Source organism: Cannabis sativa, chromosome 8, assembly GCF_029168945.1.
Source record: "Cannabis sativa cultivar Pink pepper isolate KNU-18-1 chromosome 8, ASM2916894v1, whole genome shotgun sequence".
Classification (NCBI taxonomy): domain Eukaryota; kingdom Viridiplantae; phylum Streptophyta; class Magnoliopsida; order Rosales; family Cannabaceae; genus Cannabis; species Cannabis sativa.
The window spans coordinates 30,258,012-30,330,100 of NC_083608.1; the positions used below are offsets into that span (position 1 = coordinate 30,258,012).

At 32.7% G+C, this 72,089-nt stretch overlaps 2 protein-coding genes across 2 annotated transcripts; both read left to right on the plus strand.

Moving 5' to 3' along the window:
• The first annotated feature begins 22,448 nt into the window (after positions 1-22,448).
• Positions 22,449-34,494, plus strand: LOC115700520 (beta-glucosidase 40). Its single transcript, XM_030628068.2, has 13 exons — positions 22,449-23,027; positions 26,290-26,356; positions 31,947-32,005; positions 32,141-32,216; positions 32,305-32,376; positions 32,500-32,587; positions 32,701-32,956; positions 33,045-33,160; positions 33,251-33,465; positions 33,560-33,591; positions 33,748-33,850; positions 33,949-34,057; positions 34,163-34,494. Exons 1-13 carry the CDS (start codon positions 22,887-22,889, stop codon positions 34,329-34,331), a joined length of 1,503 nt encoding a protein of 500 aa, XP_030483928.2. The 5' UTR covers positions 22,449-22,886; the 3' UTR covers positions 34,332-34,494.
• Positions 34,495-52,924: 18,430 nt separating this feature from the next.
• Positions 52,925-55,541, plus strand: LOC115699729 (uncharacterized). The gene is made up of 2 exons (XM_030627264.2): positions 52,925-53,643; positions 53,900-55,541. Exons 1-2 carry the CDS (start codon positions 53,615-53,617, stop codon positions 55,350-55,352), a joined length of 1,482 nt encoding a protein of 493 aa, XP_030483124.2. The 5' UTR covers positions 52,925-53,614; the 3' UTR covers positions 55,353-55,541.
• Positions 55,542-72,089: the final 16,548 nt, after the last annotated feature.

Here is a 72,089-nt window from a genome sequence, read left to right on the forward strand (position 1 = left end):
TTTCAAACACTTAGAATTGTATTCATATCTTAAGGAAATAGTGTCTTTGTTATGTAGAGAAGAGTTGTTCGACTCTTACTCTGTTTATTTGTAGTTTGTACTATCTTGAGTCTGTATTCAAGTCTACAACGAAGAAGAACATTAGTGCACCTTCGGGAGAAGGTATTTACAAGCTTTCGGGAGATTGCTTTTGAAGTCTTGCATCGGGAGGATACAAGCACACCTTCGGGAGAAGGGTTTTTACAAGCTTTCGAGAGATTTCTTTTGAAGTCTTGCATCAGGATGATACAAGCACACAACCTTCGGGAGATGGTTGTATAGGCTTTCGGGAGATAGCCTTTAAGCCTTGAATCGGGAGGATTCAAGCACTCTTCAAGGTGATCAAAGGGAGTTCGAGCTCTTGGAGTTTTATCAAGATTCGGTTAGTAGGTGGAATACATCGAGCTTGCGGCATACAATAAGAGGGAGTCTATTTATGCATAAGTCAATTACTTTGTATTTTTGATATCGATCTAATGAATCTTATCTCTGGGCGTGGCCCCGTGGACTAGTAACAATCTGAAAGGATTGTTGAAACCACGTACAAAAATCTTGTGTGTTTTTACTTTTATGCAATGTTTGTTTTTTTGGGTTTCTCTGGAGTTACAGAGCTGTATTCTGTAACTACGGAAAAACTGTTTTCAGTACCAGTTTTATTATTCTGCATTTAATTAATCACTTAATTAAATAATTAAACTGGGAATATTAAAATACGGAATTTCACAAACAACTGAAGGAATTTCGGGCTCAGATCTTGGTGATACTCTAGGACAGAAAGGATACAAGGGTTAGAGATCAGAGCGGAAGGAGTCATTTAATTCTGCTGCAACCAATGTAAGGTTTCTCATACCTTTTATGTGTTTATTTTTATCGTTTTAGAAATTCTTATTTAGGATGTTAAAAACATACTTGTTAGTAAATCTAGATCCTGGTAAAAGATAATCCAACAGTCTAGATGCCCATTAATCCCTCATCTAGAAGATTTGTCTGATGCCATCTGGAGATACATTGTGTCGGAGGTGTATCTTGTTTTGACACACCAGTTGTCCAATATCTTGATGGCTTGACTTCGCTGATTGATCAAGTCTATTATCTTCGTTGGACCTGGGATTGGGCTTAGAGTAGCTAAGCTGAAATCAACTTAGAATTACACGTGTACTCTATTCGAAAACAAGAAGATATTTTTTAAGTGCAATTTGTTCAAATTTAAATTGTAATGTTAAAATAGATACTTTGATATAAGATAAAAGATGAAAAAAAAAAAGTATAATAAATTTAAATTTATATTGTAATATTTTAAAAAAAAAAATCATTATATAATTACATATAATATAACATAAATATTTACAACCATACCAAATTCTTAAAGTGGTGGTGGGTAATGGGAATACTTTTGTTTTATAGGTATGTGATTGCTTGTTTATTTGCTTTTATGTATATATATTGTTTTAATAATAGATTTGTCGTTACTTTTCTAATTAGTTTACTTTTACATCTTACTAACAACAAAGTGCATAATAAAGATTAAACACAGAATCGTCACATACTCTGTTTAACAATAACGGCACCCACCCACTTTTTTTCTTCCCTTTTCTAGTACAAGCTTACTTCTAAATATTCCAATTAACCGATTAAGACAATAAGAGACCATGATGATAACTTTTACGTCATAATAATCTGCGTATATCTTTGTCATAAAATTCTCTATGAGATTACCTACTTACTTCACACTTGTGATTGAAGAAGATAAATTTGTTTTGTTTTAGGGTACTTGTATGGTATTAATTTCTTCCGAGAATAGTTTCACGCAACCAAAAGACCCTTTTGAAATTGTTTGCGTGTGAATGGGACATCACATGCCAATATGCCTCACTTATTAATATTATCCTTTAAAATTGAGAAATGTAATAATAACAATAATATGATCATCTTTTCTTTTTTTTTTTTTTTTTTTGAAAGGGAATAATATGATCATCTTATAATTATATGACACATATCTAGTAAGATGGGACCCCCTAAGTTTCCTTTTCTTTTAAGGGACCTAAGTTGCCTTTCACACTTGGCCTATAAGACTTTGATTTGCTTTTATTATTTTCTTCTTTTAAATGTGTACTCAGTCTACTGACTATAAAATATGTGCTGCTACGAGTTGCTTCTTTAGACTTATTTACTATATTTAGTATGAATAATGAAGCAGAGTAGAATAGACGGTGAGTTATTAAAAATTAGAGAATATAAAGGAGAATATAAAACATTGTTTCACTATAATTGAAAAGAGAGTTCAACCCTTTAGGTGACGTTTGGTTGGAATGAATGGAATAAAAAGAAAATAATTATTATTTATTTTATTTTATTTTATTTTAAGGGATTATTTAACAAATACACAAAAATTACAAAAAATACTGTTTCGCGGAATTTTAAATAATTTTTATAATTTTCTTGATTTTATTTACAGAAAATACGATCTTTTTATGTTACTCTTATTAATATGTTGTTGGGTTTTCGTTATTTACATGTTATTTTTTGTTGTTGTTTTGATGTTATTTAGATGCTATATTTTCATGTTACTTTTATGTATAGTTTTCTTGTTGTTTTTATGAAAACTTTAAAAATGTAAAAAATGAAATTCTTTAAACGTAAAAATATAATTTTTACAAAAAATAATGTCTTATGTAATTATCTCTTATTTTAAAGTATTATAATGTAATTTTTGTTCTAGCTATGTTTTTATTCTTTCTAACCAAACGCCACCTAATGGGTGTTTGTTATGTGAGTTTGAGTTGTAAAGAGTAAAGTTAGAGGGAGTAGACTTAAAGGGAATAATATGAAACCCATGTGTTTGAGGGGATTAATAATACCACCATTTTAATTTAAAAAGTAAAACCTACTTGGAAACACAAACCCCATGTCATTCAAATTTAATTTAGGGTTAATTGCGTCAAAACCCTCAATACTTTCATTTTACTTGCACTTAACCCCCAATACTAATTTTTTGGCTATAAAACCCCCAAAACCACAATACCGTTAGCAATTTACACTTTCTGTCCAAATTTAGCTGTTAAGTGTCATGTTGGATTGTCCATGTGGACACAGTGTACGCGTGGCATAATTTTATTGGTCCACATAAATATATAAACTTTTTTTTTATAAAAAATCATTACAAAAATAAAAATATTTTTCCCTAAATATCATATTTTTCATACATTTTTTTTTTAGTTTTCATTTTCTTCTTCTTCCTTCTTCTTCTGTCAGTCACAAATTATCACCACCACCGCCACCATCCACAGCCACCGAAACCACCACCCACCACTTCTAAAATCACCACCATCTACTGGTGCCGAAACCACCACTACTGCCCATTTTCACATCCAAATCACAAACAAAAAAATCAAAACAAAACACCACCCACCACTATCGAAATCACCACACAACCTATTTTTCAAATCCAAATCACACAAAAAAAAAACAACAAAACAAAACTCAAACCAATTTTATCAGTAAACATAAACCAGAGAAAAACAGAGAAAGAAGAACAAAATATCTTTGTTATTGAGATTGAGAAGAGAATACAATCTAAGGAAAAATACAAGAGAGAAGAGCTATATATACACAGCAAGAATAAGAAGAAAACGATTCTGGTTGTAACAACTATAACTAACTGTAACAAACATAACAACTTGGACAACTAAAACCAACTAACTAAAACTAACTAATTCTTGATATTCCCCCTCAAGATGGAGCATATATATCTTTAAGTCCCATCTTGTCTTTGAACACCTTGAATTGAGTAGGAAACAAAGGTTTAGTTAGAATATCAGCAAGTTGGTCTTTTGTTGATACATGAACAGTTTGGATGACCCCTTCTTGAACTTTCTCTCTTACCAAATGGCAATCTATTTCAATATGCTTTGTTCTCTCATGGAACACAGGATTGGCTGCAATATGTTGTGCTGATTTGTTGTCACAGTACAAAAGAGCAGGCCCTTCATGATGAATCTTAAGTTCCTTTAAGATGGATAAAAGCCAAACAACTTCACAAGAAGTGTTTGCCATTGCCCTATATTCAGCTTCTGAAGATGACCTTGAAACAGTTTGTTGTTTCTTGCTTTTCCATGAGATTATAGATGTTCCAATGAAAATACAAAAGCCTGTAGTAGATCTCCTTGTATCTGGGCAAGAAGCCCAATCTGAATCTGTATAAGCATGCAATTTTACCTCAGTATTGGCAGCAAAGAACAACCCTTGACCAGGGCTGTTTTTAACATATTGAAGTACCCTTTCAGCTGCATGGAGGTGAGTAACACGAGGTGTTGCAAGATATTGACTCAGTTTATTAACTGAGAAGGAGATGTCCGGCCTAGTGATTGTCAAATATTGCAATTTTCCCACAATTCTTCTAAAAAGGGTCGGGTCAGCCAACTTTTCCTTTTCATCTTGTCCAAGTTTGAGGTTAGGTTCCATAGGTGTGTTCATGGGTTTGCAACCTAAATGCCCCAAATCTTCAAGTAATTGTAAAGCATAATGTCTTTGAGAGACAAAAATGCCTTGTTGTGATCGAGCTACCTCCAAGCCAAGAAAATATTTCAGATTCCCCAAATCTTTGAGCTGAAATCTTTCATTCAGCCTTATTTTCAAGGCTTGAAGTTCCTCAAGATTATTGCTTGCAAGTATAATATCATCAACATACACCAATAGAAAAATGAAATTTCCATTGAAATGCTTGATGAATAGGGAATGGTCTGTTGCTGAATGATGAAAACCTTCATCAATCAAGGCACTAGAGAATTTGGCAAACCATTGCCTAGAAGCTTGCTTTAATCCATAAAGCGATTTTTGCAACTTGCAAACTGGATTAGGAGGTAATTCCCCCTTTGGCTTGTATCCTTGAGGCAAAGTCATGTAAACATCTTCTTTCAAGTCTCCATGTAAGAAAGCATTGTTTACATCTAATTGGTGTAGATACCAGCCTTTCATAGCAGCCAAAGCAAGAACTAATTTCACAGTAACTAGCTTGGTCACTGGTGCAAACGTGTCAGTATAGTCTATCCCCTCCTGTTGGTTGTACCCCTTAGCAACCAACCGAGCCTTGAAACGTTCAACACTACCATCAGCATGCAATTTGATCTTATAAACCCATCGTGAACCAATAACATGCTGATCTTCTGGTAAGGAAACAACAATCCAAGTGTGGTTGTTCTCAAGAGCCTCTATTTCAGTATCCATGGCATGATCCCATTCCGGAATACCATGAGCTTGGCTGAAAAATTCAGGTTCAAAATGACTTGAAATGGCCAATGCAATTGCTCGAAAAGCTGGAGACAACCTGCTGTAACCAATGACATGAGATAAAGGGTAAGGAATAAGAGATGAGCCATGAGAAGATAAGGCAGTAGGATTAGTGGCTAAAAAACAATGGTAATCATTAAGATATGAAGGTTTTTTAATGTTTCTACCTGATCTACTATGATTAAAAGGAGGCACAGAAGATGAAATAGGAGTAGATAAAATAGAAACTTGATTTCGCATACCAGAAGGAGTATTATTTACTGGTGCAGTAGGCAAAAAACCAGTATTACCTGACTGCTGTTGTGGCTGAGTCATATCAGCAGTGGACAAAAATTCAGTATGTTGCTGCTCAGTATGCATATTATTGTGTGAAAGGGAACTGGGATGATGATTCTGATATGCAACATGAGTATGACAATGAGAGAAAAAATTCTCATAAGCAGCAGGTATGCCACCTGTTTTAACATAAGGAAAAATCTGCTCATAAAAGAACACATCTCTTGACATAAAAATCTGGTTTGTGTTTAAATCAAGAAGCTTGTAAGCCTTCATACCAGTAGGATACCCAAGAAAAATACATGGAACAGATCTAGGAGTGAACTTAGACCTAGATTGACTTAAGGTTGAGGCATAAGCAAGACAACCGAAAGCTTTTAAGTGCTCATAAGCAGGTGACTTAGAGTAAAGAATGTGGAAAGGGGATTTGTTCTTTAGATTGGGTGTTGGTGTCCTATTAATGAGATAGGCAGCAGTTGACACACACTCTCCCCAATAAACTAAAGGAACATAAGATTGAAACAAAAGAGCTCTAGCCACATTAAGTAAGTGCTGGTGTTTTCTCTCAACAACAGAGTTTTGTTGAGGTCTTTGGACACAAGAATGATAATGCATGATTCCAAGTGTCCCAAACAAGGTTGGGAACTGTAGTTCCTTTGCATTGTCAGATCTTATTCCTTTAATGGTTTTATTAAACTGGTTTTGGACAAGTCTTATGAACTGAGGAATGACAATTTGGGCTTCAGATTTATGTCTAATGAGGTGTATCCAAGTATATCGAGAACAATCATCAACAATTGTAATGAAATACTTGAAACCCTCAGTAGTCATAGTATTGAAAGGTCCCCAAATGTCAATATGAACAAGATCAAAACAATTTTCAGCAACATTATGATTAGACACAAAAGGTAACTTTCTTTGTTTAGCATAATGGCAAATAGAGCAATGAAAAAGAGAATTAGAATGGGACTGAAAATTCAAAGTTTTATTCAAAGGATGGATCTTTACACAAGATGGATGGCCTAGCCTGTAGTGCCAAACCGTTTCATTAGAAATGATAGAATCAGAAATTGAAGATGAAACAAACACAGATTGTTCACTGTTGGGAAAATTACAATCCAAAAAATAAAGATCACCACACTTTTTACCCATCCCAATCACCTTGCTCTTCAAAGTGTCCTGAATTACACATTTTTCATCAGAAAAAAGAAATGTGCAATTAGTAGTGGCTGTCAAGGAATTAATGGACAATAAATTGCATTTGAAAGTAGGAACATAAAGAACATTTTTGAGAATCAGATCAGGTGTCAAAATGATTGTTCCTATGCAATCTATTTTAGCATGCACACCAGTAGGCATCAAAACAGATTTCAGATTTGAATTGGTATGAAAGTTTTGAAACAAAGAAAGATCATAACAAACATGATGTGTAGCTCCAGTGTCTATGATCCAATTAGGATTAGGGGTAACAGAATTCATACCAGAAAAATGAGACACAACTGGCTGATCTTGTGAAATCTCTGGTGCAGCAGCATTATCAGCAACTTTTTGAGCAAGCATAGCCATAATTTTTTGACATTGAGAACTTGATAAACCAGCAACCAAATCTTTCTCTCCATTGTCAGATTTTTGCTCCTCTCCACCTGTGAAATTAGCTGATGCAGTTTTCATTGGAGGTCCTTTGCCATTTTTGCTTGGAAATTTTCCATGTAACTTATGGCCTGGTGGATATCCAATGATCTTGAAGCATCGATCAACAGTATGACCAGACATACCACAGTTGGTGCAAGAGTATTTCGATCGAAAAGGCTGGACATTTCCAGCAAACTGACCTTCATTATTCGACGAATTGTTGTCTGGTTCAGTGCTGGTGCTGCTGAAATTAGTCAAATTTCTTTGCCTTTCTTCTTGAATTACAGTGGCATAAGCCTTGTTAAGACTAGGCAGTGGATCACGCATGAGGATTTGCGATCTAACTATGCTGTAAGAGTCATTCAAACCAACAAGAAACTCCAACAGACGATCCTCATCTTGATAATCTTGAATAACCTTCATAGCACCACAACTACAAACAGGTTGTGGTCGATATTCCTTGATCTGATCCCATAGAGACTTCAGTTTAGTAAAATAGGTTGTAACCGAGTTTGAACCTTGAGTAAGTCTCTGCATCATCTTCTTAGCTTCGAAAATCCTTGGAGCATTTTTTTCATTGAATCTTTCATGTAATTGCTCCCAAATCTCAGCTGCATTATCATGATACATTATACTATCAGCTATCTCACCTGAAATAGCATGAAGAATCCACGAAATCACAGTGCTGTTACATCTACACCAGCTATCATAATCCTCATGTTCTTCGTCTGGTTGAGGAAGTTTTCCATTAACAAACTTCACCTTGTTTCGAGCCACAAGAGCTATCAGCATAGATCTTCTCCAGGTGCTAAAATTCTCACTTCCTGTGAGGATTTTGGGAACCAATACAGCACCTGGATTGTCTCCATTGGAAAGAAAATACGGATTGGAAAGATCATTGAAGGTAGTCGACCTTGAATTCTCTCCAAGAACAGAAAAATGATTAGAATCATTTGAATTGTTTTCAGGATCGCGACTGTTTCGAGTTCTAACTCCTCCTCCTCTAGCCATTAGCACAATACAGAAGCGGAAGCAAGAAGAAAGAAGAACAACGAAGAAGAAGCCTACTCGAAACCCTGCTCTGATACCATATCAGTAAACATAAACCAGAGAAAAACAGAGAAAGAAGAACAAAATATCTTTGTTATTGAGATTGAGAAGAGAATACAATCTAAGGAAAAATACAAGAGAGAAGAGCTATATATACACAGCAAGAATAAGAAGAAAACAGTTACAGTTGTAACAACTATAACTAACTGTAACAAACATAACAACTTGGACAACTAAAACCAACTAACTAAAACTAACTAATTCTTGATAAATTTAAACAAATCCAAATCCAACAAATAAATAAACACACACATATACATATACATACACACAAAATCTCAGCCCCAAAACTCATACTTAAAAATCCTAAGTTTATTTCTCCACAACTATAATCTTTTCTCATCTAAATGCAAAAGCACAAAAATATTCAAAGAGGGATATGTATACACAGAAATATCAACAACAAAGATTGCAAAAAAAATCTAAAAAACACTAGATCGGGAGAGAGAGAAAGGTGATCGATATTGGGAGAGAGAGGAGATTGATCGTGGCTGGATCGATCGGGGCTAAGAGAGAGAATCGAGGCTAACCGGCTAACAGATCGACGATTCTACGTAGTGGTCCTCGGTGGTTCTACGCGGTGGTTGAGAACGATCAGTTCTACATGGTGGTTCTCGGTGACTGCACCTGGGTTGGTGGTACTCAGCAACAGCGCTGGCTTGGTGGTCCTCGACAATGGCGTCGCACCTAGTACCTGCATCCATACCAGAGAGAGAAAAAGAGAAGAAGAAGGTATCGAGAAAATAAAAAAGAAAGAAAAAAGAAAAAGAAAAGAAAGAATAGAAAAAAATTATGATTTTGTTTTAATTTTTTTAAATTAATTATTTAAAAAAATATTTTTATTTTTTAATGATTTTTTATTTTTTTGAAAAATATATATTTACGTGGACCAATAAAATTGTGCCACGTGTACAATGTGTCCACATGAACAATCTAACATGGCACTTAACACCTAAATTTGGATGGAAAGTGTAAATTGCTAACGGAATCGTGGTTTTGGGGATTTTGCCGCCAAAAAATAAGTTTTGGGGGTTAAGTGCAAGCAAAATGAAAGTATTAAGGGTTTTGCCCCAATTAATCATTTAATTTAACTTTTACATTCTCATTCTCATCAAGTCTAAACCTCATACTAGAGATTTAAGTAGACTTGTTGATCTCTCACCTCCTCTTTCTCTCCTTCAATGCCTCTTGCCAAATAAAGTTATTTTCTCCGGCCTCTCTCCCTCCTCTCATGTTCTCTCCATCTCTCAACTTCTTTCTCATACCAGAAATAATGTAACAAGAAAACTCGACTGTTACTAAGCTAATGGGTATAATTAAGATTTTATCATTATTAGATAATGCTCTTAATTGGTAGCCGATAAAACTACATTATTGGTTCGAACGTTATGACTAGAAAGTGTGGAGAGAGTTTTTTTATCAAGACATCTAAGAGCACTTGCAACAGATGTTGTATTCTATCTTTTAAAATGCATCACCAATCACGACTTTATTTATTTTACCTCACACATTTATATTACATTATATATCAACTTATTTATATTTCTTCTACATCATTTAAATAATAAATTTTTAAATATTTTTATTAATTAAATAATAATAAAAAGGTAATTAAGAATACAAAAATCATAACACCAAGTAAAAAAAATAGAGAAAAGCAAATAAATAAATATAAAAAAAATGATTAAATAGTATTTAGCTCGCTTTCTCTCTCTCTCTTCTTAAGTAAATGTAAATACAATTTTTCTTAGACCAAGAGCGTAGCTATTATAGCTAAATTATACATTTTCTAGAATCTATTTTTTTTTTTTTTTGACAATTTAACTATTTTTTTTTTTTTTCATTTTTCGAGAGTTATGAGGTGTTTACCTCTTCTCTTGATTTGTGCTCTAAAACTTTATTCTACAAAAAGTTTTGTTTTCCCATTTAAAATCATGTACAACTAACAAAAAATTAATATTTTCCCACCAGAGAAAGTTTACAATAATATATATATATTTTATTTAATTTATAATAATATCGTTACTATTATTACTAACGTGCACGTCAACTAAATTTGATATTTTTCCATTTTTTTTTTTATTTTTTCTGCATTTTTAAAAGTAATTTTTTAGTTGCTAATAGTGTTGATAAGAAAGCATTAGTTACCTTTATATAAAAACATCATGTTTATATCATATAATTTGTGATACATTTTAGCTACCTCTAAAACTTATTTGTATACATCCTAATAATTAATTAGTTATTTTTACGTTATACTATGGTAGGTTATAATTTAAACTACATTTAGGTAACCTTAAAAATTATTTTTAAAACAAATGAGTTATTATGAGATATAACAAGCCATAATTTTTATATACTAATTATTTTATATACTTTTTTGTTATTTTGAAAGCTAATTAGTTATCGTATAATATAATAATTAAATTCACACAATTCTAAAATGAATGTTAACTAAGATTTAAAAAAAAAAAATTATAAAACAGTATTTATCACTATATTAGTAACTAAATGGTTTCTTTTCTGGAAATAGCAAAAAACTATATGCTTCCCACATTTTGAAATATTCACATTAAAAAGTAAATCACAATGGTATTTTTATAGGCTCCTCCGAGTAATGACAAGACCATAAATTATTTTTAAATTTTGAGAGAAGAGAGAGAAATAAGAAAGAGAGAAAGGGAGTAGCATTAAAGAGAAGGGAAAAGGAGAGAGAGAGAGAGAGAGAGAGAGAGAGAGAGAAGTATAAATGAGGGTATTGAAATACTCAAAGTTAAGGTGTCAAGTGTAAAATATCTTAAATCAAAACCACTATAAATACATACACAGCCTCTGACAACTATACCCTGCCCTACCCACCTCACGAAACACCCTCATGGCAACACTTTACATGTATAAGGTAGTATTTTGATTTGGGTATGAAAATAAAACAATATACTATAATTATTAGGCTATTTAGGCATTTTACTCTCAAACTATTACAACTATCGAATCACACCCCTTGAAACTTTTAGTCCGTCAATAATTCCTCTCGAACTATTCACACAATGGTAAAATACAAGGCCATTGTAAAATTTTATCATATGTAATTAATAAAATATTAATGGGACTAATGTATCATTGCCACATAAGTGTCACAAGTTGCTAACGTAAAAATTTGGCCAACACTCGCTCACTAGATTGGTGAGAGGAGATCTAAGTTTAAGTAAATGAATAGAGAGATACAAGAGATTTATAGTTGTTAAGGTTGGAAAATATTTTACCACGATCTTAATTTACTACTCATGTATGTTGGATTATGACTAATCTAACATCTTAATATGGATAAGCCTAAAAAAATAACATAAACACATAAAGGAATTAGTAGGTCATTACAATGATTGCAGAGAAGTTAATTGACTCATTCTATTTAGTTCTCCTACCCTGGATTCTTTTTATCATAGAGTGTGATCAAGAATTGAACTTAGATTCTCCTTCGGGTTGTAGTAGACTACACAGTCTTTCACACTATCTTGAGTATTGCTTTATATTTGTGGGCAATCACTTAATACCAAGGAGCACGAAATTTTAAGGATAAATTTAAGATAATTTCAAAACTCTAAGTATATATATAATATAATAGCTCTTAATTTTCTAGTTGTCTGGCAAAGAGAGAGTCAAAACTTGTTGTTATCCGTGCTTTCAACAATGGACATGTGGAACCCAAGTCAGAATTCAAGGCCCATCAATAGGTCCCTCAGCAAAGATAAAGTGGGCCAAGCCCATTTGGACAAGTCTTTCTAGGAATGTATTCTAGCTCTGCAACCATAAAACCTTCCGCCTTTGGCAAACCGTTCCTTGATGCAAGTTCGGTACCATGAGATTGGATGGACGAGACACCGTGTTCCTGAAAGACTCTTCTAGTTTTCCTTTATATTCCTATGCACAAATAAGGAAATAACAGTTGTCAGATCTTGACCAAGCATCGTATTATATTAAATGGGGAAACTTCTTGAAACAAATATCAAGCAATTAATTCATAGTTAATTGCCCACAATCAAAGTACATGGTGTTGATCAAATCAAGCCAAATTCGACTTGCTTAATCACCAAATCTTCTCCTTCGTGGGTTGGACTTCACGAGACAACCCAAGTATGTTTTTTACTGTAAACTCCCCAATAGAGGGAAAAGAGAAACTAAATGTAATTCTCAAACTATTATAAGTACCCATCGAATCCTATGGATTAAGGGTTGAATTTTCTTGCAAACTTTTCTCAAGAAAACTTATGAAAAAGGCTTTTCAAGCTAAGAACTACTAAATAACATTGACTCGTGGACTAAGGCTAATTAATACCCCAACCACGTAAAGAACTATTTGTCTTTTCTTTACTCTTCTTTATTAGTTATTTATTTCTTTAGCTCTTATCGTTTATATTCATTTTTTTTGAAAATCTAGGTAAATAGTTTGATGCTTTCGTTGAGAGCTAAAGGAAGCAGTGAGACCACTTACAGATTGCATCCAAGTAATCATGGTCCTCACCCGAACAAAGTTTAGTCTTTTTTTCACTAAAGCAAGGGACTCTAATGATCCACACGAGGCGACTATAGCTGTCAGAAAGGTCACTAGCTAGGATGAAGATTGAAACTGAGACGATCCCATCATAAAAGATGCAAAATCTAGATAAAGCAATTCTGAGGACGCTGAAGGTAACACTCAGGACACACCTGAGGATATGCATGAAGATGACCCTTAAGATAAGGTTGTTGATGGTTACATTGGAGAGCAGAACCAACTTGACAAGTAAGACCATATAATCATCATGGCTAGACAACTTCAACTGGAAAAAAGCAGGTTAACTTGACAAGATCAATTCTATGAGCAACTGCTCACAAAGATGACCAGAATGGAGGCTGTAATGATTGCTCTGACTAAGATAGCCCCTGACGCACAAGCTTCTCCAACAATTGATGCCCTTGAGAAAGTAGATCCAAAAGATCCTAGAACTTTATGTGTTCGTAACACTACAACAATTTCTATTAATACCAGCGGAGACAATACCGGCGGGCCACATCTGCCCCTAATAATGGGATAATACCGGTAGATGTGGGGGCCCGCCAGTATTAATGTGGGTTTTTGAATTATTTTGTTAAAAAAATAAATATAAAACTTATTAGCGGCGGGCATTTATTAATACCGGTGGATAGCCCGCCGCTAATATGAGTGGGATATAAAGTGCGGGAAAAAGCCTGCCTATCCCATTCAAAACTAATTAGCGGCGGACCAATACTGGCGGGGGTCCGCCGCTAATTATAATAATACCGGCAGGACAATTAATACCGACGGGTCCCGCCGGTAGTTCTTTCCCTCTAAAAATAACTCAGGAACTAGAACGCCCATTTTTTCCTTTCTCCCATTTTTTTCATGTCCATTTCCTCTCTTTCTCTTCCTATCCACCACCCATCACCTTCGTTCCACCACCGTCCACCTCCGATCCATCACCGTCCAACTCCGTTTTTCCACCGTTCCACCACCGTCTCATCTCACCGGTATTATTTTTTTTTTTTTGAACAAGGAAGGAAGTTCTTTATTCAAAACAAGAAAAAGAATACAAAGCACAAAAAGGAAAGCCGCCAGCCACAAGGAGCAGCAGCCGCACCCTTTACCAACTATCCATTACATTAACAATATAATCGTACAGGGGTTCATTTCTCCTGCTATTACAGCTTTAAAATCTCAGCTTGACAGTCGACTTGACCTCTTTACTAACAATCTCAGCTAGCTTACATTTCTGCTCAAAAACACAGCTATTTTGGTTTGTCGAGACAGCATACAAGGTAGCTAAAACAATCGCATTCAAAACCTGCTCCCTAACATTATTTGAAGGCCTGGACAACCACTATCTGATGTTGTTTGGCCAGATGAAATAACCACACCAGGACATAATCTCTTTGATGATCTTTTGAGTGAGGCAGCAGCTATAAAATAAATGACTATGTGTTTTTCTCTCAGTACCACAAACAGGACAGTTCTCATTAGGAATTACAATGAATCTGCTTATATTATCTCTAGTAAGCAGATGTTCATTCACTAATTGCCAACCAATAAACCTGTGTTTTGGTAATATCAATCTATTCGATATGTTCTTTGCATAATCAACAGTCGGTACTTGAACAAAAGAAACATAAAATAGTTTAGAGTGGAATTTACCTCTCCTCACCGCCGCCTTAACATCATCTTCACCTATAATTGAGCAGAGCCGGATAAGCTTTTTGAAATACCAACTAGCATCTTGCTGAAAGTTGACAGTCCATATGCTTTGCCCTTTCAAATATATAGCATCAATCCATCTGACCCATAGGTTATTTTGCTTGCTCGAAACAGCCCAAAGATACTTAGCCATTAAAGCAATGTTCCATTTCTTCCCTTCCCTAAACCCGATGCCTCCAAGTTTCTTGGGGAGACAAACTTTCTCCCAAGAGAGGATATGTAATTTGCTACGGTTCCCATTCACTCCCCAAAGAAAATCCCTGCAGCGTTTATCAATGGCCGCAGTAACTTTTTGGGGAAGTAAGAAAAGGTTCATCCAATAGTTTCGAACACCCAGAAGGACATAATGGATCAGTTGAGCTCTGCCTGCAAACGAGAGATTCATGGTAGCCCAATTATGAAAATGTTTGTGAACTTTATCAATGATGATCCCACAATCTGAGAACCTCCATTTGGTGGGCCTGAGATGCACACCGAGATATTTGAGGGGAAACTTTCCTTCATCCATTTGAAGAATGTTCAAAAGATTATGTTTGCCAACATTTTGAATACCCCCAAAGTACACAGTGGACTTGGATTTATCAGCCACTAGCCCTGTAGTTTCACTGAACCAATGGAAAGCCTCATTAACAAGTTTGGCAGATTTCTCATTACCCCTGCAAAAGATAATTAGATCATCCGCAAAACAAAGATTGACTAGGCCAATGGATTTATAAAGAGGGTGAAAACCAAACCCTTTCTCCTTTGACTTCTGGATAAGCAATCTAGTCAAATACTCCATAATGAGCACAAAAAGGAGCGGGGACATAGGATCTCCTTGGCGAAGACCCTTCTCGCCTTTAAAAGAGCCTTGAATTCTTCCATTTAGCATAAGAGAATACGAAGCACAGTGAAGACAGCTCTGAATCCACTTGATAAACTTTGAAGGAAAACAAAGACCTTTTAAGAGATCAGCAACAAATAACCAGTCCACAGTGTCATAAGCTTTGCTTATATCTATCTTCATAACACATCTTGAAGATAAATTCTTTCGGGCCTTTCAACAAGTCCTGCAAGATTAAAATGTTGTGAGCAAGCTGCCTATGTTTGACAAAAGCTCATTGGTTCTCATGAATGAGCACAGGCAGAACTTCAGAGAGTCTTGAACAAATCATCTAAGAGATGCACTTGTATATAGTGTTGCAGTAGGCAATAAGTTTGTAGTCACTAGTATTTTGGGGGTTCTCAGTCTTGGGGATGAGGGAGATGGTTGTCTCGTTCACCTCCTTCGGAAGATGACCATGTTGAAAGAAACCCAAAACAGCTTTAGAAATATCATCTCCCAACTTTGCCCAAAGCCCTTTGAAGAATCCTGCACCATAACCATCCGGTCCTGGGCTTTTGGCAGAATGAATACCAAACAGATCCTCTTTCACATCCTTCTTTGTAAATGGTTGAATTAGTTTCACCTGTTGCATAAGATATAACTTGTTACCCAAATCAATCACATCATACTCCACCCTTCTAGTAGCAGAGCTTTTCCTCCCCATATAGTTGCAAAAGTGATTTAGGAAATGATCAATGACCCGGTCATACTCATCAACAACCTTCCCATTAATGCTATAAGAAAAGATCTTATTCTCCAATTTCCTCTTTTTCATAATTGAATGGAAATAACTCGAATTTTCATCCCCATATCTTATCCAGTTCATTTTCGAGCTCTAGTGAAGGTAGCTGAAATATTGTTTTTGGATCTCCTGGAAAGTCTCATAAAGCTCTCTCTCCTCTCTCAGTGCTGTAACATTACCAGGGTTGCTGGCTGAACATTCTTGAGCACTAAAGTAGGCTTCTTTTGCAGCTTTATAACTATTGACAAGGTCTTCATTCTTGGAGACAAAGCATCTTTTAAGGACATGTTCGATCCTAATCAGTTGTTGGTACAATCTTTTAAGATCCGTTGAAGTCTTCTTTCCCCAAGTACTTAGCACTTTCTCCTTGTAGACTACTTTAGACATCCAGTAGTTACAAAACTGAAAAGGCTTGAAACCCTGTTGTTGATCGCTAGTTTTTTAATGAGACGAAAGCTATGATCCAAAATTTCCCCCATCTAAGGCTAGCTTCAGTATTCGGGAAAGCATCAATCCACTTCTCATTGGCGAAAATTCTATCCAACTTAGAGTGCACCAGGTTCCCCTTCTCATGTTTGTTCGACCACGTGTAAAACGAGCCAGCATATTTCATCTCTTCAACCTGCCCCTGAGCCAGCCAGCTTTGACTATCAAGCAACTCGGTGTCCTTGATTCTCCTCCCACCATATCTATCTTTGAAGCGAAACATGGCGTTGAAATATCCAATGATAATCCAAGGCTCATTCAAGTGACCAATTCCTCCAAGTTTATTCCAAAGGTCCTTCCTATCAGTAATCAAATTTTTCCCATAGACTACTATAAGGTAGAATTCCTCCTTGAATCCTACCATTTTATGCTTGCAGTGAACCATTTGCTTATCTTCTAGTAAAACCTTCACTTCCACCATTTTGTCCTTCCAAAATAACAAGATTCTAAACGAGATCTCCTGACTAGAATAGAAATTCCAATTCGGATTATTCATAACCAAAATCTCAACTTTGTCATGGTGAATTTCGGTCTCAAAGAGAGCTCCAGAACCCACTTTATTCATCTTGCAACATTCAAATAACTCACGCTGTTTCTCCACTTTATTCAACCCTCTCACGTTCCAACCAATAATATTATTGTTATCCATTAGATGGGATTGATATCATTTCCCCCTCAATCTCCTTCAACACCTCATAGCCATTACTAACTTTAGCCTCCTGTTGACTCGTATTCACCATTTTTGAGCCCTTTCTCCTGGGTGTAACCCAATTTTCAACTTGAGTTTGTGAACCATTCTTCTGCTTATTCATTTCCAGCCAAGATTGAACCTCTAGCTCTTCAAGCAAAAGTCAAACTCAATCTCAAGCAGCTTGTACGTTTTCTCAATGTGTTGGTATTATGGCTGAGATGTTTCAGAGATTGCGTGAATGCTTTCCACCGGGACAGGACACTTCTGATCTGTATGACCCACGATTTGACAGATTCCTCCAACAATATTTACCTACCCAACCTTAGGGTGGTGCAACATGTCCAAGGCCGCAACAACAACCTTTACAGCAGACTCAGCAATCTCCTAATGTGCAGGGAAGTGCCTCCCAATCTCTTCTTATTTCGAACATGTTTGGACGCTCCTCCCAGTCTCCTCAATTTTTCTACTCTGATTTTTTTGGAGGATCACAGTCCCAACAGCCGATGTTTGGTAAATTTGGGAGTTCATCTCAGCAGCCGATGTTTTTTGGGGGTCCAATGCAGCAAACTTCTTCGGGTCAATTTTTCGGTTCACAAAATCCATATATTTTTCCTGGTCAGTTTCAGCAACAATCCCCGAACTTTTCGCCACAACAATCTCCAAATGTTTCGCAACAACAACAATCTCTAAATTTACCACAACAACGACAGACTTGACAATTTGTGGAGATTTTATCTTCCCAGCAACCATATTACCCATCACCGCCAGTATCGCGAGCTCAGGACAATGCGTCAAACCCTGATATTAACTTAAACACTACTGGCTCAAAATTTGAAGATGATTTGTTTAATCAAGACAATAATAATTAGTTTATCTTAATTTTAGTTATGCGTGGATTTATTTAAGTTTTTAATTATGTTTGGATTTCTTTAAGTTTTAAATAATGTATGGATGATAATTATTTAATTTTTATGATAGATAATTTTTAATTAATTATGTGTGTAGTAATTGAATTATTGTTAATTTTAATTTTAATATTTATTTAAAATATTTATTAATAATATTAATTTGAAAAAAAAATTAATTAAATAAATATAAAAAATATTTATTATTATTAATATATTTAATATTTATATTTACTTTTATTTTTTTTTTATAAAAAATTATTACCGGCGGACCCCTGCCGGTAATAATGTGTCAGAAATTTAAAATTCGATGTTAAACACCGGCGAGCCCCGCCGCTAATGGTCCGCCGGTATTAATGATTAATAGCGGCAGATGTGTTAGTCCGCCGCTATTAATCATTAATAGCGACGGGGTATTATCGGCGGGCCAATACTGGCGGACCCCCGTCGCTAAAGCCAAATACCGGTGGATTAAAGGATTATTACCAGCGGACTCCTCTACCTCTAATAATGTTAATTGTTGTAGTGTAAATTAAGACAAAAGCAAAGAGATAGTCGTCGATGAATCGAAGAAACTCCTTCTATCAAGCAGCATAAAAAGTCTAAAACTGCTGACCAACCTCAATAGAGGAGGAAAGGAAACCATGCTTCAGGGCATGGTGACTAGACCAACTCTAGAGGTAGAGTCACGGAGAAAATTAAAACTAATGCCAAAGTTCAAAAGCCAAAGTCCCGGATGGATAAGCACCCTCTTAGTGATTCCAGTAATCACGACGAGGATGTTGAAAAAGTACATCCAGTATCGGATGACAGTTATGGAAGTCTTTCCACAAATGATCTTTGAAGAAGATTGAATGCTAAGAAAGAAAAAGCCAAAGCAGACTAAGCTAGACCCTATGGGAACGATCTGAGAAACCACATCAACGATCGTTTTCACAAAAGAGAATTTTCAAGTGATAAGACTCAACACCTGAAATGCAAAGTCAAGGAATTGATAAGATCACTGAGAAGATTTCTAGAAAGCAAAGTGGTGATGTGTCAAACTCTGAGGAAGAAGATACGAAGCCTTGTGTAAAAAGAATCATTGATGCACCACTGTCAGAGCATTTCCAAATGCCACAAATGGAGCTGTATGAAGGATGGAGAGACCCCAGGGACCACTTGTCCAAATACAACTGCATCATGCAAGTTGCCTAGGCCAGTGATGATGCAAAATGTTTATGTTTTTCATTAACACTAAGCATGTCCACGGAGGACTGGTGGAAGAGGTTATCTTTGGGATCGATCCATAACTGGAGAGACCTACAAGTAATGTTTAGAAAGTAGTTTATAGTAGCCAAAGAATATGACTTGGAAGCCAATTCCTTGACCAACGTCAAGCAACAAGAAGGAGAAATCTTGAGGAAGTTCATCCAAAGAATGATGGATGTGGCTGCTAAAGCCAAGGTCCGCGATGACATGAAAATAGTGGCCCTAACATCAGGACTTACAACTGGATCTTTATTGTGGGGAGATCTTCAACGTAAAAGCGCAGATACATTGACTGAGTTCTTGACAAGAGCTCAAGGATTTATAAACCTAGAAGATCCATATGCTCAAGCGTATAGAGTACTTCTAGCACCTCCCACTCATGTAACAAATGCTCAACCTTCGCATATGACAACTCTATCCATTTATCCTCCATCGACTACTTTTACTACTCCTACAGTATATGGACCAAGTACTTTCATGCAGCCAGCTGCACAAGCTAGTTTTTTTTAGTTTGGAGCTTCACAAATTGGATACAGTGCCACTCCTGGACAAACGAACTAAAAAGAATAAGTTGTAGAGTCTAATATTTTCTAGATGAGCGATTAATGGGAATTCAGATATTTAGCTCCAAATCATAATAATTTATTGCAATATCCCATAATATTAGGACCTTATTTCTTGCATCATGTTCAAAATCCGTATCATCTGAATTATGAAATACAGTAATTGTCAATCAAGTATTTATGTGTCTTTATTCATGATTAGCCATTCAAAATTTTAACAAATCAAAATCACACTAATCAAAGGTTTACAGAGTTAATTTAATAATAATAATAAGAGAAAATAACACAACTTAATAGGTAAATATGCACTTATTACTGACTATTTTATTCATGGCTAAGTGATCTTAATTATCCGTACAATACAAGTCACAACCTCATATATGAATAAGGAATTTTTTAATATTTATTTATAAATTATTCAATATTAAATATTAATAATTTAACATTCAAGGATATATCAAAATATTCAATTAATATTTATAATCAATAATGTCTTCATAGGTTTTTGAGGACATAAACATTAACATCACCCTCCTAAGGGAGTTCCGGCAAGATTCAATAGACTAGAACTGTTTTGAAAGCATTGTGATCATTACGAAGAGAGCTTCCAGACTAGTTATTATTGTACAATTTTTCTTTAAAATCACGGCCAGCCATGGAAGAAGAGGTGCATCTTTCAAACACTTTAAAAGAATCCGAGAATCAACACGGTTAATAGTCTCAGGTACACCATAGAATTGAGTGAAATGAAAGATAGGACCATTATTAACAACCATATAAGATTAAAAATAAGTGGGGCCCTAAGATAACAAGGTGACATCAACACTATCTTTCTAAGAAAGCATGAGTGTCCATCTATTAGATATTAAGTTTAGTTGGTTGTTTATTCGGTTAATTCTATTATTTTGTATGTGGGTTATGTTGACATAACAACTTCAGCTATATATATAGCTATCTTGTTTGTATTGCTTCATTCGAATTCAATCAATAAAGACTATTCTCCTTTTTCTCTATTTTCTCTGTCTTTAGTCTTTACCCACTATTATGGTATCAGAGCAAAAATAAACAAAAAAAAAAAAATCCAAAAAAAATTGATTCAAGAGCCGAAGTCAAAAAAAGCCACTTGTGATTTAGGGATATAGTGAGCCAAAAATAAAAAAGAGCCACCAAAAATCCGAAAATACCGATCCGAAAAGTAGAGCAAAACGAGCCACTTGTGATCAGGGATAGGGAGCTAAAAAAGAGCCGCTTATGATCGAGTTGTCCAAGATGGTGAGCAAGTAAAATAGCTACCATCTTGAGGGGGGATGTTAGAGAGTCCCACATTGCCAATGTGTGGAAAGATAATAGAATATATAAGAGGAATGTGCTACTCCTCCCATAGCCAATTAGTTTTGGGATGGAACCTCATTCCTCTTATATATCTCCAAGCTCATTCCTTTTATATATCTCCAAGCACTCTTTCCAACTCCATTCAAAAGTATTGTCTCCAAGATGGGAGTAAAGGATTTCTATACCCCATCTTGAGGGGGCCTATTAGATATTAAGTTTAGTTGGTTGTTTATTCGGTTAATTCCGTTATTTTGTATGTCGGTTATGTTGACATAACAACTTCAACTATATATATAGCTATCCTGTTTGTATTGCTTCATTCGAATTCAATCAATAAAACTATTCTCCTTTTTTTCTGTTTTCTCTGTCTTTAGTCTTTACCCACTATTACCATCCTTAAGATCAACTCTTGGAGATTCAAGATCATTATTAAAATTAAGAGATTGTGTAAAACGAGAAATAGACTTATTACTAAGCTTAATTTCCATAAGAAAAATAATGTGGGGGAGATTGTTGTTGAATGTGCAATCAAAAATGTTTGAACGCACTTGAATTTTTAATAAGGATACAATTTCTTTTCTCTTTTATAAATTACACTTAAATTATATAATTTTTTATTAAAAATAATGATATTTATTGAATAACATCAAAAAAAAAAAAAAAAAAAAAAACTAATGATACAATTAAAAGTACAAATTAAAAATATAACTAAATATTTATAGGTAAAATAAACTTACTATATTTTCAAATGGTAGTAGTGTTTGTCCTAAACGGTGGTGGTGATGCTGTTTTTGTTTCTCTCTTTTTGTGAAGAGATGACACTTTTTTTTAATGTTGCTGGTGAAGTTGTATTAAACTGGGAAATTATAAATTAAATTGGATATTATTAATATGTTAAAACATAATAATTATTTTTGTTTTTTTTTTTTAAAAAAAATATCTCAGTAAAGGCATTATTATTATTATTATTATTATTATTATTATTATTATTATTATTATTATTATTATTATTATTATTATTATGGAAACGTGTGAACCCAACACTCAAATAAAAGTTTTAAGCCTTCTCTCTCTCTCTCTCCCACTCACTTTATTTTGGTTTTAAGATTTATAAAAGCCACTCTCTGGAGCCAACTATACCATGCCCTTAGAATTTCTTCCTTCCCAGCTTGGAAACCACCATACTATCAGCCATTTTCGTTTCTCAACAACCCCATTAATTTGAATGTTTCACACATTATATCAATCTTCTTTTGAAGCCCATAAATAATACATATATATATATATATATTTAAAGAAATCTGTACTGACTGTGTCACCAACCATCCCCTTCAATTACACAAATATGAAAACTGTATTTATTATAAAAATATCAGCTCTTATCAGTATATAAACCAGTCCCAGTTTCAAAGTCAGATTCTAAAGTTGTTTGTAGGTACTAAGTCTCAGAATAATTATTATATGATGTGGGAAAGGAGAAAAGGAGAAGCTTCCGTGACTTTAATTGTGGCTTTTGGTTTGTTCCAAACATGCTTTTCCGAAATCAACAGAGCAAGTTTTCCTAATGGCTTTGTTTTTGGTACGGCTTCCTCTGCTTTCCAGGTTAGTTTTTCTTCATATAGAAACTTTTGGGGCTTTCAGATCTTTTTCCCTTTTGGTTTAAACTAATAATATATGTGCATGGGCTGGTCTACCTCTATTCCATGTTATGAGATATATCTTTTCCGAGATCTTGTTTGTTTCCTGAGAAAAATACATTAAGACAAACATGCTATAAAAGTAATAACCACAGCCATTGGTTACTGTACCTGTACTGTCTAATCCTGTTCACCCGTGATTAGATTTAGATAGAAGCTCCAACAAATAAAAAACGACATCAAACTTTAACATAATCTAAATAAATAGAAGATAAACACAAGATTTCGTTCTTATTTAATTTCTGTATCGTTTTACAGATACATCAGAACATAACAGCATCGATCTATATAGAATAAAGAAAAAAATTGTTGAGATTGATAAAGTGAAGTAGGGGAGATGAAAAGTGGAACTATTTTTCGTTATTAAAAATATATATTATTTGAAAATAAAATAAATTATAGGCCATTAATATCATAGCATGGTGGTGTGTGCATTTCACATAAAATCGACCCGTTCGATAATTGGCGATTTTATGGATCACGTATCCGTGTTTTTAGTAACCCAAACGAACTATTCTCTTCGCTCACTTTTCTTATATTTATTATTTAATTTCCCAACCTGATTCATTAATTAATTATTATTTCGCCATTCTTCTAATAAATATTATATTTAACTTCCCAATTTTTTTTTGGTAAGTTATTTAACTTCCCAATTAATTATAATATTTTATGAAACTATTTATTATTTTGTTTTTGGTGGGGGAATGTGCGGAAATGTATAAAATGATTTAATTTTATTCTTCTTTCTGGAAACATGACAATTTTGTAACTCTGTCTCTAGTGGCCTTTTTTTTTTGCAAGACTACTAGAGGCCTTTGTAAACTTGTGTTTTGACCTTTTTTTTATTGGGAAATTTACACAGTTTACTGTGTTTTCCCATTTTTTTTCTTTTATACTGTTACACGCCCAAAATAACTTTTATACTTTTTTTTTTCTTATTTTCGAAATTAACTTTATATTGTTTTTTTTTTTTCCGGCTGCCAACAATTTTATGTTATTGTTTTTTTTTTTTTTTGATTGATTGGGACATGGACTCAATTATTTATTTAATTTTTTATTTTAATGGATGTAAAATTTATTATTTATTATTTTTAATATTTAATAATTATTATTTTTTGAGATAATTTAATAATTATTATTTTGATGAAAAGGTTGATGGGATGTGTCATAAAAGTGACATGTTTTACTTTTTCTTTTATTTAAATAAATTTAAAAATCACACCCCATGTCTCACTCTTTTTTTTTTATTTAAATAGATTTAAAAATCCCACTCCCATTTCTCACGATTCATCTTCTTCATCATCTTTATCTTCTAGCTTTTCACATAAATCTCACCCCCCATGTTCTAATATTCATCTTCTTCTTCAAGTTTTTTTTTTCTTCATCTTTACCGTTGTTTTAGTATTGTTCTACTGTTGTTTTTCATGATTTTTATTTTTTTTTCATGTTCAGTTCTTCTTCTTCATCTTCTTTTCTTTTCTTTTCTTTTTTTTTTTAAAAAAAATTTTTTTTTTTGAAGTTCTTAGTTATGTTTTTTTTTGAAAATATAAGAGTTAGTGTGGTTTTTTTTGTTCTAATTTTCTAGAACTTTTCCTGCAAATATAGTGCATTTAGTATTGAGGATGTGCACAACATAGTTAATTTTTGATCATTTTTTTCTTTTATTGTTTTTTTTTGTTTTAGTATTGTTTTAGTATTGTTTTACTGTTGTTTTTCATGATTTATTTATTTGATGCCGATTTCACTGCCCTTGCTCCATCTCGCTGGAATTAATAGGTATTTTCTGGGTGTTCTCGTGTTGTTGTGATGGTTATGTCTGTGAGTGTGGAAGATGGAGGCTATAAATACATTTCTTCTTCGTTCTCTTTGGCTATTTTTGTGGTTTTTTTCTTTTGGTTGTCCTATAAATATATTTGAGGAGCTCACTCACAAGAGAGTTTTGAGCTGTGTGTTTCTTTTATATTTTTCTAAGTAGTTATATTTGCTTCATTTGTTTTTGTGTTGTTTCAGTGTTGTTTTAGTAGTTTTTTTTTTTTTATAATTTTCTAGGAATAGACTTGCAAATATAGTTGATTTTGCATCTGGTGTTGAGGTTGTGCAGCAGATTATTTGTTTTTTTTAATCATTTTTTTCTTTTGTTTTGTTTGATTGTTTTAGTGTTGTTTTACCGTTGTTTTGCCATGATTATTTATTGACGTCGATTTTACTGCTTTTGTTTATTCTTGTCGGAATTAATGGTTATTTTCCGGTGTCCTGGTGTTGTTGTGGTGGTTATGTCTGTGATTGTCAAAGATGGAGGCCTCATACTTTTATTTTGGTATTGACAGTATAAAAGAAAAAAAAAAAAAGGGAGGACAGTATAAATGTTAATTCTGCCGTGGGAGTTGCCAAATAATGTAGCCCACATTCTTCCAAGTTAGTAATAGTAAAAAGTTTTTAGGCATTATCCACTGAGGACGTACTTGAAGTTTTTTATTTATTTATTTATTTTTTTACTGTATTTTGTTTCTTCACCGTTTACTTAATATAGTAATATATATAGTATTTTTCCTTTAAATATATATATATATAGTATTTTTTGTGCATTGAAAACTGTAATATTTTATTTTGGGAATATAAACATTGTTATGGAAAATAAGTTTCAAGTATATTCGTATCTATGTGTAGTGAAACAAATTAAATACATGGAAAAATCATATAGTTTGAATAGATACTTAAAAAGAGACTCAATTCATGATATACTTATAATTGGTGAAACCAAATAACGTCTCAAAAAGAGATATTGGCTTCATTTGTGTAAACTTTTTAAAATTTTTAATATTTGTTTGTGATAATCCTAATTTATGGAAGTAAATAAATTATAAGCTATAAGTACAAGTGAAAATAATATTGTAAAACGGAGCCATACTAAAACAAAATGTTGAAAAGTAATTAATCAAATTAATAATATTGCGTTGTCCCTTATCAATATAGAGAATTTTGTTTAGTTATTAAAGTTGCATGCCAAAATAAGGCACACATTAACACATAAGTGTTACATATAATTAATCAGTTATGTTTGGTATATTTTTATAATTTCATTAGTAGACACAACACAATGTTTGTCAGCGAAATTGTATAGCTAACAAGCTCGTCAATTATTTATTTATTTTTATTTTATTTTACAGTATGAAGGAGCAGTAAAAGAAGACGGCAGGGGGCCTTCGGTTTGGGACACTTTTTCACATAAATTTGGTAATATTTAATTCTTTTTTTACTTTGATTTTTAAAAGACCCCTCCCAGAAAACATAATCATTGTTTGAGGGAGTGATAAGGATGAAATTTTTGCATAATGCATATATAAAACTTCAAAGTATAGTTAACTAAAACATTTATTTTCAAATTCCGTTCAAAGAGAAAATATATCTATTTCAAATTATAGTATGATGATAAAATACAAAACTATGTATAAATAGTTGAGAAACTAGCTAAGACATTCTTAACAGGTGAAGCTTCCGTTAATATTATTTGACTCTTTCATTGTATAAATCTAATGGGTTGTATAGTATTTTATATTTTAAATAATATAAATTATTAGTAGACTCTATGCACGTGTCAAAGTGACACTACTACAAAAAGTCTGATTTGGGTAGTTTATAAAAATGATATACGAGTGAAATAACAAAAAATAATAATCCTGTTAAGTAATAAAACAGAAAAAATAAAAAAATAAAATAATTAAAAAACAGGATAAAAAATTATAAAAATATATACACAAAATAATTAAGTGTTACAAACTAAAAAAAAATTCACTAAAAATATAAGTAATATATTTATTATATAAATAAATATAGATAATTTTTTAATATATATAAATTTAATTAAATTGGATCGGTTTTTAATTAATTATTGAGATTGACATTTTATAACGAAATAGAATCTAATTTTTAATATCTAATTAAATTATAATTAAATATTTATTATTTTTTTTTATAAGATTGAATTGTATAATCAATACAATTCAATTGAATTAGATGTTGACCACTTTATAAGGGTGAGAGCGGATATCATATTTGAAAATTTGAGAGGATTTAGCATTGGAGGCGTCTCATAAGGTGAGACAACTCATAAGGTGAGACAGTATCATGTGAGTGTAGGGTTTGTAGAGTTTTATGTGAATATGGGTTGACCCATTTGTTATTTTTTTTTATTATTTTTTAACTTTTTGTTTAAATTGCATATATGTGTCAGTTATAAGTTGACGCAAATTTCCATATTTTTAACTGAATTAAATAAATTTTCAGCTGATGCAAAATTTTAAAGGTGACTAATTGCATCTATTTTTAAAGTTAATTTGGGTGTTGAGCAATGCAAATTGTACCTTTTTGTTAGTAGTGGGAAAGGGTGTAAAAAATAATCCATATTTCTCTTGTGGTAGAAATAGCAAATTAGAGTAACTCCAATCTAGCATCAAATTTAATACAACTCCCTTCCTTTTATCTCCAACACTATCTTTAACAGTTACACCAATTTAATTTGTAATTTTAGATTTTTTTATTTTAGTGCAGTAATTCTAATAATTCACGTCAAATATTCTACTAAATAAATATATTTTACTTAAAAAATCTCAAATTTTGTATTATTTATATTAATAACCCAAAATAATTAATTTATAATATATAATTATATCATGTCTACTAGTAAAAATTTAAAATTTTAAAATAATTTAATAAAATAAAATATTTATTAAATCAATTAAATATTACACATTTTTCTTTTTATTTTTTTTTGAAAAAATAATTATTGAAATTCAACAATTAATCCTAATGTGTGATTTTACAAATGAGCAAATAAAAATTATGCAAAAAAATAAAATAAAATAATAATTCTCACCAATAATATCAAATATCTCAAAAATATCAAAATTTTTTAAGTTCATATTACTAATATTTTGATATTCTTCATGGCTAAGATCCTTAAGTAATCAATTTGACTATTAGGGCATGTTTAGTACTCCGTACTGTATTGTAATGTGTTAGATTGTATTGTATTGTATTGATTGTATATTAATATTATTTTTTTTGAGAGAATATATTACCATTATTTAATACAATACTTTGTTAGGTATTGACTTGTTCATAGATTATTGTAGTGGTCAGGTCCCAAGTCCTGGATTTGGGTCCGGGGTTGGGTCCATTTAGATTGTATTATATTGTATTGATTGTATATTAGCATTATTTAATACAATATTATGTTTGGTATTGACTTGTATTAATAGATTATTGTAGTGGTCAGGTCCCAAGTCCTGGGTTCGGGTCTAGGGCTGGGTCCGTTTTCAGTTCGGGTTCGAGTCTGGTTCGGGTCGAGGTTCGAGTCTGGGTCTGGGTCCCGGGTCCTGGGTCGAAGATTGGGGTTGATCCCAGATCTTTTTTAGGTACTTGTCCGTTAAATGTTAAGTCATTATCCACATATCATTTTCTTATTAGTATATTTAAACTATTTTTTTAAGAAAAAAAATAAAAATTTAATGACTTGAACCAATTAAGATTGCCACGTAGTAATTTACTTAACACTTAGTAGATAGATACCTACAGATGTTCCAGAATTATAACTTAGGTATTATTAATGTCAAAAATTAAACTTAGGTATTTATTTACAATTGGGAGTTAAAGTTAAGCATTATTTATGCTGCAAATTACTCTAATACAATACAATATTTTATTCAAACATAGTGTTATTTATTATTTAATACAACAAAATCCTTATACGGCCTGCCAAACGTGCCTTTAAATTATTATTTTACTTAATTTTTATTTTCATTTATGGTTTTCATTTTAGTTTTATAACTTAATTAATGTTATGTTGTTTTTATTTTATTAGTATTAGTATTTTTTATTGTTATTTTGTATTTTTAAATATGTTAGTGTTTTAACTTAATTATTATTTTTGTGATAAATTTTAATTAGGTGACTAAAATGTAAGATTATATGTTAAGATAAAATAAAATAAGGGTGGAATACAAAAAAAAAAAAATAAATGTACACCAAATTGGTATAGATTCAAAATTTAATATTATTATGTAGAATGTGATGCACACCAATTTGGTGCATAATTTGGTGTGCTATTAAAGTAAAATGGTATAAAGATTCTACACAAATTTGATAAAACTATTACAGATGCTGTAATGCACTTATTCATACACTAAATATAGTGTATAGTAACAGTATATACCATATTTAGTGTCAACTGTAGTTGCACTATCATTATTTATTTTTATTTTATATAATTATTTTATTATTTTAAATAATGTTTAAATTTATATATATTTAGAAAATTTTATTGTGCACCTATAAAAGATTGTACCGATACACTCCTTAAATATTTCAGTTAGCAACAGAAAATTTTTTGTTCCATTTTCTTATAGTTATGTACGTTATAATTATTTAAAATTTTATGCAATTTTTTTAAAAACTAGAAAAAGGAATAACTTGGAAAAGCGAGGTTTAGACAGTTTTTCGCTTCCTACTTTTTTATTTTATTTTTTTTTATTTTATACGTGTGTTAAATAAATTATTTTAACACTACTTTCTATATTGTAAATTATTCTAAATTTCTTAGAGAATGTCTTAAATAACTACAACGTACGCGTCCGTAAAAAAAAATAAACTAACAACATTAGATGACCAGACAATAGGAGAGGCATTGCTGACTTATTTTTAGGAGAAGCACCATAAAAGCTCCATATATATTATAGTTTATATATTTTCTTACATATGAGTATTCAATAGTTACAATAAAAGTGTAACTATTTATAATCAGCTAAAACATATCACTAATAGGTAAAAATTTTATTTTTAGACTATTAATTATATAATTAAATAAATGAATATTTTAATTAAAATATTTAATAAAAACTTTTCAAAAATTAATATGTATAATTTTTTTTTTATTTTTTTATTTTAAAGAAATAAATCAAATTAAGTTATAGATAATTTATAAATTAATTTTAGTAAATTTTTAAATTAATCATAACTAATGACTAAATGTAACTATGATTACATATTTAATATAACTAGATATATGTTATAGTATTTTATTAAAAAATTAATATAATACTAAAAATATATATATTTTTTTGGTTTAAATTTTACTATTGTGATTGAAATGTTATAAGATAAAATAATATTATATTTTTTTATTCGTGCAACACTATATTTGGTGATAAATGGTTGGAGGTAGCCTTGGAACACTCCAAGTAACTGTTTCGGCATCTAAAGCGTGTTGCTCGTTTATCGGGTGAGCTTAAATATATAGTGACTATAAAATTAATACGTTTAGCTAAGGTATACATGGTGAGTTTATTAATCCATTTGATTCTGTTATTTTATTCTCTTTCTATATAAAATGTTATTTTATTACTTTTCTACTTTTTAGTCATTACATGACACATATATAATATTAGAGAATTTTATTATATACATCTCTTTAAAATAAGTACACCTATATAATTTTTTATTTATTTCGCTATTTAGTCCAATATTCTTTTATAATCGTATACATTATAATTGTTTAAGATATTTGATAAAATTTCAAAAAATTTGGAAAATTTAACACGTTGAAAACAAGATTTAATAAGTCTGTTACACGCGTGACTTTATTATTTTATATGCATGTGAAATAAATTGTAACATCAATTTTTATATTATAAATTATTTTAAATTTTTACAAAATATCTTAATTAACTATAACGTATACGATTATAAAAAATTAAACTAAAAAATTCTTATAGATACCGAAGTAGTTAGAAATTGCAATAGTACACCTATAATTTAGTAGAATGCATTGCAAAAATACCTTATAATATATATTATTTTAAGAAAATACAACACTAAAGATATCACTTTTGTCTTTATTGAGTCTCTACTTTTAGAGAGAAATTGTATCTAAAATTTTCTTGTACAACTATGTACATTATAGGGATGGTAGACATTTCTATCTCTTTTCAAAAAAATAAATTAATATAATTTATAGACAAAAACAAGATTTAAATATTCAGTTATGCACGTTCTAAAGGAAACAAGTAAACGCGCAATTAAATTTTTAGACTAAAAAGCATTTAAAATGTCACAAACATAGATTTTCCTATTGGTAGGGTATCAAAAAGTGATGTTCCAACTATCCTACTATAGTCATGTTTTAATATTTTATTGATAAATGTTATTCAAAATATATTACTTAAATGATGTATGTAAAATATAAAGAAACTGTAATTGTAAAAATGAATGGCAAAATAAATAAAATATGTTTTGGGTGAGAAGCTGATTTTGACACAGATTTTATGAATAGCTTACCCATGTTAATTAAATATTTAGCCAAAAGAATTTCCTTAATTTTTTTTTGAAAGGGGAGTTTCCTTAAGTTTTCTTACATAAAATAATATCATTAAATTTCTGACATATATAAAAATATTAATAATAAATTCTATTTCCTAAAAAATAAGTACATAATAAATTCTACACCGTATTTTCCCTAAATAGACAATATGTAATTTCGTTCAGATTCAACTTTCTCTAATTGATTGGTTAAAAACTCTTATTTATTTTAGTTATATAATACTCGACACTGAGCCTGTCACATATATGTCATCACTCTGTTTTTAAGTGAACAATAGAGATTTGTTAAAAAAGTAAAGTAAAAAAAATGAACTGTACGTTGAGATCTATTACTTGATAAAGTGAAAAATTTGGTGTCGATTAACACCAAATATCATTTATATTTTGTGTGTGGATATTGGATAATGATACACTGTCACAATAATAAATTTTGTTTACATTTTTGTGACAGGTAAGATAACTGATGGGAGTAACGCCGATGTTGCTGTTGATCAGTACCACCATTATAATGTATGTTTTTTTTTTTTTTTGAAAGGGATGTAAGTTGACATCTTAATCCATATATTTGTTTCAGGTGTTATTAATAATTAATACACTCATTTTGTATTTTCATTAAATTACTAATATTTATTTTCTGTTTAACAGGAAGATGTACAACTAATGAAGAACATGGGAATGGATGCTTATAGGTTTTCAATAAGCTGGTCTAGGATTTTTCCCAGTAATAAGCTTTCTCTTTCTATCTCTCCCTCTCACACACTCAACATACAAATATTTTGACTGATTATTTACTGTGTATATATGATCAGATGGAAGTGGCCAAATTAATCAGGCAGGAGTGGATCATTATAACAAACTCATTGATGCTTTACTCGCCAAAGGTTTGAAGTTTGTAAAGCTATTGTGTATGATTTCATATATTCTCAATTATATTAATTAAAATTCAATATATCTATGCATGAAGCAGCCTTGTACGTTAGTATAACTAAGTTGATTTTGATCAGGAATTGAACCTTATGTGACCCTTTACCATTGGGACCTTCCTCAAGCCTTGGATGACAAATACAGGGGATGGCTAGACCGTCAGATCATGTAATAGTACTCTTCTCCATTTCTATATATATATATATATATATATATATATTAAAAAAAAAAAAAAGACTTTGATTTTGAATATTTTGTAATAAATTATGTGATGATGACAGCCAAGACTTTGTGAATTTTGCTGAGACATGCTTTGAGAAATTCGGAGACAGAGTGAAGCACTGGATCACATTCAATGAGCCACACACATTCTCCATACAAGGATATGATGTTGGTTTGCAGGCACCAGGGCGTTGTTCTATCATTCTCCACCTCTTCTGCAGGGCTGGAAACTCTGCCACCGAGCCTTACATTGTTGCTCATAACGTTCTCCTCTCTCATGCCACTGTTGTTGATATTTACAGGAAAAACTACAAGGTATTTTAATATATATATATTTATAACAACACCATTCTAATAATATATAAGTTTTAGTAACCAACCCCTTTGACATGCTTATTTGCAGTCTAAACAGAAGGGCTGCATTGGGATATCTCTAGATGTTATGTGGTATGAACCGGCATCAAACTCCACAGCAGATGTTGAAGCCACTAATAGAGCCCAAGATTTTCAGCTTGGCTGGTAATAATTATTCAAATTTCAAAGCTACTCCTACATTTTAATTTCGCATTATATAAACTTGATTGTCATTTGTTGTAATAATAAGTGCAGGTTCCTTGATCCATTGATATTTGGGGATTATCCAAAGTCAATGAGAGAGAGGGTGAGAAACAGACTGCCAGTATTTACGAAATCGGAGGCTTCACTAGTAAAAGGGTCATTGGATTTTGTGGGAATTAATCACTACACTACTTATTACGGTTCCAAAAGTTCACTTGCCACAATACTTAACGATACTCTCGCAGACTCTGGCGCACTAACAGTTCGTAAGTAAAACATGTTGAATGAATCTTTCTCTTTGAAATCTCATTGGATTGGTTTTGTAACTCTAGTCATTATTTATTTCCCCATCTTTTTCAGCATTCAAAGGTTTAAATGCTATTGGAGACAAGGTGAACAATCTATTCAACTATTTCTTTTCATCTTATTATTTTATAACCGTTGCTTAGACTATTCGAAATTCAGGGCCAAGTTTGGAACATTTTTAATTGATTAAACACTAAACGCACATACTATAACTATATACTTAAATATTCATATATATGCAGGCGAACTCTATATGGTTGTACATTGTACCTGAAGGCATGAGAAAATTAATGGTTTATATCAAAGAAAAATATGGAAATCCTCCAGTCATTATAACTGAGAATGGTAATTAATTTTTACAGTTTTATTTTTCCTTTTTTAAATTTTGTTGCTTTTCCACTCTTAATAAAGATTTTAAATGTTTAATCTTTTTCTTCTTACAGGAATGGATGACCCAAATGACTCGGGTATTCCCATTAAACAAGCTTTGAAGGATGATAAAAGGATCAAGTACCATAATGACTATTTAACAAATTTGCTAGCTGCTATCAAGTATGTATATGTAATTAATATATAAGGCGCGTTATTTCTTATTTCTCATGTAGAGTTCTAAATAAAGAGATACATTTAATGATTTTGTTATCTGTTAAAATGCAGAGAGGATGGGTGCAACGTAAAAGGGTATTTTGTATGGTCTTTGCTGGATAATTGGGAGTGGGCTGCTGGATACACATCTAGATTTGGTCTATATTTTGTTGATTACAAAGACAAGCTCAAGAGATACCCAAAGAATTCTGTTCAATGGTTCACCAACTTTTTAACTTAGTTGATGCTACTATATATAATTACCTCGATTGTACCAGAGTTTCTTTATTAATAGATGATCCATTGCTTTCTCAGAAATAATAATAATAATAATAATAATAATAAAGGGTGTACAATTAGTTCTTTTCTTCAAAAGGATAAATAAATAAATAGAATTCATAAAATGTTTGCTTTTTATTGGCCAAATTCTCTCTATTATAATCAGTACCCAAATCAACAACAAAGTATCCCAGGAATAAAACTGGTAATGGCCATCTAGTCGGTTACCGAATTGAGAAAAACAATGACTATCGTTTTATTTATTAACTAATATATAAATAGCTCTTCACGAGCGATTATTTGTTATTAGAATAAATTATATAGTGAAAATAAAAATATAAGTCAGAGCAGAGCAGAAACATAATAATCGCTGAAAAGAGTTGCTATACGAAATATAAAATAATGAAATTGAAATGAATTAACAATAAAAGATTCTACCTGAGTTGCGAACAATGTCGATTTCTTTAAGACGTTTTGCGGCTCTGCCCGAAATGTACACGACAGTCTAGCAATTGCTACGATGTTCCCAGGATAAAACAGCTTCAGTATACGATATGTTCTGCACCGAACGACATCGTTCGATTACACCCTAAATTATTGCTCTGAGAAAATCGTAAGGAAGAAGAAAAAAAAAATTGTTGTAGAAAGGATGTATTCTTCCGTTGTTCTGATACGACTTATATAGAGAAGTCGATCTAAGATTAATCGGTAAGAAAATGGTAATAAATAAATAATAAATTTTTATTTAATTAAATAATTTTGCTTTAAAAAATTAAGTGACACCTCACCCGCCAAACCGGCTCGGTCGGACGGCGGTGGCGCGCGTGTGGTGGTCCAGTGTGTGAGTCCTCACCCATGCGCAAAAATTGGGTACCCCTTGGGCCCAAACCCAAATCTCAAACTTGCACATTATATACACTTCTAATGAAGTGTTTCTATCCCATGTGGGACTCCATTAACTCACACACTTCACTTTTCATTTTTATACAATTCACAAAGTTCCAACAATCCCCCACTTGAAATTTTTTAAAAATATTTTCTCGAGCAATAACAGACAACTATAAGACACTGCTTAAGCAAAGATATCTTTCGATTTGAATCTTGCGTAGTGAATACGATTTAGATTTTACTAGAGTGACTCGAAGTCTTGAACTCTATCTCTAATATCGTACCACACACTAATCTTTCAAGAATGTATTCAAACAAACCTGTGCGTTAATGGCCATGCACGTCTATCCCAGTATAGTGAACGCTCTAGAAATTTTGCCCCAAATTCTATAGGAAGCGGCCCCACTCCCACATTCACATAGGTGAGTCTATCAAGAGTACTCCTGTAGCTCGGTACTCCACTCCCCATAAAGTATATATCTCTTTACTTCATGACTTCATGCTTCTCATATAATAATAGCATGATCATGTTGGAAATTATTTTACCAGGATCTTAGATCTACTCACAAGTATGTTGATTAACACCCTAAATATGAACTTCTAAAACGATTATAAATTAAACACATATAGAGTATGAGAAACCTTACATTGGGTGCAGCGGAATAAAATGTCTCCTTCCGTTCAGATCTCTAACCCTTGTATCCTTTCTGTCGCAGAGTATTATCAAGATCTGAACCTGGATCTCTTTCTCTCCTTCCTTTAGTGTTGAATCTCCTTCTTGTTGAATGTCTTTCTTCACGATCTTCCTCACTATGATTGAGATATCACTTGCTGTGTGTGGGCACTACTCTATCACTAAGAGGTTCGAAATTATTCAAGGAAGAAGAAGAGGGTGAAGGTGGCGGCTAGGTTTAGAGAGAGAAGGCTCAGGTTTTTCTCTGAAGGAAACAAGATGTGAAAGTTGTATTTTTCCTGAAGCCTTCACTATCTATATATAGCATACCACATAGGGTTAGGTTTGAATTATTTGGCATTAAAATAATAAAAATATCAGATGATAAACCCTATTAAAGTGGCCGGCCATGGCATTATGGATTTGGGCCTCACTTTTGCAATTTTGCAGTTTTATCATTTCTGCATCTCATTTTTTCAAAAACGCCAATTTTCAAATTCAACCTTTTAAATGCCAATTCTAACTATTTAATAACTATAAATAATTATTAAATAATATTGTCATTTATCATATTTATTAATTGAACCATACAAAGTATCTTAATTAACAAATATGCCCTAAATACTCTTTCTTCACAATTTCGCCCTTACTTAGTGAAAAATTCACAAATAGACATAGTCTAATTTGAGAATTATAATTGATTAATCAAGACCAATTAAATGAGTCTTACAAGTAATATTGTCTCAACTAGTGGGGGGACCATGGGTCTATATAACCGAGCTTCCAATAAGCAGATCAAGAATTTATAACCTAAATTCACTGACTTATTAATTCTTCGTTGAATCCACGCATAGAACTTAGAATTGCACTCTCAGTATATAGAACGCTCTATATGTTCCACCATATAGACACGTCATTAGTTATCCATTGTTATAATCCTAATTTGATCAATGATCCTCTATATGAATGATCTACACTGTAAAGGGATTAGATTACCGTAACACCCTACAATGTATTTTATCCTTAAAACACTTAACCCCGTATAAATGATATTTCAGCTATGTGAAATGAGTACTCCACCATTTATTTTTGTTTGGTCAAGCTCGAAGGAAATCATCCTTTACTTACTATTCACCAGATAGAAGCTATAGATTCCATATTTATGTTAGCGCTCCCACTCAATTGCACTACCGTGTTCCCAAAATGTACGTATCACTCTGACCCAAAAGTAGGGTTAACTAACAAATCAAAGAACACGAATAACACTCTTGAGATTGAGCCTAATCATATCAGGATTTAGATCATTTGATATAGGATCAACTAGGCGATATTGACTTGAATATATATTACGGTAAGTTTGATAAATCTATGTCAAAGTTCAATATCGGTCCCTTCCGATGCATACTCCATGCACCCAACCTGAGCTTTACTTTAACCAATGCTCTAGAAAGAACATAGCATTATACCAAATGCAAGTAAACTCTGTTGTAGATTATCATATCAGTAAAACCATGTGTCTGATAAACCTAGGAATCTTTATTCACATAGTCATGTTTACTTTCCAATGTGTTGACAACACAATAAACAGGATCAAGTATGTGAAAAGGGTTTCAGATGAATTTATAAATCAAATAGACAAGTAATTGATAACATGAACCAAAACATATACAAATGAATGAAAAATACTTCTTTTTCTTTATTGATGTTAAATAAAAGGGATTACATTGAAATGGAGTTTTATTTAGGGCATAAAACCCAACAGATCAACACATATCACCTCATAACTTGTTATTATCCGTTGAACCTAATTCTTGGGAGCTCCAGTCATTAGGTTGGGTTACCATTATGAGTGACTCATCTTTCTAAGGGCAATAGTCCCATTCCTTTCGAAGTTTTATGGACTTTCTCTCTAGCTAGTCCTTTCGTCAAAGGATTTGCTAAATTGTCATCAGTGCGTACATGATCCATTCTAAAAGCTCTTGTTGAGAGGAACTCTCTAACAGTGTTGTGCTTAGGACGAATTTGTCGGTTCTTACCGTTGTAATAACGGTTCTAGATTTTTGCAATAGCTGCGATACTATCGCAGTGGATCAACACAACTGGTATCCATTTTTTCCATAAGGGGATCTCAGCTAGCAGGCTTCTTAGCCAACCTACTTCTTCACTAGGAGAGGCTAGTGCTATCATTTCAGACTCCATGGTGGATTGTGCTAAAATAGTCTGTTTCTTTGACTTCCAAGAAACAGCGCCACCAACTATGCTAAAAATATAGCCACTTGTTGCTTTAGAGTCATCTGACAAAGTGTTCCAGTCTGCATCACTATATCCTTCAAGGACAGCTAGAAACCTTTTATAATGTAATCCAAGGTTCATGGTTCTCTTGTTAGTGGTTTCTAATTTGTTATGTTTCTCGTTCATTCTAACTTTACAATCGGACCTGAATGACCTTTTTTTTATTATCACAAGCCTTGTGATATGTATGAAAGACCTACAAATGAACATAGGGAATCCCAATGTGCAATTGGAAGGCCAATGCCCTATACTAGGACTACTGGTAAACCTGCACAATAATCCCACAACTTAGGCAATGTCGTGCTTCGTACAATCAGCGGCATATCGAAGACTGCCAATGATGCTCGCATATTCATATTGTCTCACACCGTCACCAGTGTTATTAAATAGCTTTACACTTGGATCATATGGTGTTGGCTGGATTTTTAGCCAACCGACACGGAGTCGTAATAAATGAAATTTAAACCAAAATCACAGTAATAAATGCAGTTAATGACACCGGAATTTGCAATAAATGTAAATAAAAGACACCAAAATTTAAAGAGGTTCGGCCCTGGATGTCGGTAATAGCCTACTCCCCTTGAGTTTTATTGATCTAAGTTGCAAAAGTCAAGAACAAGCTCTTGATGGCAAAGAATGAGTAGTGTTTATTATACTAAGTGTTTAGGATTGCGGATCCCCCTCCCAAGTCATGGGTGACCCCTTATATAGGGGAGGGGGTCCGTGCTTCTCACTTCAAGAGACGCGACCAACGCGGAGCTACCTCAACTGTCTCCTTGATTTTTGGAAGTAATTGAAGTTTGATTTTTATGATAATATCCTGATATTTTCGTGGATTGACAACTATCTTTGTGTTGGGTTTTATGCCCTAAATAAAACTCATTTCAATATAATCAGATTTACTTATTAATATAGATCAGAAATAACATTTAATGTTGCATGGTTCACATGATTTATTTCATGATTATATGTACATAATGTATAAATTCATCTGAAACCCTTTTCACATACTTGATCCTCTTTATTGTGCCGTCAACACATTGGAAAGTAAACATGACTATGTGAATAAAGTTTCCTAGATTTATCAGACACAGGGTTTTATTGATATGATAATCTACAACAAGAGCTTACTTGTATTTGGAGAAATACTATGTTCTTTCCAGAACATTGGTTAAAGTAAAGCTCAAGTTGGATGCATGGAGTATGCATCGGAAGGGACCGATATTGAACTTTGACTTAGATTTAATTAAACTTACCGTAAAATCTATTCAAGTCAATATCGCCTAGTTGATCCTAGATCAAATGATCTTAATCCTGTTATGATTAGGCTCAATCTTGAAAGGCTATTCGTGTTCCTTGAATTGTTAGTTAAGCCTGCTTTTAGGTCAGGGTGATACGTACTTTTTGGGAACACGGTAGTGCAATTGAGTGGGAGCGCTAGCATAAACATGGAATGTATAGCTTCTATCTGGCGAATAGTAAGCAAAGGATGATCTCCTTCGAGCTTGAACAAACGAAAATAAATGGTGGAGATCTCATTTCACATAAGCTGAAATATCATTTATACGGGGTCAAGTGTTTTAAGGATAAAATACATAGTATGGTGTTACGGTAATCTAATCCCTTTACTGTGTAGATCATTCATATAGAGGATAATTGATCACATTAGGATTATAACAATGGATAACTAATGATGTGTCTATATGGTGGAACATATAGAGCATTCTATATACTTAGAGTGCAATTCTAAGTTCTATGCGTGGATTCAACGAAGAATTAATAAGTTAGTGAATTTTAGTGCTAAATTCTTGATCTACTTATTGGAAGCTCGGTTATATAGACCCATGGTCCCCCCACTAGTTGAGATAATATTGCTTGTAAGACTCATGTAATTGATTTTGATTAATCAATTTTGATTCACAAATTAGACTATGTCTATTTGTGAAATTTTCACTAAGTAAGGGCGAAATTGTAAAGAAAGAGTTTATAGGGGCATATTTGTTAATTATGATACTTTGTATGGTTCAATTAATAAATATGATAAATGACAATATTATTTAATAATTATTTATAGTTATTAAATAGTTAGAATTGGCATTTAAATGGTTGAATTAAGAAATTGGTATTTTTGAGAAAATCAGATACAAAAGGTGTTAAAATTACAAAATTGCAAAAAGCAAGGCCCAATCCATTAAAGCTATGGCCGGCCACCTATTGTAGTATTTTAAGTTGATTTTTTCATTATTTTAATGCCATATAATTCAAATCTAACCCTAGTGGAATGCTATAAATAGATAGTGAAGGCTTCAGGAAAATAAGACTTTTTCTCAGACTTTCTGAATCAGAAAAACTGAGCCTTCTCTCTCCCTATCTGGCTGACCACTCCCTCTCTTCTTCTTCAATATTTCGAAATCCTTAGTGATTAGAGTAGTGCCCACACACATCAAGCAATACCTCAATCATAGTGAGGAAGATCGTGAAGAAAGATCATCAGCAAAGGAGTTTCAGCATCAAAGATTCAGAGAAAGAGATCCAGGTTCAGATATTGATAATGCTCTGCTACAGAAAGGAATCAAGGGCTAGATATCTGAACGGAAGGAGTCATTATATTCCGCTGCACCCAATGTAAGGTTTCTTAAACTTTATATGTGTTTAATTTATCGTTTTAGAAAGTTCTTATTTAGGATGTTAATAAACATACTTGTGAGTAGATCTAAGATCCTGGTAAAATAATTTCCAACACTTTGAGCCTTTCGTGGTATTTGAACATTTGAAGGAGCTACTGACGACAAGGGTCTCTTATGGGTGAGACATGGTCATCAACCACCTTTGGGGATGAAGCCCATACTTGGGGGCAACACCCCCGGGACCCTCGTTTAGGGGGGGTGACAACCATTCTTTTTGAGTGACCCCCCGGGACCCAACTTGAGGGGGGGCGGGGGGGTGAAAATCACCATCGTTGGGTGACCCCCAAGACCCAACTTGATAGGGGGTGACAACCACCATTGTTGGGTGACCCCCAAGACCCAACTTGAGGGGGGTGACAACCACCATCGCTGGGTGATGTCGCCCAATTAGTTACACTGCGTTCGTGGTAGTAAACGGGCTATATGTCGTATCCACAAGGAGGCAAATTACCACTAAAGATTAGTTAAGTAAATAGAAAATGATAGAAAAGTGAATGAAGTAAAAATAATAAAATGATGAGTGAAAGGGTGTGAACAGATAAAGAACTTGGTAAGGTAGAAATATAGCTATGCAAATCCTATTCTAATACCGATATTAATTCAAAATACAGTTGCAAATCTACACCATTAATTACAACTGGAAGATGTATATAATAAAAGTGCAAATTAATTAATCTTGCATAAATTGAATCTCACCTCTAACTTGACAGCATATCATATTATATATCATAAATCGACAAAATACCACTATTGGCAGAATGAAGTAAACGACATAAAATATCATAAATATACCAAAATATTAATAGTCTAACTTACATAAGAAAAGCATGACTGAACTTACATAAAAGATACTATTAACTTTGGAAGAAAAATTAGAAGATGAAGAACAATTTAATAAAAATGAGATATGGTGATGAAGCACAAAAGAATCAATATCAATAATAGAAATAAGAATTACAAAAGCTACACTATAACCTCACCAATATTTTTAAAGTAGTCCACTCATTTTTGTCACTAAAATAAGTAAAATAAAATAGTAATAAGAGAGAACAAGATGAGAAAGTGTATTTCTCTACTCTAAAATCTGATGCCTTTTGCTTTTGCTTTGGGGTCATTTTATAGACCCAATTTTTCCATCAGCTATACATTACGTGTGAAAGTTTATAGAAGAAGTGGCTTGATATGCTTAAGAATGTGGGAGAAATGGCCACTATGCATCAGATGGACTTTGGAGGAAGATGGGACACGTAACTTAGAGTTCAGAGTGAGACCCACCAGTTGGATTTGTTGACCATTTGAAAAGGAGTCTTGTGTTACTCTCATACGTGCTTTTTGTGTCTTTGTGGCCTTGAAGTACACTATGGCCCATTAATGTATGGAGTTGAAAAGTAGATTATTTAATGGTTGGACATCTTAATAGGCTCTAAATGGAATATGTTTGTGCCTTTGGATTTTGGACGTGGCACCAAACATGAAACTTGGTGCCACAGTGGGGTCTAAATGGAATATGTTTGCACCTTAAGATAGACCGCACTTTCGATTCTATCAACTCAGCCTCAAAGGTGACATTGGGGTCGTGGGGAGTCTTTGATGTACATGGCTTGGGAGGCATAATTTCAAAATCCAAGTCACCTAGTTTAAAAACAATCGTGACGTTGGGTAAAAACAAAGGCTTTGCCACATGAATAAAGGACACGATGGAAGGTTCCGGCCAGTCTGCTTCTTGTAAGAATCGGTGTTTGCCTTCGGAGATTTCTTGCAAGAAATGCCTGTAGCGACTAGCGATATCTTCCTGGTGGGTTCTCACTACGTGTTCCCTAACCCTAGTATCGTTCAACTCTAATTTGGAGGTGGGCTTTGAAGGGTTGGGTTTATACGGGATGGCTAATTCTGTAGGGAACTCAAACTCTAAATCTTCTGGACAATAAATTCCTGAGCCAGAGTGGGACATTACTGCAGGCAAAAAGCAGTCCTAATCCCTGGAGAGAATTTTATCAAACTCGAAGGTAATGAGTTGGAGATCTTAAAACAACCTACATATTTCCTGAACCCTAGTATGGGCCTATATAAAATTTAACCGTAAAAACTACCAAAACTAGATGAGATGACAATGATACAAACAAACTAAGTAATAAATCCACACAATGTAACAAACATGAGAAAGAAGAAAGCAACTTACTGTTTGAAGTTAAGGCTTGGGGCAATGATTGGTACTCTGTATGCAAATCTTCGAACGAAGCAAGGATCACATTGAGAGGATGAAGTCGGAAGAAACTCGTAGAAAAAAGGTCAAGGACAAAGATGGCATGCAAGTCCTCGGAAAAACTAAATGGTGATCCTTGATGAAGAAGCTTAAGAGTTTTTTCAGACTTTTTAAAATGAAGGAAATAATGCAAAGGTGGTCCCTTTTTTCTTACTTTATGCCCATGATAGTGGCTTCGTTAGATGAGAGAAGGGTTTGATCCTATGGACATAATTCAAAGTAGAAGTGGAAAAGATGGTCATTTAATTCTGATGTACCTCGAAACCGCATAACCGCCAAAATCAAAGGACATGTGTCTTTTCAAAAAAGAGGAGCATGAAAAAATTACTATTTGTAATCATTAAAAATCTCTTTTTAATAAAAAAAAAGAATTTTTTAAGGAGCAATTGTTATACCCAAAATTTTGTGAGCACATTAGAAGAGGACACGTGTTGAGCTGGGAAGAACGAAGAACTCAAACACCAATTGTAATTACACTTGGCATGGAACAACTCATTAGAAACCTAATTTGTAGAGTATGTTTATAACTCGGCTGGCTGAACAGTCTTAAGCGAGACAGAAATGTGCGAACTGCGAACTCATGTATCAACGAGAAACCATGTGAGTGACAGTGTGCATGATGAGGCATTAACCTCATCGCGTGGAAGAGATATGACAAAAATAAAAACACTTAGTGTATATGACATGATATACAAACTAAGTATAAATAGTTTCGGGGGTCAAAGTGATAGATAGCGAGGCATCTACCTCCCTGTAAGATGGCACGCACGCGAGAAAGATCATCTCAACACCAGAAACTATAGTTATCAGAATTAAAACAATATCAACGTCGGGAAGTTATATGACAAGCACCAACTCTCCATCAAAGTGAACTCAGTTCTATTCCCAACGAGGCATACCCATATGATAAGGCTTCCTTATATCTAAAATATGCATTCATCTCAGTCCAATAAGAGCGGGATATTCATAGCTGTGTGAATTCTTAATAAAAATCGCATTTACTTAGCGTGATTTGTAATTAAATACCATGATTTGAGGGAATAATTACTGTAAAGATTACGGTCAACTTTTGTAATTAACTACCCACTATGTAATTATAAATAGTGGCATACATAATCAAAAGGGAAGGGGAAAAAAACTTATACAAGGGAGGCCCTAAAATATAATCAGAAATCTGAATAAGATTGACTCGTGGACTATGCAGAATTTTAACTACAAAACCAAGTAAAAAATCCTGTGTTCATATTTTTATAGCTTTTATTTTTTACTGTGTGAAATCGCTACTATGAGGCTCAAATTTACTTAACGAAAATCTGCGTTAACACCTAGTATTAAAGGTTTGAGTTTATCTAAACCTATGGCTTGTGGTATGCCTGGTAATTTACTTACTCTAGTGCTAGCAACTTACTTTAGTAAGATGCTGGAGCATTTTCCTAATGGCTACATCTATAGAAGCTTCACGACTTCTAGATATAGATTTTATTTATCTAAGGAAAGGTTTTAAATATTCCAGAAAAGATAAAGGCCAAAGAAAGAATTCCTTGGGATTAATAGTGAGATGCCTCAGATATGCTTTACTATGCATTAGACTGGACACCTGCTGTTGAGTGGGAGTAATGAGTAGGTATCAGATTAATCCAGGAAAGGAACATTAGAAGATAATCAAGTAAATCTTAAGATCAAGAAAATGAACTATACGTTAGTCGATAAGGGTGGTACTTTAATACTCTTAGACTACACCAAATTAGGTTTCTAGACTTGCCTCGATGCTAGAAAGTCTACTGATGAGATGGTGATTACTCTGCGGGTGGAGCAGTGATTTTGGATAAGTGTAAAAACCTATCTAGAATCTATAACGCTACCAGTGAGACTGAATGCTAAAGTTGCAGGAAAGATACTTATTCAGCCTATGGAAGGTTCTATACAGTTTTTGATAGTGTACCAATATTTTATTAACTACTAGTGTTACTTCCTGACTAACACAGAAGTAGTTGCCAAAAAGTAAATAATCCAGTATCCATAGAGGACCAGACATATAGAGAGGAATTTTACAATATCAAGGATTTTGTGATTAAAGATATGTAATGGTGGAGAAAGTTTGTATTGATTACAACTTGTCAGATCCTGTTACAGATAGAATACTACATACTACACTTGATCTGGATATCAAGGTATTGAGATTATTTGAAATACACTTTTAGTTTTATATTAGTGCAAGTGGGAGTTTGTTGGGTTTTGTGCCCTACATAAAACTCATTTCAATATAATCAAATTTACTAATTAATATAAGATCAGAAATCACTTTTATGTTGCATGGTTCACATGATTTATTTCATGATTATGTTTAATGTATAAATTCTATTAAGTCCCGAACATATATAAATATGTATATATTTGTTCATGATTATAGTGTTGTCAGCACAGTGGAATATAATGATTATATGTTCAAAAGTATAATTTCCATGATTGGTCAGTTCACTTGATTTAGAGTGACATGGTAATCGGCGATAAGGTATACTTACACCTTGGATAAGTGTTATGTTCTTTTCAAGGCATTAGAAAAGTTTATTAGTATAGGATGTATGGAGTATACATTGAAAGGGACCGATATTGATCTTGGATAAGATATCATAAACTTACCGTTATATCTTTCTAAGTCAATATCAATGGTTGATCTTAGGTTTATGGATCTTGATCCTGATATGGTTAGGTTCAAATTAGTTGTATTTTTTATGTTCTTCAAGTTGTTTGTGGATGCTAACCTATGGTTCTGGCAGAAATTTGCATCTTGGGAACATGGTAGTTCAATTGAGTGGGAGCGCTAAACATAGTTATGGAATCTATAGCTTCTATAAGTATTTAGAAGTGAAATGATGATTTCCTTCGAGCTTGGCTTAATAGAGATTAATGATGGAGGCCTCATTTCAATTAGTTTACTGAAGTATCATTTATAGGTTGCTAAGTGTTTTAAGGATAAAATACATTGAAGGGTAGAACGATAAATTTGTCTCTATTCAGTCTAGATCATTTATAGAGGATCTTTGACTATTAGGATTGTAACAATGGATAGCCATAACGTATCTATATTGTGGTACATATAGAGTGTTCTATATAATTGAGAGTGCTAATTAATTCCAAATTTATAGTGGCGCAAGAATTAATAAGTTATAGAATTTACTTGTTAAATTCTAGATCTACTTATTGAAAGCTCGGTTATATAAGCCCATGGTCCCTCACTAGTTGAGATAATACTCGTGGCAGACTCAGTCAATTGATTTTAGTTGATCAATTATAATTCTAAAATTAGACTATGTCTTATTTAAGAATTTTCACTAAGCAAGGGCTTAATTGTGAAGAAAAGAGATTTTGGGGTCAATTTATTAATTAAGAGACTTTGTATGGTATAATTAATAAATTATGTATATGATAATTTTGATTGATAATTAATTAAAATTATTAAATAAATAGTTTTTGTATTTATAGGATTGAATAGGAAAATATGGTATTATCGAAAGAAGAATAAGTGGTTAAAAAAGTGGCAAAATTATAACTATAGATTGGTCCATTATGGCCGGCCCTAGTGTTAATTTTTGCCCAATATTTTATTCTTTTTAATCTATATAATTCAGCCCTAAACCCTAGTTGAAACACTATAAACGGAACATGATGTTCTCATCTCATCCTCTTGTCAACTTGACTATTCAACCTAGCAAAATCTAGTTTTCATTCTCTGACAACTAGTAGATGAGAGACACCTTCAATAGTGATTTCAAGCCTCCTTCATTGTTCTTCATCATATTCAAAACCTTGAGTGAAAGAGGGCCATGCCCACACATAGCAACTCAAGTACTCAATCATAATGAGTAAGACGGTAGTAACCAAACCCAAAGGAGAGAAAGACACAATTATGAACAATGTATTGTGGGATCTTATGGTTTTGACCAAGTAGTAACAGTTGGACATACCGAGTTAATATGCTATCTATCGGTGTAGACAATATATACAATAAATGAGGATATGGAATTTATACGAAAGAATAGTCTAATCTTGTGAAATCCCAAAGTTGGTATCCTTGGCTATAATGTTAAGGATTACTGAGGTTATTGAGAACTATGGGGATTAAAGTGAAAATAGTATAATATTCTATTCTTGAAAGATAGGTAATCTGGGAAGATTAATAAAATATTAGAAATTTGCTATGAGCATATTTGATAAAGGTAAGATTATCTTAGAATAATTTTTTTTCCTGACGAAGTGTTTGTCTAAAAGTGATGATTGTATGTACCATCGGTTAGGTACTTTAATAAGAGTGGTATGAAAAAGATGTTGAGCACCTGTTCACTAGAGTAACACAAGTGATAAAATAGCACGATGGACCTAAAGAGTTCCAAGGAACTTATAAAATAATAGCAAGAGTTTGAGTTGTATACTCGCTTACTAAAAAGTTACGTTGATTTAAAGCATATGGATATTAAATTTCTAGTGGGAGACTTAGTATTTCTTTGAGTATCACCTATAAGACGGGTGCATAGATTTGGAAAGAATAGAAGATTAAGACTTAGATACATCGATCTTTTTTAGATATTAGAGCGGATAGGCCAGGTGGCCTATCGATTAGTTTTACCACCTGCTTTATGTTGAGAAAGTATGTGTCTGCTCCGACACGTATTTTGAGTTATGATGATATTGAACTATAAACAAATTTATTTTATGAGGAAGCGACTTGGGGATTAGGGTCGCAGATGCGGGAGTTGTATTACCAAATTATTCAGGTAAATTTTGAGGACAAAATTCTTATAAGGAGGGGATGGTTGTAATATCCCGATAGCCTAATGGTAAGTAATTAGAATTTATAATTATATTATGGGTTAATTAGATAATAAGTGAGATTATGATCCTACTAATCTAGTTCAACATAAATTTAATTTTTTGCTATAAGTGGATAAATAAGCATAATTTATAAATTACGGAGATTTATATGGTATATGTGAATGTAATATGAGTTACCGATGTAATAAAAATATTTTCAGGTTTGGCGACCTTGGAGACTCGATCGGGGGCCAGAAATGTCATAACTGGTTTAATTAATAGAATTTATGAGTATTATGATAAGTTGATAATATTGATATTAGGGTAATTAGGATTATGTGGGATTTAACTTAGCGCCCTAAAAGTATAGATTTCTTAGTGACTAAGAAATGATAAGATAATTATAAATAATAAAGTTTTTATTATTATTATAATATTATTTTTATTATATAAAACTTATCAGTTTTACTGATAAGTATATATATTATAAGTTATACATTTATAAACATAAGAAGAACGAAAATGAAACCTTCCTCCTTCGTCAACAAATTCTCTTTTCTCTTATATCCATTTTTTTTTCCGATTTTCAATCCAGAACCAAGCAATCTAAGCTGTGGTAGTATTATGATAGAAAATCCTCCAAGCGGGAAAGCTTAAGGTAAGATTTAATTTCGTTTTAAGTGTAAAACAATTAGTTTCGTATAGGGATTTTACGAATTAGAATAGTTATGAAGGTTCTGACCTTATAGGATTGTTCTCGTGTAGTCATGAGACTAGTTCTGATGTTTTCTTGCTAAAATTGAGGTGATTTTGGGTTAAAAATTGAGTTTAGAACTTTTTATAACTTAGGTCCGAACACTAGTGGCGTTTGCTAATTACGGGCTAAATTTTAGATTCTATTACGTAAGTAAGATAGTATATATGGTATATATGTGCTCTATGAAGTTTGGGGTGATTTGGACAGGTTTCAGTATCGTTTTGGTGAGTGCGTAAACTTGAAAAATCATATTTTTGCCCCTGATAAATCGGTCAACCGGTTTACCATTTCGGGTAGCCTCGAGAACTCGGAAATCGTATTTTGGTCATAATTTTTCACTCGGGTGTCCGTTTTGGACGTTCTATATAATGTTTCGAAGCTTGCGACGAGATCTACCATATGGTATATATTTTAGAGTCAAAATATAAGTTTGATTTTAGTGCATTTGAACTACAAGATTTGATAGGAAACCCTAGGTTGTCCTTTGCAACTGTTATGTAGTGTTTTGGGATAAACACTTATTAGTTTATTATTGTTATGACATAGGGCCAAGATCATCGATTGTACTCCAAGTAGGTCGACCAATATACTTGAACTAGAACTTGAGGTAAGAAAAGTATACTATACTGCATAGTACGTTGTATGTAATACAATTAGTATTGTTATGAATTGATTAATATTGAGATATAGTTAACATTGTTATATAATAAAAAGACTAATTGGTTAAGTACTGATAATGTGATAATATTATGCATGTGATATACGGGCTCATCTGATTAGGTGATGCAATTTTCCTGGCGACGTACTAGGTGTAAGTACAGACATTAGTGATATATGATGAGTACCGAGCGTAGGTACGAGCTCACCTGATTAGGTGATGCAATTTTCTTGGCGACGTACTGGGTGTAAGTACGGGCGTCAGTTTTATATGATGAGTACTGAGCGTAGGTACGAGCTCACCTGATTAGGTGATGCAATTTTCCTGGCGACATACTAGAAGTAAGTACGGGCGTCAGTGACATATGATAAGTATTGGGCATAGGTACGAGCTCGTCTGATTAAAGGATGCGATATATTGGTGTCATATTGTGGTACGGGCTCACCTGATTAGGTGATGCAGTTATGTAATATATGGGTGTAGGTTTTTGGCACGAGCTCACCTAATTAGGTGATGCAGTTATGCGATATATGGGTGCTAGGCTATGGAACAAGCTTGCCTGATTAGGCAATGCAATACAAGATTATCAGATTAAAGTATCGACTTGCCTGATTAGGCAACATGATGTAATGAAGATGGCTACTTATGAGGTAACATGTATATATATAATTTATATGATTAAATGAATGTGAATTATATTATTGGTATAATGGTTTTGTATTACCAAATATTTGTATACTGATGTTTATTTGTGGCAGATGCCAGTAGTGATTTGAATTTTATCTTATGAACAATCCGTGGTGGTTTGATTCCGATTGTGTATAAATGACAATATTCGAATAATAAACTATATGATTATTATTATTACTTTTCTTGCTGAGTTTTTGTGACTCACAAGTGCTATGTGGTGCAGGTAAAGGCAAAGAAAAGCTAGATCAACCATGAGGTGACAGTCTTCTCTAGCAATGTACATATTGACCACGCCGGCCTGTGTGCCGAGTTGCCAGGAGTTGTTTTGGACTGTATCTATTGTATATTTTGGTTTTATGTTTTTGAGGCATCGTTGTATATAGTTCTTTTATAAAACTTTTTATAATATGGGTTCTCGGAACACGCTTTTTATGTCGTTATAATGTCCGTTTTTAGTGTTTTATTTAGTCAAACTTTTAATATTATCACGATTTTTAATAATGAATTAATCTATCAGTATTAAAATAGTTTATAAAATCACATACGTGGCGTCCCTATAGATTAGGGCGTTACAAATAGTGCTTACCGCTTTTCCCTTGCAACTCCTTCCAATCTTCATTAGTCATACTCTCAAGCTTCTTTTCTTGCAGTGCCTTTAGGAGCCCTTGTTGTACCAATACATCTCTTTCACCATGCTTTGCCATAAACTGATATTATTCTTCCCATCGAAAAGCTCCATCTCAAATTTTGTGGAAGACACCATCTTTGACATATTCGATGTAGATCTGAACCTTGGCTCTGATACCACTTGTTGGGAAAAATAATAAACTTCAAGCGATATGAAATAACAAAGAAACGAAGCAAAGCAATTTACTTAGTTTGGTAAAACTACCAAACCCACAAAGAGAGATATAGTTCACTTATCACTTCAAAATTACATATATTATCTATCTCAATCTCTTCACCCAAATTCTAATATACCATTTACTTCTTCCTCACTCTCACCACACAACAAACTCACACAGTTATCATTTCACAATTCACTATTTTTCTCCATACACACCTCTCTCTCATACACAGAACACATATTTATAAAGTTACAAAACTTGAGCATCGTGATAACTTGGGGACCAAGACATTCCAAAATTTCCTTAAGAAGACTCATTAAAACTTGGTTACAGGGCCGGCCGTAGGCATAGGCGAGCTAGGCCCGTGTCTAGTGCCCACTCTTTTTGGGGCCCGAAATAAAAAAAAATTATTAGGCTTTTATTTAAGTAAAATTAAGTACATTGTAAACAACGAAGAGTCATAACTTAGTTAGTTGAAGTGTATGACATATTATTTAATGTCGTAGGTTCGAATTGCAGAACACTCGGCCCTGCTTTTTCTTTTCTCACAATTAATAATTATTCAAAAAATATTACAACTTAACAAATATAAATAAACAAATAAAGAAATAAATAATTTGAGTTAAATTCCAACACTTTTACTATCTTCCCATCTCCAACAACATCTATCTTGACGCGTAAAGTGGGAGACGGATCAACATCATCCATGACAGCGTCCCACTCACGACCCTGCGGGAAATTGTTAACCCATGTTTACTAGTTATGAGCAAAGCGTTTTCATTGATCGTCTATGTTATCTCTTTATCTCTCGTCATTATGATAAATATATAACTCACTTTTACCCTATATATAAATATATATATATTTATATGACTCACTTTATTCAAAGTCAATGAAGCTTTTACAATAATCTAAGTTGTTCTTTTCTGCCTATTTTGGTCAACTACAAAGATGATTGATCATACGAACTCAAAATAAATAAATAAATAAACATCGTTCGGATATCATATATACCACTCACAATTTTCAATAATAATAATAATAATAATAAAAAACGAGGAAAAAAAATGAATTTTGGTTGTTCGATCGTATATATGTGGGAAAATTGAAAAAACTACTAGTCGAGGCTAGTGGCTATAGATGATATTGGGAATGCATGAGTGGGTTTATAGGATCGAATCCTAGAATGCATATTAAAGATGCTTAAAAAAAATCATGTGAGAAAAAACCCTTATGAGGCTTTGCCCGTATACTAGACAATAATAAGAAGCAAGCGGCTAAACTTCCTAAGTGTCACCTTTCATGTTACAGTTTTTTTTTTTTTTGCAAGGTTTTCATGTTACAGTTTGCCTCGACCAATTCAAAGTAGGAAACGAGATTGGTATATATTAGGCTGAAATAGAAGAAATTTATGTAACCCACAAAAGAAGATGCTTTGTGCTAGAAGCCAAAGAGGAAATTATAGTTAGTAACCCACCAATTCGAAGTAAGAAACTAGATTGGTATATATTAGAGTGGACAAGTCAGCGAATGCGTATTTAACAAGCAGATCACTACAATTGTGGTGAGGCTTGACTAAATCAAAGCAAGCATCATCACTGTTATTTTTCTAAGCGAATTTGTATGTGAATCACTTAGCACATTGACAGCCAAAATTAAATTCTCACCACAAAAATTTCTTATGTTAGTGGTACCTATACTATACGGGACTACATAGCTTAATATAATGAATACCAAAATTATTGAAAACTAATATGTCAAAAAGCGCCACTAATATGTAAATTAAAATCAGTTTCTACGTTCAAACTTGTTAGGTAATACCGTAGTAGTCTATATAATGTGTAATATAAATTTATAATTAAATTATTATTTTGGACTAATTTTAAATACAAAATGTATAGTAGATATACATATGATAAATGGGTTGATAACGGTTTTGGCATTTTGACCTTTATTGAGTTTATGCAAGCAAAAGACAAAGCTCTAATCTAGAATATGAATGTTTCACTTCGAGTACTGGCTCATATTTTATTTATTTTCTTTGAAGGAAGTACTGTCTCATATCTAGTACTATTTCCTTGCACCTTGGGATCTCGAAACATACCCTTTAATCCTGACCGTCCAATTGAACAGCGAAGGTTGCTCCCTTGAATACACGTGCTGCCTATCTTTTCTTCTCTTTTTTTTAACCTTTTGCTTCCCTGCATGGAATTCTCCTCCAACTACAACACAAACAAGAGAGAGAAATAGAGTAGAGAGAGAGAAAAAAACAAGGAAGGGGGGCAAAGATAAAAGAGAAGAATGAGTCACGGTTTCAGCTTCGATTGTTCTTCACAGGCTCGTTCATCGCCATCATTAGCGACTCATTCTTCAAAACTTTGATTTTTCATTTTTGTATGAACCCATATATTTTTCTTTTATTTCTTTATCTTCAAGTACATCCATTTTGTGGGGGCTAAGAGTACTTGGGAATGGAATTTTGAGGGTCCCTTTTGTGTGGGTCGGATCTCGTACTTAACAAAAACTGTCACATCTGAACACTTGGATCCTCATTTGATCATCTCATTTTGCCAGAAAGCAAGGAACTTCATGATCCATTCACCAGTTTATCGATCTGGCTGTCTTTGAGTTTCCTCTGCTTATTCACACCATTTAGGTATTTACAGCTGGTAAAAAGATCATGGAATGTAGCACTCTACCAGACTTCAGGTAACGAATCTTTTTTGTTTTTGTTTATTTTTCTGTACTGGGTATCTCTGGTTGTGAGTGCTAACATTACATCAATCATCAAAGCAACAACAAAAGAAAAAAAGAAAATTCTAAGCAGAGAGTAGTCCACGATGAAAGTGAAACTATTTCAATGTTTTATGTGGTGACAATTCACCGTCTAGAACAAAAAAGAAGCAAAGAGTTGAAGTTAATATTATACACTAAAGATTTCATCTTTGTTTTTCTTTTTCATTAGTGTGAGAATGAACCAGAAAGATTCAGAGTCTGAAGCTGGGAAGCAGCCTGGTTATGTTCTCAGGGAGAACCCCAAGAAAAGTCGGCGTTTTGCTGACTCAAGTGGTGGTGGTGGTGGTGTTTTCTTGAAGGAATTAAATGTATGCAAAGAATGTGGTAAAGGGTTTCAATCGATGAAAGCTCTATGTGGTCATATGGCTTCTCACTCTGATAAAGAGAAGTTGGTGATTAACCAAAAGTTTGAACAGTATTTGGGCACTAACGAGAAGCCCAAACTGATAATGGATAGTCACTCGGATACCGAGACCTCTGGCCCGATGCAGAACAGAGTGTCAAAGAGAATTAGGTACAAGACTCTTGATGTTTACTCTTATCTAGGGAATGCTTGTTCTTCTGTTTCAGGAATCGAGCAAGAACAGCAAGAGGTGGCTATAAGCTTGATGTTGCTGTCTAGAGATTCTGGCCATAAAGGAGGTTTGAACTCGGTTGGAGAATCTTCAGATAACAATTCAGTGGTTTTAGAGGCTAAATCCTCTTCAATTGATATGATGATGATCAGTGGTAAGAAGGTTCTGAGTTCTTCAATCTCCAATTTGGATGAGTTTGTGGGAACGAAGAGAGCAAGTGATGGGGAGTTGAAATCTTCCAAGTATGTCAGTGCTTCTGAAAATTCTGATTCTGGGTATTTCAGAAATGGACCTAAGAAAATCGAATCGGATGTTTCAGTTGATGGGTTTCTGAGAAATGGAAATTTTAAGAAGCTGGAATCACGATCTGGGTTTGGAAAGAACTTGCTCGATGAAGACGCTAAAGATCAAGTGGAAAGAGGTTCTTTGAAATATGAGTTGAGAAAGAGAACTAGAAATGGTCTCTACACACCTGAATCATTAATGAAAGCTTGCAAGAATGAAGCTAACTGGTCCTCCTCCAATGGTCAAATCTGTACAAGTAATGGTCAAAAGAACAAATACGAGTGTTTGACTTGTAAGAAGACCTTCCATTCTCATCGAGCTCTTGGGGGACACAGAGCCAATCATAGTAAGATCAACGGCTGCTCTGAATCAATTTGTGAGAGTGGAGAAAACAGCATAGCGATGGCCATCAGCCCAATTCAAATAGCTAATACTAAGAAGAAGCTCATTGAGAATGGTACCAGAAAAACTCAAATTCAAGAATATTTCTCTGAAAGAAAACCAATTTCAAAGAAGAGCAAAGGACATGAGTGCCCCATATGCTTCAGAATTTTTAAGTCCGGCCAAGCTTTGGGTGGCCACAAGAGGTCCCATTTTGTTGGAGGCCGCGAGACCAATGCTATGGTGATCAGGCAAGAACCTCTTGACCCGGAGCCAGAGCCCGAGCCTGAGCCTGTGACCGAGGTTACAGTTCTGTTCGATCTTAATTTACCAGCTACAGAGGAAGACACAAATGAAGATGTTGGATTCGTGGCATGGTAAGTTGAAGAAGACCACAAGCATGAATTTCTTTCTCTATTTATTTATTTCATTAATCTAATTAAATCTTACTCAGAGTTATGCTGTCATTGTTTCTTAATGAATGTATAGAGGCAACTCTTTTTTGCTTTTCTTCAAGAATATCTTAAATGAGATGATGTTTTTCTTCTTGTTCGTGATAGCCAAAACAAATTGTTTCTCTTCAGCCTTTATTTGTTTTACATGATTTCTTTCATTCATGTATCATATAACTAGATCCTACGTTTCTTATTAGAATCCATTTATGTTTATTATTCCATTGGGACTGTCGTTTTCATCTTGCTATGTTAACTGCAAAAGGACAGTTTTCAACAACCAAAAAAAGTGGAGTTAGCAGAAAGAGAGAAACAATAATAGTTTCAAGTTTTCTGATAACAAGCTTTTTAGTTCTTTTTGTAACTATTCAGAAGGTGATAACTAGAACCAATTTCCACTGCTCAAAGTGTGTTCTTTATAAAAGAATCAAGGACCACACTTTAGAGGGAAATATGGAAAAGTGCATCTTAATGAGGGAAGTTTCCTTTTGAAGTTACATGCGCCAATTCAATTTGTATTCATTATCATATTATATGTATTATTATTGTAGTACAGAGTATATAGTTGCTTTGAACACATCAGCAATTACTGTTTATTCACTACTAAATCATTTATCTTTGAAATAAACAGTGTTTTTTTCCTCAACAAGATATGATTCCCATCATGCATTTCTGGCTAATATTATTCTCTACCACAGTTCAAAAGAAAAGGATCAACCTTTTGGCTGTGTCCTCTTTTCCATTTAAACAATATTTATAAACTTCAGATGCTGAGTTCTTTTCCATTGAAAAGAAAATGAACTGGTTTTATTATTATTATTTTTTGAAAAAAAAAATACCTGTTTTTTTATTCACTAATTAGACATCCTTTTCATAGTAGGGGAATACACAAATTGTAGTTGGGCAATCTTAAATTTGAAGGTAGAGAGAGATAAGTAGTTTGTAGAATCATGAGGAATCAAAGTCAAGTCAGATTCACTTCTAATTATTAGAGAAGAAAAATGGAGCTCGATGGTTGTTGAAGAAGCACCTACTTTGAAGCATAACAGATCATGATCTTATTGTTATGTTCTGGATATTTATGTCCAATTTTTACAAGGGTCGGTTTGAGTATTTACTTGAATCCTTTATTCTCATAATCTTTTTTTTTTGTGGGGGGGCCTTCCTTTTTGTGCTGTATTTGTCTTAGATCCCAGTTGGTGAGCGTTTAGTGGACCACTTTTTCCTTTTTTGGACCAATAGGGAGGGATAATCAGCTTCCATCAATCAAATTGATTGGAGTATCCATTTGTTGGCCCGGATATACATTCATAAATGATAGGTGTCATCACTAATAATGATCATTTCTAGTGCAGTATATAATCATCTTGGGCTGGGTGACCCAATCCATATTTCTTCTGCATTTTAAAATGAGAATTGGTAAACGACTTTCATTAAAACCTGTAATATCACTATTAGTGTAATTTAATGTAAGTCTCAAATAGTTTAATTTAATCACTATTAAAGGGTATTACTAACTATGAAGCGTGGCCTGTAGATAATATTAAACACTACAAATAATCAAATAGTTATACTAAATAATTAGAATATAAATGCTTACTAAAAATACTCAAATTTCAAAGTTAGGTTTTACAAATAAATTAATGTGTAGTTTTAATTTTATATTTTCTAATAGTTATAGCTATGTAATGTTATTATTATAGGTATATTTGAGTTTTATTATTTATTGTATGTGTTTTTTTTTTAGTTTTTCGAGTCGTGTCGTATAGTATTTAAACTTCTATATACATATGTTTTGGTAGTGTGTTATGCTAATTTGTAGTATTATGATGCTTTCTACCCAAATCCCTATATTTTTTGTATCAAATTATGTTCGTGTCTTCTAAATTTGTGTTAATTTCATGTCTTATCAATAAGCCAGATAATTATTTACAACACTAATTATTTCTACTAAGAGAATTAATCAATAATCAATTTACATTTTAAAATTTTGCATTATAGAATTTATATGAATTACAATTTGCGGTTCTTATGTATTATTTAAAAAGAGCAATTTGGCACTTTATTTATTTTTTCTTAAAAAAAAGCTCTTAATTTTCTTTTAGGGCTCGTTTGGAACGCCGTATTAGGTCGTATTGTATTGTATTGTATTATATTGAATTGTATTTTATGCAATATTTTTATGTAAAACTATATGTGGTATTAACTTTTATGGACACCTAAATATATAATATTTTAGTATAAATTAAAGTTTAACATAGTATTGTATAGAAATATGATATATAATCCAATTCAATATAATACAATACAATACAATACGGCCTAATACGGCGTTCCAAACGAGCCCTTAGAGATTTAATTAAACCAGTGTAATATTTATCTAAACCAATGCAATATTTATCTAGTTACCAAAATGTTATTATGGAGTTAAAATTTGGTCAAATAAATTAATTGTATTGCCTATTGTACCATTTAATTAAAATAAGACTAACAACTATTCAAAATAATAATAATTGTTGAATCATTTTTTTAAATAATCTATTTTATTTTATTCTTTTATTAATAAAGAATAAAAAAAATATTAAGAACTAGCCATTCCAAGTGAAATCTTTCACCTCATCTAATCCCAAATGAAGTCATTCACCTCTATAAAAAAAGTTTAAATGAGGTCATTCACCTTAAAAATCCCAAATGAGATCATTTACCCCAAAATATCAAAGTGAGTTAATTTTCCACAAAGTTCTCTAAGATACAAAATTTTTGAACACTTTAAACTACGTTTGACTTTATTCCTATAAAAGAATATGTAGGTAACTTAATTGCTAAGACATCCAGCCGCCAATACCGCAAAATAGTATAAAACACAACTCTCAAAATATTCTATAAATAGTCTTTTGGAATTAAACTTACTTAACCTATCAAGTTAGTAGGTCTATCTATTTGCTCATCTGATGAATATGAAGAAAGTTGATATTACTTATAACAGTTGGCTTTAATAGCAACTTAAAGGGGACCCCACCAACAACTATAAATAGGTGTTCCTCTATCCTCAAAGGGAGTTCTGAGTTCTGATCTCTAATCTCCAAGCTCATACTTTAGATTTCAAAGTCGAGTTTAGAGAGAGATAGTCCAAGACCATAGTGATTGTGTGTGGATAGATGTAATAGTAGGGGTGTTCATTGGATCACATCCAATGGATTTGGACCCATCCGATCCAATCTAATTATTTATTGGATATTGGATTTTGCCATCCGATCCAATCCAATTGAATTGAGTCATCCGATCTGATCTGATCCAATGGATGTATGGGATTGGATCGGTTCCATCCATTGGATACTTTAACTAGTTTTTTTTTATTGGAATGGATGAATCCAATCCATTTTAGCCACTATTTAGGTTAATGTCATTAAAAAGAAAAAATATATGAAAAAATATAATTTAAAACCTAATAATCCAATAATAAACAATAGTTTAATCCAAATCCAACCTAATTTTCACGATCCCATAATAAAAATATAACACAAATCTAACTTAATAAGCAAAAGTCTTAATAAACAAGCCTAATACATCAAATGCAAATATTATATAAAATATTAAATTAATGTGTGCAGGTGCACAGTAAAACCTATTAATAATTAATATATTTTTAAAACAAATAATTAAATATATAAAATTATAAATATTAAATATGATTGGATGGACATTGGATAATATTGGATTGGATCGGTTCGGTTATCCATTGGATCGGATCGATCCATTGGATCAGATGTCTCATCCAACATTCGATCCGATCCAATTGGATTTTTAAAATTTGCATCCGATCCGATCCAATTATGATTGGATATCTGATTCTATTGGATCGGTTGGGATTGGATCGGTCAGTTAGGATTGGATTGGATGAATTTCTGCACACCCCTAAATGGGAGTATCACTCTTCAAGTGATTTCAATTAATGTGAGACATTTTTTTTGTAATTATTCACTATATTGAGTTTTATTCTTATACATATTCTATTGTGTACTAGTGCTTGTTCAAGCAATAAAGATCCATGATTCATTCATTCTTGAGCTAAGTTTTCTTGTCAAATTTCATCTAAGTTATAAGTTTTGATTTTGTGATTGGTTCTAGTTTTGAATTGTGTTTTTTGGACATTGTGACTGCTGTAACAACTATTTTTAAGGGTGAGCATTCACTATAAATGGTATCAGAGCTCAGGGTTTAGAGTTCAAGAATCACATTCAACCAATCAAGACTCATGTTTAACATTTTAAGAATAAAACTCGAACTTTTAAGAACCAAATTCAAGGAATCAAGAATCTAGTTTCAATGGCTATTGTAAGGTTTGAGGTGGACACGTTCAATAGTTTGAATGATTTTAGCCTATGGAGAATCAAAATGAAGGCCTTTGTAGTTCACCAAGGGATCTATGAGGCACTTGATGATGAAGCCATGAAATTAATTAAAGATAGTAAGAAGAAACTTGAGATTGGAACCAAAGCACATAGTGCCATCCTCTTAAGTCTTGGTGGTGAAGTTTTGAGGGAAGTTTCAGATAAAGACAAGGTCTTGGGTCTCTAGAACAAGTTGGCATCAATCTACATGAAGACATCTCTTGCAAACAAGTTGTATCTCAAGAATTTGTACACACTTTGAATGGATGAGTCAAAGGAATTGAGAAAGAATCTAGATGATTATAATAGAATCATTATTGATTTGAATAACCTTAGGGTGAAAATTGATGATGAAGACTAGGCTATAATCCTGTTGAGTTCACTTCCGAAGATGTATGAGCACTTTGTTGATATAATCGTGTATGGCAAAGATACTCTGACCATGACAGAGGTTAAGACTGCATTAAATTCTAATGAAATTCAAAAGAATGGAGATGAGAAAGAAGAGACCAATGGAGAAGGATTACTCATTATTAAGGGAAAATTCCCAAGAGGGAATACAGGGAAAATCAGAACTCAAATTGCTACAAATGTAACCATTCAAGATCTAATTCTAGAAACTCCACAAGAGAGTTAAGCTCTAATGAGCTGCAAGAAAGCAATGCTATTACTGCAAGAAAGAGGGTCACATTAGAGATGATTGTTTGGGTTTGAAGGCTAAAGTGAAGAGAGAAAATCATCATAAGTGCAAAAGGCATGGAGTTACTGGTATTGCTGATGGCTACTAGTCATCTGTCTTGTATTGTCATTTGATGCACTTGTGATGTCTAGATTAGATTTAGGTGGAGATTGGATTCTAGATTTAGGGTCTTCATTTCATATGACACCAAATAGAGAACTGTTTGGGACTCTTTCAAAGAGTCATGGGGGCACAGTTCTTCTTGTGAACAACAAAACATGTGAGATCAAAGGTGTGGGAACAATCTTATTAAAGAATCATGATGAAGTCATGTTGTGATGGGATTTTATGCCCTAAATAAAACTCATTTCAATATAATCTTATTTGTTATCAATAAAAGATTAGAAGTCATTTATGTTTATATGTATTATTCATGTTTGTATTTAAATATACAATTTCTGTTAAACCCAGAACATATTGTAATTCACAATTACAATAACGTCAACACATTGGAAAGTAATTGTGATTATATGCATCAAAAGATTATGTCTCATGATTCATCAGTGCAGTGGATTTACACTAATGTGATAGTCAACGATAAAGTTTAATTACACCTTGGATAAGTGTTATGTTCTTTCCAGGACATTGCCAAACTATGCTAGTATCGAATGTATGGAGTATACATTGGATTGGGACTGATATTGATCTTTAATAAAGATATTATAATCTTACCGTTGTATCTTTCTAAGTCAATATTACTGGATGATCTTAGATCAAAAGATCTTAATCCTGATTTGGTTAGGTTCGATCTCAAGAGTGTTATTTATGTTCTTAGAGTTGTTAGTTAAAGCCTACCTATTGGTTCGAGTAACACATACATCTTGGGAATATGATAGTACGATTGAGTGGGAGCGCTAATCATAGATACGGAATCTATAGCTTCTATCTGGACATAGATGTGAAAGGATGATTTCCTTCGAGTTTGGCTTAATAGAGATAAATGGAAGAGCAATTATTTCAGTAATTATATTAGTTTACTGAAATATCATTTATAGGAAGCTAAGTGTTTTGAGCATAAAATACATTGAGGGGTGAAACGGTAAATTTATCCCTACTTGATGTAAATCATATATAGAGGATCTTTGATTATTGGAATAAGAACGATAGATAATTTCATAGCGTATCTATATTGTGGAACATATAGAGCGTTCTATATAATTAATAGTGTAATTCTAAATCTATAGTGGTGCAAGTAGAAATTAATAAGTTAGAGAATTTACTTGGTAAATTCTAGAGCTACTTATTGGAAGTTTGGAAGCTTGGTTATATAGGTCCATGGTCCCCACACTAGTTGAGATAATACTGTTTGTAAGACTTAGTTAATTGGTTTTAATTAATCAATTATAATTATAAAATTAGACTATGTCTTATTTATTAATTTTTACTAAGCAAGAGCTTAATTGTGAAGAAAAGAAGTTTTAGGGTTTATTTGTTAATTAAGAGACTTTATTAAGTCTAATTAATAAATAAATTAAATAGCAATTTTATTTGATGATTAATTTTGATTATTAAATAAATATTTTTGATATTTAAAAGATTAAAGTTAGAAAATATAGTATTTGTGGAAGGAAAGATAAATTGTTGAATAAAATGACAAAATTCTAATTTAGTGGGGCCCATCTTATGGTCGGCCACTTAAGGAGAATATTAGCTAATTTTTATCTTTTTTTCAATGCCATATAATTTAAATCTAACACTAGGAGAAATCCTATAAAAAGAATAAGATGGTTGTCATTTTATCCAACCTAAGTCATTCTAGTTTTCATTCTTTGTTAGACAACTAGAGCCTTGAGAACTTCCTTCTATAGAATTCGATCTCCCCTCTTTCTCTTCATAATTTTGAGCCTTATAGTGAAAGAGTACATGCCCACCCATAGCAAGTCAAGTACACAATCAGTGTGTAAGACTATAAAGAATCTAATACCTAAAGGAGAATCGGGCTCGGGTCTTGATAATACTCTGTGACAAAAAGGAATAAGGGTTAGAGATCTGAGTGGAATGAGACATATTATTGCGCTGCAATCAATGTAAGGTTTCTTAACTTTATATGTTTTTAAATTTTATTATTTTAGAAGATTCATATTTAGAGTATTAATCAACATACATATTAGTAAATCTAGATTCTGGTAAAATAATAATCCCCAAAAACTGGCTTTAGAGCCATTGTAATGATTTACTTTCATGAAATATGGATTTAAAACAATAATTCTGATGATTTGGATGTGTTCATGTTGCTTTATGTGCTTATTTGATAAGTGTATGTGAATTACGATTTTTTGATAAAAATGTTTTTAGTTTCATTCTGAAAGTATTTTTTTTTTTTGTTGGAAAATAGATGAAAAGTTAATGAATTTAGGCTTTTAGAGAACTTAATTTAGATTTTTATTGAATTAGCTATGACCTTTTTTTTTTTTTTTTTTTTTTTTTTTTTTTTAAATTTTGAATGAAAATATCTAAAACTCATGCAACACATGCGCGCGCGAGACAAGGCCAGCTCACTCGGTCATGACCGAGCTTCAGACAAGGTATGTCCGAGGTTTCTCGGACACGAGCTGTCTGATGCCCCTTGTCACGCCGAGTTTTCTCGGTCACCTAGGCTACACGCAGCCTCTTTTCCTTGCCCAATCTCCCTTATTTGTGGGTGGGGAGTATACTCCCATGTGCTAAATTTATTTTTGTGATATTTTGAGTTTGAAAAATTATTTTTCAATGAAACAAAATTCAAATTTTGGTAGTGTAGAATTTAAATTTTTAAATAAAAATCTAATTATCAAAATAAAGTTATTTTTTTTTAATTAATTAAAATCAATTTTAGATATCAGTAGTCTTTGAATTTGAAAATTTAATTTTTTCACAAACTTGCATTTATGGTTAATTTTGAAATTTGATTATTTTTTGTTTGTTTTATTAATTTTAATTATAAGATGAGATATTTACATATTTTATTATTAAAATTTGAAATGATCTTATTTTGATATTAAAATATTAGTAAAACTTAAAGATAATCTAGTTAGAATTTCAAATTGCTAACCATATCAAATTTTCAAAAACTTATTATTTTTAAAATATAATTTATTAATTTAAATTATAAGATTAGACAAATTTAAGTTTTAATATTTTATCTTATTAGATATTTATCTTAATTAAAAATTTATATTTTGTTAAAATAACATGAAATTTTTGGAAAGTTGTTAATTTTGGATTGAATAGATATTTTAGGATTTCCTAACCATAAAAATTTTCAAACTTAAGATATTTTATTTTATTAATTTTTTAAATAAAATTGATAATATCCTAACCATCAAAATATCATATTTTCAAATTGTTTATTTTATTAAAGTTAATTTATTAAATTATAAGATTCGAAATATAATATTAAAAATATCTGAATTTCAAACTAAGATATTATATTGTATTATCTTATTAGATATTTCATTAATTAAAATTATTTAAATAAATTAAATATTTGAAAATTAGTTGGATATTTGAATTTTAAATTTAATTTTAAGATAATTAGGGTTTGTTAGATTTTAAATACTTTTCAAATATTTACTAACAACCTAAATTTAAATTCTAGTTAAAATATTTTTTAAATATTTATTTTAAAATAAAAATGTCTTAACCTACTTTCAAATATTTGTTACATGTTTGAATGTTTGTTTTTAATTGTTTATTCAAACCTTTTTTTTTTTTAAACAAACTTATAATTTATTTGATCTAAATTGGTATGATTAACTTGTTGAGAAATCCAATGATTTGATTTTAATTATAATGCAATTGTTAATAGATCTTGTAAATAATTTGTTAAATAGATAAAATTTGTAATTTCTCTAATCTGTGATAAACCTTGTAACATGATAGGGCCCATTCAAATCATTTCACCTGTGTGAGCCTATATGTTTGCTTTTGGACTTAGATGCATATAGGAAGCCCATTTAAGTTTCATTATTTTAATGGACTAGGTTGCTAAAATAAAAATATCATTTTGATAGTTATATTTAGGCTCAATTAGTATCGAGCTTATTCAATGAATAACAATTATTTAATTAATGGTTAAATTCCTCTCCTTTTGGCCTTGTGTGAGAATTAGAGGGTCATAGTAGTGGGTATGACATACTGAACCCAACCCTCCCTCACATGAATCACCCCAATTATCAATGCTCATTTGCCTTATTTAAGTAATTATATTAGGCTAATGATATTAGTTTAACCTAATTAAAATTGATTAGCAACATAGTTAATTTTAAAATAAATGAAATTAATTTTTCATTAGATTATTTTAAAATTAATTTAGAAAAATACTTAGTTTAAAGAAATATATTATAGATAGTTATTTCAAGTAACTAAATTTTATTTTTTAATATTTGATTAATTAGAAAAATATATTTAAGTTGGAAAATTAATTTAAGATCAATTTAAATAAGAATATTTTTCTTAGATATTAAATTAGAATTAATAATTAAGCTGATTTTATTCAAGATACTTAATTATTTGTTTTCAATTTTTAATACATTTAATTATATAAACAAATTAATATTTAAGTTGATATTATTCAAGACACTTAAATATTAGATATTTTTCAAGAGATTTAATTAGATAATAAAATTATATTTAAGTTGGAAATTTTAGTTTCAGAATAACTTAAATTATAATAACTTTCAAAATATATTTTATTTTATTAATCATTTTTCCCATTAAAATTTTGAAATGCATTTGAATGTAGATATTTTGAAATTTTTAAAAAATACATTAAAGTTGAAAATTAATTATGTAATTAATTTTCGATCAGCATAAATCAAGTAAATTTTTTATTAACGATTTATTAAAATAAATAGATTAAAATATATTATATTAGAAAATAAGTAATAATTAATGAAATATCTAGATTATTTTCTGTGTAGACTTGTGGTATTTTTCTAGATATATTTAATTAAATAGAAAATTAATATTTAAGTTGAATTGATTCAAGACACTTAAATATTGGATATTTTTTTTCTTAAGAAATTTAATTAAATAGGAAAATTATATTTGTGTTTAAAATTAATTTATTAATTAATTTTAGATAAACATAAATTAGAATAATTTTTTAGGATTTATTTTATTTTGTTTTGTTTTATATAAATATTGAAAGTTTTTTTATTTAAAATACATTGAATTTCGAATTTACTTATATATATTTATTAGAAAATTAAATTTGAGTTGAAAATTCATTTTAATTAATTTTAGGACAACTTAAATTAAGTAATTTTCATTATATTTATTGAAAATTTATACTAAGATGAAAAATAATTTTATTTATTTTTAGATCTATCTAAGTATAATTTTATAAATATTAAATTAAAATTTATATTTAGAGTTATCTAAATTAATAATTTTAATTAAATAAATAGATTAAAATAAAAATCAAATGAAAATACATACTTTAAAATAATGAGCTTTATTTTAAGGCTATTCGATCTCCATTGTTGGTTCTACATAGTTCTTGTTTTAGTGAGATTCATCCCTAATAAATGTTTGTTCATTAGCAATTTAACGCCGTAGAATCTCGAGAGATAAGTATTATTGTAAGTCTTTTATTCTTAGTAACGATCACCCCAATAGTGGTTGTTAAGAGTAGGGCTTACAAAGTATGAAACAATGGTGGAAGCTCATAAGATAGAATGGCCTTGACTCTTGCCTAAACGGGACAACGGCGGATTCTCATCTTGATCGAATAAAAGTTTGCTAGAATGGTGTTCATTTTAGATGAGTTGACTGCTCTATTCATTGAATGATATCTTTGACTCTCGCCTAAATAGGACACTTTATCAATTTGTTGGAAATCTTAAAAATTAAATAAGACATGTTTATTTTTGTATTTTCACATGTCATTTCTACTTGCTAAATGTTAAATAATTTCTGAATGTGTGTCATTTTATATTGGACCTTATTTGATTTGTATTTATTGATATCTTTAGTACCTACTATGAATATGAACAACCCGATTGTGTCACTGTTGACTGACAACAAGCTCTCTGGAGCTAACTTTGCCAAATGGAAAGAGAACATTGATATTGCTCTCATAGGTGAAAACTCCCTGTTTGTGTCAATAGAAGAAGCTCTTGAGAAATTAAGTGAGAATGTAACCAAGGTAATTAAGGAAAAGTTTGAGCATTGGTAGAATGCTAACAATAAAGCTCGATACTTTATCCTGCCGAGCATGGTTGATACCTTGAAAATAAGGTTTGCCAACACTCTCGCGGCTACAGAAATCATGAGCAAGTTAACTAAACTGTTTGGGATGGTGTCAAATCAAGCTCGTTTTGAGGGGACCAAAAATTTTATCAATGCGTAGATGAAACCTCATCAGAACGTGCATGATCACCTACTCGATATGGCTAGTTATTTCCAGGAAGCTGATAAATATGGAGCTATTATAGATTAGGAAACTCAAGTGAGTTTGATCTTAAATAGTTTAACTTCAGCTTTTCTGTCTATTACTTCAAATTATGTCATGAACAAGTTGACTTTTGACTTCCATGAGTTAATCAACAACCTTCAAACATTTAAAAATTTTATTACAGGACTGCAGAAAGGAGGAAACAAAGCTCCTAGTTCTAGTACTGCTACTAATGGTACGACAAAGGCTAAGGCAAACATTGCCTCTACTTAAAAACCCACAAAGAAAAAGAAATGGAAGAATAGCAAGAAGCATCTTAAAGTTAACACAGCTAATAAGGGTTGTTATACCCGAAATTTGGCTAGCACATTAGAGGAAGACACATGTCAAGCTAGGAAGAATATGAACTCAAACACGTAATTATAATTATATCTGAGGAGGAATAACTCGTTAAAAGCATAATTAACAGAGTATATTTACAACTCAGCTGACTGAATAGTCTGATGCAAGATAAAATATACAAACTTTTGTCCTACCATCAATGAGAAACCATGTAACTTCAGGTGTATAAGATAAGACATTAACCTCGATTACATGGATGAGATATATTATCTGTAAAGACACTTAGCGTATAATGCACAATATACCAACTAAGTATAACAGACGGGTGAACCAAAGCAAGTGACAGCGAGGCGTCCACCTCACCATAGGAAGATATGCACACAAAAAATGATCATCTCGCAAACTGCTATTGTCAGATTCAGAGTAAAGGTGACGAGATTTGCATTATCAACCTTGGAAAGAAATATGACAAACTCCAGCTCGCTATCAAGATTGTATCTACTCTATTCCCAGCGAGACATTCCAATACAATACGGTTCACAACATATTAAATACACGTTTATTTTGACCCAGTAAAAGCGGGATATTCACAACTATGAGATATTCATATAATAACAACATTTACTTAACGTGATATGTAATCAGATCCCATGATTTCAGGGGATAATCGTTGTAAAAATATCAATCAACCCTGCAATTAACTTCCTACTATGTGATTATAAATAGAGGCAAGTTATATGAAAAAAAGGGGAGCCCTAAAGAACTATCAGAAATCTAATAGGATTGACTTGTGCACTATGGAGAATTTTTACTGCAAAACCCAAGCAACCAAGGATTACAACCTCCTCCTGTTGAAGGAGAGGATACCCTGGTTATCTCAAGAATACCACATATTGCAGGAGAGGAATAATAACGCCCAAAAGAGGTACGTGAAGAAAATAAAGAGCCTCCGATTATATTGCCGAAGGAAGATGAAAAGAACATGAGATACTATCACGTTGACCCAATGGTCGTCCAGCATTAATCGAACTAGGGGCAATTAGTTCGATCAAGCACTTACCCCTGAAGTTTCAGAAACTAGTGGGTGTGGGAGTAGTGCGATGTAATCAGATGGTGGCTCGCAAATACTATCGTATAGAGCTATAGTACAGAATAGTCGATCGCCTGCCGATGGCGGTCTTGATAGAAGAAAGCAAGAAGAAGGGCAAAGATCTTGATCCTCAGATTTTAGGTGAAAGAAGCTTACTGAAACCAATTGAAGAATTGGAAGAAATTGTTCTGGACCTAGGAAATCTTACAAAGTTTGTTTACATTGGGAAGAACCTAGATGAACAATTGAAATAGAAGCTAATAAGTTTTTCAAGGGCAAACTAGGATCAGTTCACCTGGAACCATGGAGATATGATAAGAATTGACCCAAACATTATCTACCATCATTTAAATGTCAACACAAATTACCCAGCAAAGAGATAGAAGAGGAGACCCTTGGATTCTAAAAGACAAGAGACGTGCCCGAAGGAGTGTAATCTGTACCTTAGACCTCGCGGAGTGCTTCAAAATATTAAGGATTGTCTTCCTTAGGAAATTTTTCAAGATTCATAGTTGACGCGAGAGGCATTGAAGCAAACCCTGAGAAAATTAAAGCTTAATTAAAACGGTAGTAGGAATCGGGGTTTATAAATTGGCTCGATTCTACTACTGATAAAAGGCAGGCATAGTTTTACAACGTGGAACATTCGCGACCCTATTACCAGTGATAAAATAATTATAAGTCACATTTCTGATTAAGTGTTTTGAACTTCAGTTATGAAAAAAGTTAATTATTTCCTTTTTTATTCAAGTAATTACAAAAGTGTTACCCTTTAAAATTACTTGAGGGGCATATGTGTATGATTAACCAGAATTTATTTATCTGGAAATATACATGATATAGTGCAAACTTTGATCAAACCTTTCTGACGAGAAAGGGATCAAACCATCATAACTATTTGATCAAACCTTTCTGACGAGAAAGGGATCAAACGATCATAACGCTTTGATTAAAAACCTATCTAACGAGAAAGGAAAATCAAAAGTTATAAATGAGATATAACTCATAACTTATGTGTGATGTTGAGTATTAACGGCTCGTACTGTATAGAAAAGTATTAAACGAGGCATCAATGTGCCTTGATAAAAGTACTTAAACCTAGTGTATGAATAGATAATTTAACTATTCATGAAAGCAATAAAAAATAGACAAAGTGATGAGATCATTAAAAGTATATTCAAATTTTCTTGAAAACATATTATAACTATTATCGCGAGGCAGAATTAATAATCTACTCGTGCATATAGTAGTCAATTAACTACTCAATATTAAAAGAATACATGAGCAATGGAAATTTCTTAAAGTACTTTGTATGTGATCAAAATATTATTGTTTAAATTGTGAATAAAACGCAAACAAACAATTATGTATTAAAGTTCAAACATAAAAGTACGAGGCATTAGATAAAGATAAGAACCAGGTTGGCCATCCAACTTGGCAAATTTGTCTTTACAAAAAAAAAAAAGAAAAAAAGAAAAAAAGGTGCCACAAGGGGCAAAGCATTGTCTTGGCCCTAGGGCCATATCATTACTAAAAATAAAAGATAAATAAAAACCAAGCCTACATTCATTGTAGGAGACTTGGATGGATCTTCTTCTTCTACCGCCTCAGCCTCTTCCTCCTCCTTCCTGGTCTTCTCACAAAAAGCGTGGATTTCCTCCTCATCTTCCTCCAAGAAGCTCGTGTCCATGTCTGGATTCACCATTAGGGCTCGATAAATTGTACGAAGGCCAACCTTATCGCATCGATCTTTGGTTTCAGCCTCTTTCCCTTCAAGTACCCCTTTGAGCTTCTCGCATTCATCGGACTTGATCTTTGTTGTCTTCTCGGCCTCTTCAAGACTTTTCTTCGACCTCTAGACTTCTTTTGTGAGATGATTAATTTCCTGTTGAGCATCATTCCATTGATTGACCACGACCTCACGTTGGGCTAGTTATTTTTGGACCTTGCTCTCCAGGTATTTTATCTTCTCTATGATTTGCCGCTGGGCGGCAAAAGAGATGAAAGAAGCCTGAAGATTTACAAATAAAGATGTATAAGAAACAAGGGGAAACAAGAAAAGAAATATATGGATTAAGACAATAAACTTACCAAGAGGGTATGATACAAGCCCCTTGTAACCATTTCTTCTAGATCCCCACGATTAAATCCCAATCATGGGGAAGGAGAGCCTTGAGTTGGCGCCAGCAAGCAGTTCCAAACTCCTGGGAAAACTCTGAGCCAGTCTTCACTGTCGCGGCAGACAATGTTTCAATGGCCTGGCTCGAGGAACCAGAGGTGTGAGTTGTGTTAGGAGGAGGCTCGCTGGTACTTGGGTTGACCGGAGGAGGAGTTTGTTCCTGAGTCTCAGTCTGAGAGACCTCGAGGTTGATAGGGTGAGAGGCTTTCTTCTTTTTATGAGCGGTAGTTTTCCTTTGCCTTTTCAAAGCCTCCACTTTGACATTTGAAGGAGCCCTTGAGTCGGTCACTCTCTTCTTCCCATTTCTCGGCATAACATCCTCGAAGTGCATGTCTGCGAGACAAAATAAAGTGTTACAATTATTTAAAGGCAAGTGAAAGGTAAGTTTGCGGTACAATTTTCCACCTAAGGAACTTACCATAGCTGCTAGAAGGCGAGCTATCACTAGAAGTGGAGGTAGAAGGACCGTAGTATCCGCTAAAATTCCTAGAACCTGTAATCTTGAATATATCAAAGGGCTCAACTGGTTCTAAATCCAAGCTCGCATCTATGTGACTTGCCCTATCTGCCATGGTACCATATTGCTCGGCTATACCATAGTACGACTCATTAAAATTAATCTGGACATGGAATCTAGGGTACCAGCTGTCGAACCTATGTGTTATGCGATCTACAAGGAGGGGATGCCAAATGTAAAAATTAAAGCGACTATCTTGGAATGTAACTAGTGTGTTACGCTCTACCCTAAGTATTGTGGGTGACCAACCACATTGATTACCTCGGGATGCTCCTTCACCGGCATCCCGAGGGGCAGTGTTTTGAAGGTACTGTGCCTGAGCCACGTGATCCCAGGCCTTATCCCCATCTGGGACGAGAACCTACTGCCAAGAAGAGCACTTGGGATATTTGTAATCACAAGTAAACTCCTTGTCAGTAAGGAGATCCACAAGTCTGATATTGACCTCGCTTAGAAAGAAGTCGCACGACCTAAGGCCATAAGGAAGAGTCAGCAGGAGCCTGTGTCGGTTGGCCATCTCAGGAGTAGGGGCAGGTCTTTTCAAGAGGGCTGTCAAAAACAAAACTTTAGTCAGATAACTTAGAATAAAAAGACATGGATCAATTTAACCAGGCCTAATGAGAACAATCACTTACGAATTATGCGGAAGGTGGTTGTTCCAATTAGGGAGAGGCTGGTCATCCAAAAGAAGCTATCTTTGAAGGGTGTTTTGTTTGGCAAGTCCACGATGATCTTGGGCTCGCTGGAGTGAGTGCCAAGATAATAAAAGCCTCCTACATCATTCTTCCTCGCTAGAACGGCTTTAACGGAGTAAAGATACTTAATTTCCATGGGCGTGGGGCACTCCCAATTCAAGATTTTGTATAGAACCCTCAAACTTGCGAGGATTCTGTAGGAGACTGGATTTAGTTGAAATGGGGCAAGCCCAAGGTGGTTTACAAAATCCTTGAAATAATCAAGAAGGGGGATTATTGCCCCTGCCCTGATGTGTTCAAGGCTCCAAGCGCCTATACCAGTCGAGCCACTTGT

What these genes read in the sequence shown, in the direction of transcription:
- LOC115699729 (XM_030627264.2), top strand. Translation starts at nt 53,615, where the DNA reads ATGGAATGTAGCACTCTACCAGACTTCAG. An exon ending in AGCACTCTACCAGACTTCAG is followed by an intron (nt 53,644 to 53,899) that starts GTAACGAATCTT and finishes CTTTTTCATTAG; the next exon opens with TGTGAGAATGAACCAGAAAG.
- LOC115700520 (XM_030628068.2), top strand. Translation starts at nt 22,887, where the DNA reads ATGATGTGGGAAAGGAGAAAAGGAGAAGCTTCCGTGACTTTAATTGTG. An exon ending in CTGGTCTAGGATTTTTCCCA is followed by an intron (nt 32,217 to 32,304) that starts GTAATAAGCTTT and finishes ATATATGATCAG; the next exon opens with ATGGAAGTGGCCAAATTAAT. An exon ending in CAAGATTTTCAGCTTGGCTG is followed by an intron (nt 33,161 to 33,250) that starts GTAATAATTATT and finishes TAATAAGTGCAG; the next exon opens with GTTCCTTGATCCATTGATAT.